Consider the following 60948-nt stretch of genomic DNA (forward strand, 5'->3'; position numbering starts at 1 on the left):
AGATCTTACAAGATCCGGCAAGCACGACGATTGGACGATGAGATCTAGCACTAAGCTCCATCATTTCTCCATTCCCTCTTCCTCTCTTCCTCTTTCTCTCCTTGGCTTAGAGAAAATTCGTATGGGGAGAGGAAGATTCCAAATGAGGCCCTTCTATAGAGCCAAAAGGGGTGAAAAAAACCCTAATGGCCCTTTATTCATTATACTAACCTTGGAAGGGGTTGTTTCCAGCCAATGGGACCCACCGGGAGGTGTACAGGTCAATCTAAGCTATGGGATAAGTGTCTAACTAGGTGATCTATATTTGGATACAACCATCTGATGATCGGACATGCCGATCAACCAAGAGGGCCCTAACCCAGACCAATGGTCACCGAGTGTCGATTGGGCTTATAACTATGTGGATGTAAGAAGGAGGTAATAATCTCGATTGGTGCCCTAAATTTGGTCATCATCTAATGGTCTGAAAGTCATAACTTTTCCAAAGCTAGATAAAGACAATTAACTTAAGTTCTTGGTTAATTTTAAAAATATTCACACATCTCATGCACTAGCCTTGCAAGTCCAAGTTGAGTAATTCGAGACACGATCTTAGCTTGATGTCCCACGATGGATATCAAGCTTGCTAAGACGAACTTCTTTCTATATTCCCGGGTTTAGTGGCCCACTAACAAGCGGTCTAGAGCTTGTTTAAATAATTAAGGCATTTTCATAATGAATTGGATCATGAGATTTCTTGTGCATGACAATTAAGGTTTGGATTAGTTAATTTCATAGCGCGACGTATTTTTAATTAGCGAAAATGATGATTCGAATCTAATCACCATAGTCAAAAGCCCTAATTCAACTACACTAGAAACTATCTGAATTAGTAAAATATACTTAAAAAAAGAAAATATTAATTTAATCATATAATATGATTCATAATATAATTATAAGAAATTTCTACGAAGACACCGAATACAAAAACTCTAAGATGAGAAAGATGTGTGCGGTCCATTGACAACATAAAGCTGCAAAAAATTTCAGTTTTAATAGGTCTATTACTAGTAATATTTTTTGTACTTTTAGTTCTTATATTATTTTTATAGTTTTTAAGGTATTTTATCATAAAGTTAAATTTATCCCCACCAAATTTTATTCCATTTCCAGTTTTAGAAAATTTCTAAAAATTCTGAGAGTACCATCTGCCTGAAAACAGCGATTTTGATACAGTTTCCAAAACATCCTAAATTTAACCTCCTTTAAGCTTTATTTATTTTTTCCTATAAAAATAGACTCATCAAGATTCAATTTGACTTTTGAATCACCTTAATCAGAGTAGTAAAACAAAATATATGAATTTTTGAAGCTAGTGCATTGAAACTGTTAAAATTTGATCATGTAGAAAATTACTATATAGGGGGTGGCGTGGCCACGCCGATTCGAGGTGGGCAACCCTGCCTGCTGTCCAATTTTGGCATGTCCACACTGATTCAGGGTGGGCAACCCTTCTTGCTATCCAATTTTGGCATGGCAATCCCGGGGCCTATCCCAAAACCTCTTTTTTTTTTACGGTTTTAGCAGACCCCATATCACTCCTTTTTTGTCCCAAACATGTGTAAATGCATGCATGGACATGCATTCAAAGGCAACATCCAAGGACACCCAATTCTCAGTTGGCAAAAAATCTAGGGCATTACATTTTACAAATACATCTTTAATATTTCTCAAAATAAGAATTAGTAGTAAACGAATGCACATTTATTAGTCGTCATCTCCATAGGCCCTTTTGGATACCACCAAATAACACATGCACACACAGCCACTAACATGGATACCGTTACGTTTGGAAGCTTGGTGGAGCTAAGGAATGATAGTTATGTCCTAGAGGGGGAGGGGTGATTAGGACCAAATAAAAATTATTCCTTTTCAAATACAATTACTTAACATAAACTAAATTGTAAATTAAACTAAGTAAAGAAATTTAACACTAAAGCTTCCGAGCCATTAGTGGGTCCAATCATATAAACTAAAAGGGATGTCGCAGTTAAGCAACTAGTTTATAAAGATGATAGTGTACATGTGTGTGGGACGTACTAACTATTCCAATCCTAACATTCATTTAATCATGTATATATAATACTAATTAATCACATAAGCATAATTAGAAATTTACTCAAATGACAGTCTCAAACACAATCATATATAGTGGTTCGGTTTATCTACTCCACTTCTGATGGATGCACTTTCTCCTAGAGTATACTGGTATTCACTATCTTAGAAGGTTTTAAATTATGTTTACCTCTAATCTTTACAATCATACACAAGGATTCGCTCGCTAGGAGACTTACGTGATTTTCTACAAGCTAGCCACGAACCTCGGTCATTTCCAAGAACCTACTCGTACACACCTATGTTAGTGGCCTACACAAAGACTTATTTAGGTCCTACATAAGAACTAAGGTCCTACACAAGAACCTAATCGAGTTTGGCAATCAAAGTCTTACACTCAATCATACACAATGAAGGAGTGTACATGGACTCACTAAATGACAACTCACTTGTCAGATTAAGCCTTGTTGACGTGCTTTCTTAAGATGATTCTTCAATGCTCTCACATGCCTTGAATCGGCTTCTCATTGCTCCCCCGATCTTTGAAGTGAATGGTTTAGCTCCACAATCAAACGCCTTGCATGCAATGCTCCTTTGAGATGACCAAGGTAATGAGAGTTGGGTAAATCTCCTACAACTAATGATATAATTGAGTTACTAGTAGGGATTCACATAAATGGCCATTTTAGAGGTTTTTTAGATAAAGGAAATACCTATTGGGTTTAGTCTAACCTTTAGAGAATGTGAGATGTCAAGTTCTTCCACAAATGGAGCATTTGAATGCTCATAGAGTGATGGACCACTTGGAAGAGGGCATGGATATCAATCGGTGAGAGCATAGAAGGATTTGGAAGTATTAGGACACTCTAGGATTTTTTTTCTCACTCAAAACCACCATCTCCACAAAGATCTGGTTGGTAGATTTATAGAAAAAATGCTCCAAGGGATCTATAATGGCTAGTCTTTGGTCAGATTGAAAATAGGGTCAGTTCGTCCGAAACTAGGAAGGCAAGGTCAGTTCGACCAAAACTGTTTGGACATGGTTATTTTTAAAAATTGTAGGTTTTAGCTTAGGTCGGACTGAAGTTAGCTTAGGTCAGACTAAAGTTGGCTTCGATGGCACCGATGGACTCTCCGGTTGGAGCCAAATTACATGAATTTCTGGACTTTTCTTACTATCTTGTTTTGAGCACCTTTGGTGGGACCAAATGGGGCTTTGGGGGGTGTCACGCCCCAAACCTGGAGATTTGACTCACAAGAATCCTGATCGCCGAATCCGATGCCGACAGCCTCCATAGTATCTCATTCTCGGCTCCCAGCATCCATACGCCAGATTCTAATCCTGGGATCCTATAAGGAGGATTTTCTATCATACTTTTATCTCGTAATAAGCATAACCACAAGTTTACCTAAATCACAAAGGCAACATCATCATCACATATCCACTAATATAAACATTTGAATACAGTGCTAAAAGGGAAATATATATATCGAAATCAAAGCTCCAGAAGACCGCTGCAGACTCCATTCTCAATACTGTTGCAACCTAACGCCACTTGCACGCATCTATCGTGCATAAGCTTATAGAAAGCTTAGAGGGTGGTGAAAGTGTGTATAAGGTAAGTGTCAAGTATACAATAAAGCCCATAAATCATACATCATCGGAATAAGTGGAAATACTGAGAAGATCATGAATCTTACAATATCGGAGTAAGCGAAAATATATGAGTACGTCCATGAGTGATATCAATTATCCAGGCTATGCGATGCAAGGCATGAATGCTAACGACCATATCAAAGCTATGTGATGTAAAAACGTAATAAGCCAATAATCAGATTTTGAGGATGCAATGCAATATGTAAATCTGACGAGTCACGAATACCATTAACCTCATCTAGGCCATACAACAAACCTACGCGTATCGCGCGATCATGTGGGGATTACTCTATCTCACAAGGAGTCCCATAAACACCTTAACCCAATGACATCTGCTTTAATCAATCATCCATCACAATATACATACGAATGATATGGGTCAATAGAAGGACAATGAATCTAGTCCAAATAGCAAGATAAGCTCACTGATTTAAAACGTATCACGATAGTTAAGGAAAGTGTAAGACCCGTATCCTAGTTCATATTGTGTTCAGTCGACTCCCACGATCCTTCCGTTGAATTTCGGCAACCTGCAATATATAATCGACATTTGCACGTGACCCCTGAGTTAGTTTAATCCAAGACTTGTATCATTACGACCACACCGTCGCCGCGATTCCAACGCTGCGTCTTGTATCCGATCCGATACTGGTAGGGAGATGTGGGCGGCGTTTATTTAAAAAAACATCGCGCGTTTGCAATCCCAAGAGAATCTTTACAACATGTCCCTTCACTCAATCAATCAATCAAAGCTTTCTTTCTCCTCAAGTCAAGCAACCTCAAAGTCAACTCTTTCTCACCTTCTCTCTTACACACTCATACATGTCAAGTACACCATCACCTCACATCCATCACTCCTTCACCCATCACTTCTCTTACAACCACCCTCTCTCTCTCTCTTCACATTTCTAAGCACCCAAATGAGCTCACGTCCAACATTTTCAAGGAGAGAAAGTGCATGTGTGTGGCCCACTTTCTCATCCCAAATCCTTCATCCTAGCCATTCAAACCTCATCATCTTCCGTCAAAGTGAAGCACAAGGAGATTGGTGTTCCAATGGACCGAGAAGATCGAACGATGGGTGCTCACTAGGTTAGATTTTTCATGTTTTGATGATGGGCCAAGTGAGGCCTATCGATTGATGGTATGGATCTCACTTTGGACCCTAGGTGTGGCCGATGGCCCACCTTGATTCTCATAATTATTCCATGATGGGGCCATTCTCCATGGTCCCCATCATGATGTTTATTTTCTTTACATGGATAGAGGTCATCTAGACCTTCTATTTTGGTGGAGAAGGAATCTCCACTGTTGATCTTTGATTTGGTGGGCCCACATGTATTGGGACCCACTTGATGTATGATTGAATGCAAGGGAGAGCCCATAATGTCGGGGTCCCTCCATCACACGTGCATCTGTCTCTCTCTCCCTCTCTTTTTCATTTGTTTTGTGTGTGATGATATGATTGTGTGGCCCACTTAATGAGTTGTGAGACATCTAAACTGTTCATCAAAAGGACCTCACCTTGATGTGGGTCTCATGTACACCATCCAACCATTTGGTGGCCCACCCTGATAGCATGTATGTGGGTGGGACCCACCTTAAACATATGTGTTATATGCAACCAGGGACGCTGGATGTTGGCAACAAGTGAATTGTGAGCTGACAATGGGCATACTAATGACAACAGCAAAAGGAAAAAAAAGGGTTTTAGGTGGGCCGCTCATGCAGGCCCCACCTTGATATATGTATTCAATCCATGCCATCCATCCCATTCAGCGGATCATTTTAGGCGTTGAGCTAAAAAATGGGACCAATCCGATTTTCTGGTGGGCCATAGTATAGAAAACAATTTCTTTACCGTTAAAAACCACTTTGCCATTTCTGTACCCCGAAACACGCCCAATATTGGGCTCGTTTGGTCTGTATTGAATAGTAAAAACCAATGGGTGGGGTGGATTTTGTTGATATGGGCCCCACCTGTGAAAAACCTCATAAAAATAGGTCTTTAAAAAAATTAATATGCAGCAGGTCTCTGCTACTGCCAGAGGCGCGCAGGCAGCACCTGCTGCACGTGGACGGCAGCCAGATGGGTCCCATACGTGGGCCCCACTGTGATGTGTGTTGAACAGCCACACCATCCATTTTGTGGGCCCCCTCAGGGTAGTGGCCCCCACCAAAAATCAACCATATGCGTGGCTCAGGTGGCCCACATCATAGGAAACAGCGGGATTGAATGTCAGCCATTGAAACCTTGTTTGGGTACTGTAGAAGTCTTCAATTAATATGAAATTTGTTTCTCCTTTTCATCTAGGCCCGTGTGACCCTATTAATGGGTTGGATTGCAAATAAACATTGTGGTGGGCCCCATGTGGAACCCACCATGAATTATGTGTTTTATTCACACCGTATGTGTTTTATTTACACCGTCCACCCCTGGACGGTGGAACCCACCTTGCCTATGTGTTTTATCCATGTCGTCCAGCCGCTTTAGCTGGACTGTTGGACAGCCAGGGGACCTCACCATGAGGCATGTGATTTATCCATGTTGTTCATCCCTATGGGACCCACCATGATGCATATGTTGTATCCAAACCGTCCAATCATTTTGAAATGTTATTTTACGACATGGGTAAAATGATGAGTCGGATCTATAGTTCAAGCATACCCCACCATTGAAAATAGTAGGGACAATGATATTGCCTGTTCAAAACTTCTCAAGGGCCACGGTAGTTCTGATCAAGTTGATGTTTTTGCTCTTACTTCATCTACCTCTATGTTAACTTATGAATAGGTTGGATCTCAAAAATACATAAGGGTGGGCCCGATTGATATACATGAAGCCCATTTGATTCGGCTCGTTGATACGACCCATTTGATGAGGCCCGATGTAGTGTATTTGGGGCCCATGGGTTGAGGCCCATTGTGATGTATTAAGGCCCGTGGGTTGAGGCCATTGTGATGAATTCAAAGGCCCATGGGATATGGCCCATTGCAATATACATAAGACCCATTGATGTGGCCCATTTGATGTATCTGAGGCCCATGGGTCGAGGCCCAATGAGATGTATATAGGACCATTGCCATGTGTAATTTTACCATGGTATATACAATGATGTTTTATGGCGGGCCATGCCTTAGGAGCAATGTTGGTTTGACGTCCACATTGTAAGATTAATGTTGGTTAAATGTCCACATTATAACTCTCCCTAGGGCCTATTGATAGGCCCATACTTGTTATGTGTTGGCCGTTTAGGCCCATCCTCGTTGGAAGGATAGTTCATCACCATATAACATGTAAGGCCCGTGTCCTAGACCGTACCATTCCGTAGGCTTCCGCGGTCCTCCCGATCGAGTATATATATTTTTTCTTTCATCAGAGTAAGCAAATGAGCGTAGTGTGGACAAATCGACATAAAGAAAAATTTCATTATCATTCAAATATGCCCATAATGACTTATACAAACCAATGTCTCCAAAATTTACAAATACAAGAATTACATGATCTAATACATGAGAAATAATAGAAAGCATATAAATATAAGCCGCATGATCTCATAACTCCTCCAAGCATACACTCATGCATTCCTGGTGATCGTACCCTCCTCCTTATCAAGTCTTAATATGCAAATCACTTAAACCACCTGTACTACCTATATGGTTTTATATTTGATGGATGAGTGGCCAACTCAGTGTAAATTTCCCTCAAGATTACACACCGCCGCATTAGGTAAGAAATAGTATAAAACATACAGACAACCAAAACAAAGTAAATGCAGTCTTGTTAGATGCATGGATGCATGAATGTAATGATCGACCCGGGTAAAACATCTAGACGGTCTATGCCCCGGGTAAAACATCTGGACGGGCAATGAGGTCGTCACCCAGGGATAAGACTGGTTATTAGCGCAACACGCAGCGTAATCGTAGGGCATGATAATCCGAGTCAATATCACAATCGAATGACTGGTCATAAGCGCAACACGCAGCGTAATCGCAGGGCATGATAATCCGAGTCAATATCACAATCGAATGACTGGTCATAAGCGCAACACGCAGCGTAATCGCAGGGCAGAGTGATCCAAGTCATCGAAATATGCCATGTATGCATGACTTGTCAGCCCATTATTAGTCCATTTGCAACCAGCCAATTTAAGTAAGCTCACGGTCACTACGGGGAGCACATGGCCCAACGTAGGCCGACGGCTCGAGCATAGTATCTCATGACTACTATCCCCGGCCCATGAGACTACCACCTTAGGATGTTTAATGGAAACCCGTTGACTAGTGGCCAATCATATTACAGTATATGGGGCTTACCATCACATGGTTGAACGGTATAAAACATCGAACCCATCTAGGAAAAATACTAGAACAAAGCCACATAGGGCGATATCAAAGTAGGCCACATAGGGCGAGTACAGAACTGTGCGATAAAAGACCATCCTTGAAAGCCATTGGACACAACAACCCTGGATGGTAGGCCCACATCAATGATCCATCTAGACCATCACTCAATAACCACCAAGTCGAAGGTCCATTACGATCACAACTAGTCAAGTTACATCCCAAGTATGGGTGTACATTCATATGTGGGAATTTCCCACTAATGTACCAGTTTAAGGTCCATAAGTAATCCACAAAAGAAATCCACAAGCATGAACAATTATATAGGATAATCATAAAGCATGTAATACAACAATTCAATTTTCACCAGCTAACACATGTGATTATAAAGGGAGATATCAATTATGAATTTAAATAAAAACTATAACTTAAGCTAATGAGAAGATGGAAAGCTCAAGGGGAAGAATCATCACCAGATACGTTGTAGGGTGTCCTTTGGTGTGAGCCCTCTTAAGAAGCTAGCGTCTTTGTGTCACTTGAACAGATTCCTAGAGAAATCCCTTGCATTAGCTGATAAGTCCTAAGGTTCCAGGACACCATGGTTGGTCGAAAGGCCCAAATCTTGATGGTCTAGTCCTCATTTGAGAGGAACCTAGGCCCGTCAATACTTGTTCTAACGAGTGGACACAATATATGGTTATTTAGTTGGTGAGGTCCATTTCAAGACGGGCAGATAAGTATTTATATCATGGAGGGGCCCCCATACGTGGCCCACCGCCATATAGATGAGCTTGCCCACTATATACAACCCATAGTATATCTGTGTATACATTATGTACAATATATTTGCATCATACGGTATACATGCATACATTATGTACAATATGGGGGCGTCACATAGTATATCTATGTACAAAGCATGCATATTATATCTATACCATATGGTATGTATGTATATATTATATACATTATAGATATATCACACAGTATATCTATGTTTACAATATATATATTATATTGCTTCATATGGTACGTATATAAATATCGAGCATCCTGGTGCATCATGTCCAGCCCCTGGATAGTTTATATCCAGAGCACAAAAGTGAGTTCCACACGTGCAGGACTCACCCTGCATGAATATATGAGACATGCTTACCTATGCATCTAGGTACAGGCGTACCTTCACACCTGTGACATGGGTGTCGAATTCGAACGGTTCATGAGGTGTGGAATCTCGAGAAACCTTAGGGAGTAAATTTTCATCCTGATCCAAGATTCTGGTGGGCCATAGCAACTATAAATGCAATTTTAAGGGAAGAAACTGTTTGCCTTAATCGTGGCCCGTCGAAGTTTTGGTTCAAAGTAAAAATTGGGACCAGGAGCTTTCATGAGGTTCTGATCCAGGTGGACCGTTCAGATTTTCGAGACTCATCTGACACGATGAGATCTCAAAATTTTGCAGTAGCTTACGTGAACTGATATATTCTGTTTTCACTCCCTGGTGCATGCATGCACCGACAATTTACTTCACGTGTGCGTCCCATGTGGGGCCCACCATGTTTACATCCACCCATGCATCATATATGCGTATACCCTACGTAGTATAGCATCACGTATATTGTATATTTTATATAATATATACACTTATTTATGGACCGTTGAAGTGTCCAGCAACCACCGTCCAGATCTGGACGGTGCAGATGGGTTTCTCTCAACCCGGCAAGGCAGAGGACGGTGTAGATATGCAGTAGGGTCGGCCTCAGCATTCGTACAGCCCACCATTCTTCTTCAATGTGTGGCCCAACATGGTGAAGCCCACCTACAATTTGCATAGGGCCCAAGACCGGCCCATTAGCATGCACGTGAAGAGCTTCTTCCCTGCATGCCGTTTGGAGCCGTTTTCTCGGACGGTTTGCAGCTGGATTGGGGTCCAGTTTTGGGACCCATTCATGGCCCAACTTCGACTAGTCTTTGAAGCCGGATCGAAGCTGATCAAGGGCTAGTCTAAGAGCTTAAATCAACGCCCGTTCCCAGCCTAAACAATACTCGAAACAGGGCCATTTGATAGCTTGTCGGACCGTCCGATTTCAGCTCTAAACAGAGCTCCAGACAGGCTGCTTCTCGGCCTCGTCTTAGGTCTGATTTTGAACTTAAATGGAGGCGGAGATTGGCTTAGCTTTGGCCCCAAACAGGGTTCCTCATCAGCTGATATCTCGGTCCATATCACAACCATTGTCTGGCTTGGACTCGGACTGAAACAGGGTTGAAATACTCAGCTCAAAGCGTCACTGTATCGGCCTTATTTGGCCTGGGTTGAAGCTTAGATTCAAGGCCATTGGTTGGCCTAGATCCTGCTTAAAACAGGGTCCTAATGCATGGCCCGATCCGTCCCAAAACAGGGACCAAACTTTCGGTTTCCTCGGACTGACTCTCAGCCATTGATTGGCTTGATTCCACCTCATGTGTGGACCCCGCTCGAGAGCTATTCCCAGCACCATTAATGGCCTGTTTTAAGGCACGCCTCCTGCTCAACACTGTGCTTTAGTTGGGTTGGTTTCAGCCCGGAACAGGGTCATGGATTGGCTCAGTTCCGGTTCGAAATAGGGACCCAACGACAGACTCAACAATCCGTTCTATTGCCATTGATTGGCTTGCCCTCTGAGCTAGTTTCGAAGCTCTACAGAGAGCTTAAAATAGAGCCCCAAACAGGCCAGTTTGAAGCACGATTCTCGTCTCAAACAGAGTTCCATTTGGCCTTTATGTGTAGCCGTCATTCAGTCCTCCATCAGTCTTCCACGGTTGCCATTGTTGGGCCGACACTCAGCCATTGTTTGGCATGATATTGGTCCAGCCATTGTTACCCAAACTTAGCTAAAACTTATAAAGAGAGGGAAAGAGAAGGATCACCCGAGGTGGGTGATTTTCGACTCTGTATTCAACCTATAACAGGAGAGAACGATTCCCTATTTCTCTCTCCCACTGTTACTCTCTGTCTACCTGCTTTCGATGAAATTTCCTCGGGCTACAGGACCCTTCTTATAGATAGAGGGAGAGAGAGAGAACGGCTGAGATTGCTCTCCCTCTTGGATGGCTGAGATTTGTCCTTCCTAAAGAGGAAGGGGGGTCCCCTCTTCCTTCTTAACACAGGCTCTTGGTCAGGCGATTTCTTGGCCGGGATGGATGGTGGCATTCAATCTCCCTCCGCCGCTTACCAATGATCAAACGGCTATACCGTTTTGTTCGTGTGGGTCCCATGAAGAGATTGGACGGCTTGAATGGCTCGGAAAGTGGCCGTGGTGGGCCACCTAAGAGCTCAAACACAGTCGGTTTAAACCTCTGTTGACGGGAGATATTTGTGTTTTGCAAAATGGTCAGTCAAAGCATATCTGACCGAGCTAAAGAGTTTGGTGTACTTCGCACCTAAGTGTTCTTTTTGTATACATGCATCGTGTAGGGGCCCGCTGAGATGTCAGTATCGCAATCCATACCGTCCATTCACATTGGGAACCCTTCATAGGGACCCTGGCCCATTTTGGGTCAATGGTGAGACCCAGGTGGGCCATGCCAACCATATCTTGACCCTTAACATATGATTACAATTGTCCTGATGATCAGATTTACCCCAAATCGATCGTCAACGGCTGAAGTGACCCTATGGGTTGTCCACATCTTCAAGACTTGTTACTACCCATATAATAATAATAATTTTATTTTATTTCATTTATTTTGTTATGTATATATATGTATTTATATCATTTTTGTATTATTATTACTATTGTTTGCACACTATATATATAATTCATGTTGTGGGCCACACTGTAGGTCATTCCGAGTTAGGACTATTATAAACCAATCCAACGATTGGATTGCCTAGTATTTCATTTTTGATAACTCTAGGGGTCCTAATGAATATTTTAGGTGAAATTTAGGAGTTGAATAGGATGGATCTTTTTACGGGGCGTTGTAAACTGATGAATGGTGGATCTTGTGATTTTGATCCCTACATTGGTTTCATACGGATCGATTGTACTAAATAGGTGTATGATGAGATGTCATCACGCTCAAGATTATACAAATAAGATTTTCATCTATTTAAATGCAGTTCAACTTGTGATAGTCAAACGGACAGATTGATCCCAAATCTTATTATGATGTTGTGAGTTGTCATAGTCTAAAATCTAAGGGTTAAGATAGATATATAGATTGAGGGTTGTTGGATAGTGACGTGTTAGGTAAATTATGTGGGTAATTGCATATAATTAAGCTAATTTGGATCTACGTGGTGACACCCATCTTCGTTGTAAGGATAGTTTATCACCATATAAAATGCTTAGTATAACTCTATGATTCATGCCTATACGCATCATATGTATGCCTGATATGAGGAATGTTTGATCATAGCATATGCCATTGGACAGACTATTTACGGGACTCCTTATGAGACGGAGTGCCCACATATCGCGCCATATACGCAGGATTGCTGCATGACTGGATAATGTGACTCATGCATCTCGCATATATGTAACTTGATCATTATACGCCTTAGTGACATTAGGGCCGTGGCCTCCACAGACACATCGTGGATGGCCAGATGGGACACTAGAAATGCTTGGTTCTAGCACTGTGGGCACGTAGGATGTCCTTGGGTGAAAATCCCAGAACCTCCTTGGTACCAGGAGATGCTCCAACGTCTAGACCGAGTGGAATATGAGCGTCGGTGCCTATACCATGAGGTCGTGTCTCCCACTGTGTCGTAGTCGGTTGGAAGGGGGTGTGGCCTTATCCGCCCGAGTGAGAGGGGTATAAGCTAGGCTGAGTATGACCAGCTCATAAATGGGTCCACTATCGATAAGCCAAGTAGGTATTGGCAAACTGCTGGCTAGGTGGATAGTGAGGTCTCTTCCACTCACTAGGTTGTGCGGTTAGGGAGAGGCAATCGGTGTGGAGTGTAATAGACCCGGTGATTTTTCAGAGCGCAACCATACCGATATGTGGACTTAATGAGCAAGAATTGCATATCCATTCATTTATTCATTCACTATCCACTCGGTGGTGGTGCGTAACTATTTGTTATGTACACCATCGCATGGCCAGGATTTTAGTTGGGCGCGCGACTAACCCGAGATCGGGAGTTTACCACATTGAGTCCGACTATCCAAATTTAGGTATGGGGCTGGTGTCACGCCCCAAACCCGGAAATCGGATTCACAGGAATTCCGATCGTCGAATCACAGTGTCCGTAATACCCCATTCTCGGCTCCTAATGTTCATACGCGATTTCGATCCTGGAATCCTACAAGTAGGTTTTTGTACATTTAACTCGTAATAAGCATAATCACAAGTATACCCAATTTGCAAAGACAACATCATCATCACATATCCATTAATATAAATATTTGAATATAATACTGAAAGGGAAATACGTAAATCGAAAGTCAAGCTCCAGAAGACCGCTGCACGCTCCAAACTCAACACTGCTGCAACCTATCATCATCTGCACGCATCTATCGTGCATAAGCTTATAAAAAGCTTAGAGGGTGGTGTAAGTGTGTGTACAAGGTAAGTGTCAAGTATTCAATACAATGTCATAATCATACAATACTGGAAATACTGGTAATTCATAAATCGTACAATATCAGAATAAGCGAAAATACTGACAAGATCATGAATTATCAGAGTAAGCAGAAATACTAATAAGATCGTAAATCATATGATAACAGATTAAGCAATATAGAACAGCTATGCAAATAAGGAGTTATAAAAAGCCAAATATCAGATGTCGAGGATGCAATGTAATATACAATTCCTGATGAGTTCACGAATAGCGTCAACTATATCTAGACCATATAAATGCAGAAACGCAGTAACCTAAAATGCCGTATACTACCAATGTCATGCAATATGCGGTGCAAATGGAATGACCATATTAGAGTGTGAAGTCGGGATGATAGTACGTAATATCACAGGCTATGGGGTCCCTCACAAGGGACTTCTATCCAAACCAGTCCCATACCTAAATTTGGATAGTCAGACTTAATGTGGTAAACTCCTGATCTCAGGTGAGTCGCGCGCCCCAACCGAAATCCTGGCCATTGCGAAGGCATATATAACAAATAATTACGCACCACCAACCCGAGTGGATAGTGAATGAATGAATGCATGAATGTGTATGCAACTCCTGCTCACTAAATCCACATATCAGTACAGTTCATCTTTGAGATCTTCACCTAGGTTTAGTACACTCCAAATGGCACTGCCGCTGTCCCAGCCGCACAGTCCAAGTGAGCGTAAGAAACCTCACTATCTACCTGGCCAATAGTTTGTCAATACCTATCTGACACGTCGATAGCAGACCCATTCAAGAGCTGGTCAAACTCAGCCTAGTATTGCCCCCTACCCTCGGGCAGGTAAGGCCACACCCCCTCCCAACCGACCACGACACAGTGAGAGACGCGGCCTCCTGGTATTCGGCACTCGGGCTCTCATGTATCCACTTGGTCTCGACGTCGAGGCGTCTCCTGACCACGGAGGTTTAGAAATTTTCACCCAGGGACATCTATGGGGGCCGTATGCTAGAACCAAATATTTTCGGTGTCCCATTTGGCCATCCACGATATGCCCGTGGAGGCTACGGCCGATGTCACTAAGGCATATAGTAATCATAATGCGAGATGCATGACTCATACAATCCAGTCATCAATCATGCGCATACCGTGTGCTCATAAGAGATAACCTCCGCCTATCAGGGAGTCTCATAATAACATGCTCAATGACATATGCAATGATCAACCACTTCTCATAACAAACATGCAGATGATAAGTATAGGCATGTATCATGATGCTAAGCTATCACATACTCATAATCTGTATCAACAACCAGCATCGACAATCGACCTCGACAATGTGGACATTTAACCAACAGTGCCCCCAAGGAATGGCCCACATAGAGCCAAACATATAATAGGCCCACGGCCTCACACAAAGGCCTGATATACAACACAATGGGTCTTACTCAAGGGCCACATATACACAACAGGCAGGTCCTGCTCATAGGCCTCAAATACATGACATGTGGGCCCTACACATGGGTCTCAAATACATCAAATGGGCCATGCATCATGGGCCATAAATACATCACAATGGGCCTTTTTCATGGGCCTAACATACATCGTAATGGGCCTTTCTCATGGGCGTAACATACATCATAATGGGCCTTTCTCATGGGCCTAACATACATCATAATGGGCTCCATAGCCTGGTCCTCAAATGCATCCCAATGGGCCTCATCGCATAGGCCTCATATACATCATATTAGGCCTTAAACACGGCCTGAATGCACATCACAACGGTCCTCAAATACGGGCCGCATATACATCGCATTGGGCCTCAACAATCGGCCTCGATATTCGGCCTCAATAATCGGTACCGATAATCAACATCTATAATCAGCACTGACAATCAGCATCGATAATCGGCACCGACAACCAGCATATATAAACAAGGCGGGGTCCATAGATAGACAACCAATCAACAATAATGTAAAGATCGGCTCTCGGCCGTGGTTATATCAATCCGATAGCACGGAGCCATCTGTCTATGGCGAATGGGGCCCACTTATTTGGGTTAACCCACGAAGAGAATGGGCCTAACAAGGCCTAAGGGAAGGTTACAATGAGGACATCTAACCGTCATTGCCCATCAATGTGGATATTCAACCAACATTGCTCCCAAGCAGTGGCCCATGTAGAGTCAAACATAAGGTGGGCCCATAGCCTCACACAAAGGTCTAATGTACATCGCATTGGGCCTCATACAAAGGATATATACACAACAAGTGGGCCCTGCACATGGGCCTCAGATACATCGCATGACCACAACCCGTGGGCCCAATGCACATCATAATGGGCCTCGTTAAATGGGTTGCAAAGCCTCACAATGGCCATGCCATATGGGCCGAAAATACATAATAGGTGGGCCTCAAATATCTAACAAGTGGGCCTTAAGTAGCCAACAGGTGGGCCTCGAATATTCATCAGAGGTGGGCCTTGCACATGTAGCAAGTGGGCCCACACATCACAGCTGGGCCTACCAGTGGTCCAGCCAAAGAACGACCTGTATAACATACACATCACGATGGGTTGCATCATTGGGCCGCACCAATGGGCCACAAGTATATCACAGTGGGCCTGACGGATGAGCCACAAACACATCAAAGGTGGGCCTCATGGATGGGCCATACACACATCAAAGGTGGACCTCATAGATGGGCCATAAACACCTCAAAGGTGAACCTCCTCAAATGGGCCTTATGTATATACCAAGGTGGGCCTCATACATTCCAAAAAAAAAAGAGATCATATTGAGGGATCTGGACCATTCCACAAATAGCAGTGGAGATAATGATTTTCGCCGTTTACAATTCCAAGGCCGACCATCAAATTTATTTCCCATCTAGTCTGTTAGTAAGGTTATAAAGACTTGGTTGGGAGGAAAAATAAATATCAATTTAACCCAAGACTAATATGGTCCAAAAAAGGACTTCAATGGTAAGCGTTCGTCTCTCCACTGTTTTCTATGGTGTGGTCCAGCTGATAAATCAGTCTCATTCTTAGTCTTAAGCCTAAGATGGCTTGCCAATTAGATGGATGGTTTGGATGCAACACATGCGTCAAAGAGGGTCCCATACATGGGGTGCACACGTCACTAAGGTGGGCTACACAGAACCTGCTGCTTCAACAGCAGCTATAGGCTAGTGTGTAGTACACTTGCCAATCTAATCCCATCACAGGTGGGTCCCAAGTGGGCCCCACCATATCGTTTATTTTCCTTCCAGCTATTGATAAGGTCACACAAACCCACAAAATAAATAAATAAATATTATATTTGTCCAAAACTTCAGGACTAAGAAAGTTTCAATGGCAGACGTCCAACCCCACTGCTTTTGCTGTGTGGTCCTCTTGATAGGCAGATCTGCCTTATTTTTGAACTCAAGCCCTTAAAATAAGCTTTCAAAATGGTTGGACAAATTGGATGCAACATATGCATTATGATGGGGGGTCCACATGAATTATGGATCTGACTCATTCTTTAGCTCATGTCAAAAAAATGAGCTTTCAAGATGGATGGACTGTTTGGATGCAGCACATGCATCATGGTGGGTCCCACCGTCTAAGTGTGGACGGTGTGGATAAAATACATGAACCATGGTGGGCTCCACCATCCACGGCTGTGGACGGTGTGTCCAAATACATACATCACTGTGGTCTCACGTGGGGCCCACCATAATGCTTACTAGCAATCCAACCCGTTGGTAAGGTCACACGGACCTAGATGAAAAGGAAAAACAAATTTCATGGTGATCCAAAACTTCTGTGACCTAGAAAAGGGTTTCAATGGCAGCTGTTCAATCACCGCTGTTTCCTATGATATGGGCCACCTAAGCTTTGTATATGGATGATTCTTGGGGTGGCCCACTGTCCGGAGGGGGTCTACAAAATGGACGGTGTGGATATACAACACACATCATAGTGGGGCCCACGGCTGGGACCGTGGTCCCTGGCTCGTCCGCCTACGTAACAGGACGCCACTAGCATCCTCTGACGGTAAGCAGCAGCAGCAACTGCTGCTACCATTTTATTTTATTTTTTTGAAAAGTGGTTTTTATGTGGTTTTTAGCATGTAAGGCCCACATCAGGCAGATCCACACCACCATTATATTTCATGGCCCAAGATAGATCAAACAAGTCCAATATTCGCTATATTTTTGGTGCATCAAAACAACAGGGTGGATTTCAGTGGTAGACACACTGTTTGCTATGCTAGGGCCCGTCTGAGAGTCAGATTAACCTCATTTTTCGGCTCATCGCTTAAAATGATCTAAGAGATAGGATGGACGGTGTAGATTAAACTTATACATCGAGGCGGGGCTTGTATGAGTGGTCCTCTCAAAGTTTTTTTTTTTTTTCAAACTGACATTCTTTTTTGTCTTGATTGCTTATCAGTACACAACACTCTCACTTCACTCTTCACTTCTCACCCACGTCCAGTGTCCCTAGACGCTGGACGGTTTGCATACAATACATGTATAAGGTGGGTCCCACGTGTGGGGACCATGGCATTGGCTGGTGGGTCACACGTGAACGTAGCCCACTTAATTTGGACCAACTTGATATTTGTATTTTCCCATCTCCCTAAGGTAGGGCCCAAATGGTTTGAACGGTTGGATAAGACATACATCAAGTGAGGTACATTCGGGCGGGCCACACCGCCACATCGTCACACACAACAAAAGTGAAAGAGAGAGACAAAGAGAGAGAGAAGAATAACAACACCCACCTTTGATCTTCTCTTCCTTCTTCCGTCTATAGTCTCTAGAGCCCCAAGGAAACGATTTCGACGGTTGAGATGGACTTTGAATGGTGGAGATGGGAGGTAGGAAGGTGGGCCACACTAGCTCTCTCATGGGGAGCTTGGACGTGAGTTGCTTGGGATGAAAAATGAGAGAGAGAATGAAAGAGAGAGAAATGATGGGAGAGAGAGATGGTGGAGTGACATGAGAGGTAAGGTACTTGTTGACTTTATGGTACTTGTGTAAGAGAGAGGTAAGCTAAGGTATGGGTTGCTTGTACTTGACTTTGATTGATGGATTGATGTGACATTTGATGTGATTGATGGGACTTTCTCTTGAGATTTGCAACGCGCGGCATTTTCCTTGAACTGAACGCGAGCCTACATCTCCTGGCCCGGGTATTGCCTCGGTGCGTAATATGTGGCGTCGGAACCGCAACGACGGCGCGGTCGCAATGATACAAGTTTCGAGTCGAGTCGACTCTGATATACAAGACATGACTCAGGATCGCGTGCAAATGCCGGTAACAGATCGTGGGTCGTCGAAATTCGACCGTGAGGGCCGTGGAAGCCTAGGGAACGGTATGATCTAAGATACGGGCCTTACAACTGGTTTGCATAGAAGTCCCCTGTGGTGGACCCCATAACCTGTGATACTACGTACTATCATCCCGACTTCACATTCCAGAATGGTCATTGCATTCGCACCGCATATTACATTATATCCGCAATACTTAACATTTTGGGTTACTATGTTTTTACACTTATATGGCTTAAACGGACTTAGTAGGATTTGCATATTGCATTGCATCATCGACATCTAATATTTGGCTTCTACATTTGCATAGCCGATCCATATTACGTATTCTGTTATTGTATGATTCATGGACCTACCGGTATATTTTCACTTATTCTGATATCGTATGATTCATGATCTTCTCATTGTTTTCGCTTATTCTGATGATGTATGATTTATGGGCTTTATGGTATACTTAGCGCTTGCCTTGCGCACACACTTACACCACCCTCTAAGCTTTTTATAAGCTTATGCATGATAGATGCATGCAGGTGATGTTAGGTCGTAGCAGCGTGGAGCTTGGAGCATAAGCTGACTTATAGAACTTGGATTTAACATATGTATTTCCTTTTCAGTACTGTATTCAAATGATTATATTAGTGGATATGTAATGATGATGTTGCCTTTGTGATTTGGGTAAACTTGTGGTTATGCTCCATTATAATAAAAAAAATCATTCTGAAAATCCTCCTTGTAGGATCCCAGGATTAGAATTTGGCATATGATTACCGGGAGCCGAGAATGGGGTACTACGGAGGCTGTCGGCACCGGATTTGACAATCAAAAATTTTATGAGCCCGTTTTCCTAGTTTGGGGCGTGACAGAAAGAATCCAACTTATAGCCACCACAACATCGAATGATGCAACCGATGTGAGACAAAGTTCTGCCTTCACTGTGTGCACAGTAGCCTGCCAATCACTGGTAGCTCGCCCAGGCTCCTTAGGCCCCACCCACATCAGTGTCCACCCATGTGCACCTGCCCACATGTGATCACAGTGATGGAGCATCACGATATCCCCCACCAAGGGCGGATCCGAGTCCAAGTGCAATAAGTGGGTTTCCTTACCCTCTCTATCGCGCAATAAATTGGACTTTTCTATGAGCCCAATATATACACAAGGTGGCTCCAAGGTGTAGGTATCATGATGCTATTCTGTCACATACTCATAATCGGTATTGATAACCGGCACTGATAGTCAGCCTCGACAATCGGCCTCAACAATCGGAATTGGCCAAACAAGAAATAAGGGAAGGTCACAATGTGGACATCCAACTATCATTGCCCATCAATATGGACATTTAACCAACATTGCTCCGAAGGAGTGGCCCATACAAGAGATTCATACACAACTTAACGGGCCATACATACATCGTACTGGGCCTCAACCATGGGCCTTAAATACATCACAATGGGCCTTGCCAAATGGGTCGAAAATACATCACAATGGGTCTCATCATATGTGCCTGGAATACATCACAATGGGCCTTACCAAATGGGCCGAAAATATATCACAATGGGCATCTACCCATGAGCTCAAAATACATCACAATGGGTCGCATCACATAGGCCTTATATGTATGTATGTATGTATGTATGTATATATATATATATATAGCAAGGTGACCCTCAATGGACAGGCCTTATACACATCAAGGTGACCCTCAATGGACAGGCCTTATACACATCAAGGTGGGCCTCAACAACGGGCCTTGTACACATCAAGGTGGGCCTCAACAATGGGCCTTATAAATATCATATAAAAGGATCATTTGGACCACACCACAAATAGTAATGGAGATAATAATTTTCATAGTTAAATAAATCACAGGGCCCACTATAAAGTTTATTTCCCAACCAATCTAATCATAAGGTCATAAAGACCTGAATTAAGAGGGGAAAACAAATATCATATATGTCCAAACCCTGTAGTCCAAGGGTTTTAATGGTGGACGTTCAAGCCCACTGTTTTCTGTAATGTGGTCCACCTAATCCTAGATCTGTCTTATTTTTAGTCTCATGCCATAAAATGATCTCTCAGAATGGTTGGAAGGTATGGATACAACACATGCATTATGGTAGGGTCCACATACGTGGCCCACCAACTAATGGATGGTGTGCATTTGCACCCTGGATGGCACGTGCACCACGTGCTGCTGCTACAAGTGTAGCAGCAGATAGTAGTGGCTGCTACTTAAAACGTCAGAGGTGGGTCCCATGTAGGGCCCACCATGAGGTTTATTTACCATTCAATCTGTTAATAAGGTCACACAGACCTGAATGAAAAGGAAAAACAAATTTTATACTGATCCAAAACTTCAGTGACCACAAAAGGGTTCAATGGCAGACACTCAATCCAACATTGTTTCCTACCGTGTGGGCCACCTGAGTTCCACATATGGCTGATTTTGGGTGGGGGCCCATTGCCCTAACGGGCCTACCAAATGCACGGTGTGGATGTTCTACCACATCACGGTGGGGCCCACGGCTGGGACCATGGTCCCTACCCGTCCGCCCACGCAGCAGGACTCTGGTGTGCATCATCTGTCAGCAGCAACAGTAGACGCTGCTATTTGTTTATTTATTTTTATTATTTTTTTGAAAAACTGGTTTTTCTGAGGTTTTTCATAAGTGGGGCCCGCATCAGAAGAATTCACCCCACCCATTAAATTCTATAGCCCATAACAGATCCAACAAACCCAATATTCAATATGTTTTGGCGAAGCGAAACATCAATGTAGTTCTAATGGTAAAACCACTGTTTTCTATGGTATGGCCCGCTTGATTATTGGATTAACTTCATTCTTCGGCTCAACGCCTAAAATGATCTGAGGAATGGAATGGACGGCGTGGATCAGCCTCATACATCAAGGTGGGCCGGCATGGGTAGCCCACCCAAAAACCTTAAATCCCACTGTTTGTTCATACTTCACTTAACCCACGTCCAGCGTCCCTGGACGTTGGACGAACGACGTGAATATATATATATATATATATATATATATATATATATATATATATATATATATATATATATATATATATATCAAGGTGCGTTCCACATGGACGTGGCCCACTTGATTTGGACCAATCCGATATTTGTGTTTTCTCATCACCTTAAGTTAAGACCCACATGGCTTGGATGGTGTAGATCTAACACGTTCATCAAGTGGGTCCCACGAAGGTGGACAACTTGGATAAAATGCACACATTATGGGCCATTAACAAGGGAAAGAGAAAGAGAGAGAGAGTGATGGAGGGACCCCGGCACTATGGGCCCTCCCTTCTATACATCACAACACACATCAAGTGGGTCCCATTACATATAGGCCCACCGATCAAAATCAACGGTGGAGATCCTATCTCCACCGAAATATAAGGTCTAGATGACCCTATCCATGCAAGGAAAATAAACATCATGATGGGATCCATGGAGAATGGCCCCATCATGGAATGACCATGAGAATCAAGGTGGACCATCGGCCACATCTAGGGTCCAAAGTGAGATCCATACTATCAATCGGTACGCCTCACTTAGCCCATCATAAAAATATGAAATCTAGGCCTATAGAAACACCCAACTTTGATCTTCTTGGACTTCTTCTTCCATTAACGCATCCTAGAGCTCTAAAGGAATAATTTCAACGGTTGAGATGGTCTTTAGAGGGTGGGATTGGATGATAGGAAGGTAGGCCACACTAGCTTCTCCTCTTGGAAGCCATGGACGTTGGGTGCTTGGGAGGAAAAATGAGAGAGAAATGAAAGAGAGAGTGGTTGTAAGGAGTGAGAGGGATGGGTGATGGAGTGATGGGTGATGTGTACTTTGACATGTGAGAGATGGGTTGCTTTGACTTTAGGGTTGCTTGGGGATGGGGTGAAAGGTGATGTGTAATTGACATGTACTTGACCCTTAATGAGATTGATTGATTGATTGAGGTGACAAGTTGTAAAGATTCTCTCGAAATTCACACGTATGCAGGCCCACATCTCCTAGCCTCGGTACCGCCTTGGCAGGCTAGATGTGGCATCGGAACTGCGGCGATGACGCAGTCGCTAGGGTACAAGTCTCGGGTTGAGCCGACTTTGATATATGGGACATGACTCAAGGTTGCGCGCAACTGCCGATAACAGATCACGGGTCATCAAAATTCGATCGGGACGACCGCGGAAGTCTACAGAACGGTACGTGCTAGGGTATGGGTCTTACAAGGGGGGCGAAAGTTGCCTGAAATTGCTTTAAAGCCTTGTAAAACATGTTCAAATGAATTTATAAGGTTTTGAATGATCAAATAAGGTTTTCCTATTATAAATAGATCATCTAGAGGTATTTTGTTTTGGACCTAAAGGTGTTAAAGGCTAGGATACACCAAGGCACCTCATGTTTACCTGTTTCTTCACTCCTTGATACTCCTCTTTCACTCATGTCTTTAGTCTTTAGCTTTCAAGGGCTCAACTAATTACATGACACAAGGACTCACGTGATTGACAAATAAGGTGCATAAATTAGTGCACTAACAATTTCTCCTTTATCAATTACATGATAAAAACCTAACCTAGACCATGTCATGGTTCATACCAATAACATACCAAAACAACACAAAATATTACATGTCCAAGATTATAATGATATACAAATTTACATATAAGAATCGAGACGTGTCACACAAGCATTGCTTCCCCACTCTTTCTCCCCCTATCTTCATCAATCCCTGCATAGAACAAGCAAATCCTGCAAAAACATAATTCATTGTTTTGGTGGGACTTAATCTTTCTCCCTCTTTTTTATCAGTATTTGACAAAGACTTAGTTCTAATAAATATACCAATAAACTCATAGCATGAAATAACTCTATAAGTCATAAATTTACCAATTATAAGGCACATACTAATAGATGATTAAATGGTGCATATAATCATTAAAAACATGGAGCATAATAATTATGGTCATTCAAGATGTGTACCAATCAAATTAGGAATGACCAATGATAGTTTAAGTTAAAAACATGTGATATTGAAACTCAGTAACTTTAAAGCTTAAACTATCAAAATAAATGGGGTTTAGTCATCAAATTTACTAATTAAACACAATATGAGGCTAGAATCCTCAGATTTACCTATATGCTCACTATGAGGCTAGAATCCTTAAATTTCAATTAAGCTCATAATTGAAGCTTAAATCCTTAGACTTATCAATTGAGCTCAAAGGGACCTTCTAAGGTCACCTTCTTGAGGTGTTATGGTCCCTCAAATCTCTAAGGATGGATAATGTGGTGTAAGCCATTAAGACACGTAAGTGACTAAGGTCTTCAACATTATATGGGTCTTTTAAAGCAAAGTTAGACTCCTCTGTATCATCCCATGTTGTTACCATATCATCACCTTTATATCTTATTTTACTAGCGCGATCGAGGGTAAGATGTCCATAATCCTCACAGTTGTAACATTAGACTGACTTAGGTTGTTTAACAGATTTTTTCATTCATTTTTCAACTGTCTTTTCCCTCTTCTCACAACTCTTCCATCTACTGAATTTGAGGAATTTCTTGAATTTTCTTTCAAAATCCTCATCATCACTATCACTTTCAAATTTAACTATCTTAAGCCTATGTGAATGCCTATGAGATGTTTTGAGGACGTCAAGTTTTTTTTTTTTACTTTCGAGGGGGTCTTAAAATGTAGTTCGTATGTTTGTATGGAACCTAAGAGTTCTTCTACTTTTATCCCATCTATGTTTCTATACTCTTTTATTAAGGTTATATTGGGAGTAAACCTATCTGGTGTAGATCCAAGTATTTTTCTAAATATACGCTCTTCTAAAATCCTATCTCTTAAACCCCACATGGAGTTACAAATATCATTTAACTTTAAATAAAACTCCATAAAGCATTCAGACTCATCTATTCTGATGTTTTTAAATTAGGTCATTAAGAGCTGAAGATTCGATCTTTTTACTATACTAATTCTCTCATGAGAGACTTCCAATATGTCCCACTCTTCCTTCCACATTTCATATGTGAATATACGTTTAAATTCATTCGGGGAAACTATACAGTAAATAGCATTGAAAGCTTTGGCATCATAGGTATACCTCACTCTCTCATCGGCACTCTATTTGGATTTATCTTTGGGTGTGCTAATGGTTCTAACATCAATCACAACTTGTTCGATGGGCGTCATTCATCCTTGTTTAATAATAGCCCAAACCATAGGGTCAAGGGATCTTAAAAAGACCCTCATCCTAGCCTTCCAATAGACGTAGTTAGACCCATCAAAATATGACGATCGTGTAATGGCACACTCCTTTTGGGTATACATTATTCTAAAGCTCATTGGATGAACTTAAGGCTGTTAAGCCCTTCAAGAGCTACCCACTTTGATACCAATTAAAATTACATAGAATGTGATACCATGACTACGTGCGAAAGCTTGACGGAGCTAAGGAATGATGATTGTTCTAAGGGAGGAGCGATTAGGACCAAATAAAAATTATGTCTTTTAAAACAAAATTGCTTAACTTAAACTCAATTACAAATTAAATTAAGTAAAATAATTTAACATTAAGTCTTCCAAGCCATTAGTGGGTCCAATCATATAGACTACAAGGGATGTTGCAATTAAGTAATTAGTCTATAAACATGTTAGTGTACATGTGTGTGTGAGATGCACTAACTATTTGAATCCTAGCATTCATTTAATCATGTATATATAATACTAATTAATCACATGAACATAATTAGAAATTTGCTTAAATGATAATCTTAAACACCAGCATGTATAGTGGTTTGGTTTCCCTACTCCACTCCCGACGGATGCAGTCTCTCCTAGAGTGTACTGGTATTCACTACCTTAGAGGTTTTAAATTAGGTTCACCTTTTAACCTTTATAATCCTACACAAGGACTGGCTCCATCAGAGACTTACATGATTTTTTATAGGCTAGCCACGAACCTCGGTCCTACCTAAGAACCTACACATACACACCCGTATTAGTGGCCTATACAAAGACTTGATTTAAGTCCTACATAAGAACCAAGATTCTACACAAGAACCTAATCGAGTTTCGCAATCAAGCTCTTACACTCAATTCTACACAATGAATGAGTATACATGAACTCACTAAATGACAACTCACTTGCTGGATTGAGCCTCGTTGACGTGATTTCTTAAGATACTTTTTCAATGCTCTCTCGTGCCTTAAATCAGCTTCTCATTACTCTTCCGATCTTTCAAGTAAATGGTTCAGCTCCACGATCAAACACCTTGCATGAAGTGCTCCTTTGAGGTGACCAAGGTGATGGGTGTTGGGTGAATCTCCTACAACTAATGATAGGATTGAGTTCCTAATAGGGATATACGTAGATGGTTATTTTAAAGGTTGTTTAGACAAAGGATATACCTATCGGGTTTATTCTAACCTTTAGAGAATCCGAGATATCAAGTTCTTTCATAAATGGAGCATTTGAATGCTCATAGAGTGATGAACCACTTGAAAAATGGCATGGATATCAATGGGTGAGAGCCTAAAAGGATTTGAAAGTATTTAGGACATTGTAGGGTCTTTTTCTCACTCAAAATTATCATCTCCACAAAGATCCAGTTACCAAATTTATAGAAAAAATGCTCCAATGGATCTATAATGACTAGTATTTGGTCAGACTAAAAATAGGGTTGATCCGACCGAAACTGGCAAAGTAGGGTCAATTTGCCCAAAACTATCAGGACATGGTCATTTCTGAAAAATGTAGGTTTTAGCTTAGGTCAAACTAAAGCTGGCTTTAGTGGCACTGAAGGACTCTCTGGCTGGAGCCGAATTACATGAATTTCATAGTTTTTCTTCCTATCCTGTTTTGAGCATGTAACACCCTGGATTTTTGCCTGTTGGTAATTGGACGTCCTTGGGCAGTACATTTAATTTCTGGACTTGAGTGCTTATCTGTGTGTGTATTTACACGTGTTTAGGACCAAAAGGATTGACCTTAGATCCACAAAAACTGCCCGACTGAGTGAAATTTGATAATTTTGAAGAATATGGACAGCAAGGTTCGGTTGCACCGAGTGGAACTCGGTTGCACCAAGCAAACTGGGGCATTTGGGACAGCCTTACTCAATCACACCAAGTAAATCTTGATCAACTGAGCAAATCTGGACAACAAAGCTCTGTTGCACCAAGTAACTCTATTCAGCAATTTCTACATGTTTAGATTTTGATAGTTTTAGTGTACTGACTTCAAAAAGTCATAGCTATTTTTCTACAGCTCTGATTGAGGTAATTCCAAAACAAGATTGAATATTAAGGAGTACATTTTCATGAAAAAATAATTAATAATTAATAATTAATAATTAAAGGAGGTTAATTTTAGGACTTTTTATAAACTGTACCAAAACCATTAATTTCAGATAGCTGGTACTCCCAGAATTTTTAGAATTTTTTTTATAATTCGAAATGTAATGAATTTTGGAATAAATAAAGTAGAATTGATGATGAACTATTAAAAAAATAATAAAAATAATCTAATAATTAAAAGTACCAAAATTATTATATGAAATAGACCTATTGAAACCGAAAATTTCTGCAACTACACATTGCCGATGAACTGCGTATATCTTTTTCATCTTAGAGTTTTTATATTCGATGTCTTCTTAGGAATTGCTTTTAATCATATTAGGAATCATTCTATGTAATTAAATTAATATTTTGTATTTTTTGGTATATTTTACTAATTCGGATAGCTTCAAGTATAGTTGAACTATGGTCCTTAATTAGGGTGATTAGAGACGAATTACCATTTTCACTAATTACAAATAGGCCAAACTATGAATTTAGCTAATCGAAACCCCAATCATCGTGCATGAAAAATCTCGTTGCCCAATCCATCCTGAAAATGCCCTGATTATCCGAATACGCTCTAGACCGCTCATTAGTGAGCCACTAGACTCAAAACTATAAAATAATGATCGTCTTACCAAGATTGACGTCCATCGCAGATGTCTAGCTGGGATAATTTTTAAAATCGTTCAACTTGGACTGAAGGCCGAGTGCATGGGATGTGCAAATGTCCTAAGTAGAAGTTTAAAATTTAAGTGAATTGGGCTCTCTGCACTTTTGTGAAGTTGCGACTTTCCGACCATTAGGTTTTAACCAAATTCGATGTGTGAGTTAAGATATTTCCTCACACATATCCGTATAACCGTGACCCTGATCGATCATTGATGACTGTCCATCGCAAGTGGGGCCCTCACGGCTAATCGAAGCATCCAATTGTCATCTTGTTGTGATGAAACCTAGATCCCATAGTGGGGCACCTGCCCCATGGTGTAGATAACCCATTGGGCCCCCAAAAGGACCCTATAAATCGAAAGCAACCCCCTTCGAGGTTAGCATAATGAATAAAGTGTCATTCGGGCCATTTTCATCAATTTTAGTTCTATAAAAGAACCTTATTTGCACGCCCCCTTCTCCCATATGAATTTTTCTAAAGGTAAGGAGAGAAAGAGGAGGAGAAGAAGAGAGGAATGAAAGAGAAGGTGGGGCCTAGTGCCGAATCGCACCGTCCAATCCCCGTGCTCGCCAAATCTTAAAAGATCTCGTCTTTATGCCTAATCTCATGTCTTCCACAGATGAAATCCAAAGATTTCGGGTTGGATTCTCCACTCCCTTGCTAGGTAAGAGGTTTCCTACATATCTTTCCATCCATTTCTTTCATTTCTTGCATTTTGAGCAAATAGGGTTAGAAACCCCCTTTTGTTTCCTTCGATTCTTACAAACCCTAATGTTAGGGTTATGTGTGTTAGGGTTTTAAGTCATAATTATCGATTGGAGTGGTCAATACTCTTGTGGAAGCCATAATCAAGCTCGACACCGTTAGGATTTTGGTCGTGCTCCGATTTCGGGTCCCGATTCATTAAACCGAGTTGATAGATCAATCAAATTGAGTTAATTAAGCCATAATTCATTATTTAATATTTAATTAGGACTAAATCCATGTCATTAATGATAGTCATATACTTTAATTTAGGTTTGGAGCATTTTTCTCAAATTTCTAATGTTATGGCCGCATCCAAGTTAACATACTCAATGAAATGCATAGATGACATGATACTCTTAATATTATAAAAATTCTTAGATATTGAATGCTTAGAAATATTAGGATGATTGAATTGTGTTGTTGCGGTGGATCGAGCTTCACAAATTATCTAAATATGCGAATGACCTGCTTTAGAGAGGCTATCCCAAGCTTGTACGGTCGACCAGAGTTGAACACAGACAATCGGCAATAGTTGGAGCTACATGGGATGCTTTGCACCTAATGCCGGTTTGCTCAGGGTTCTCCGTAGTCGATCACATCAGTCTAATGCGAGCTCGATCATTCTTGTGCTTAGTGATTGTATAACATTCAATAGAATCTAGGATACCACCATTACCATTGATTTAGTCTACTCATAACCGTTACTGATACGATCCCAAGACTCATAAGTCGGGCATGGTGGTATAGGACACCATGTCCGAGCTGTCGGCTTAAGCTAGGGTGACGAGCCTCCCCGTGGTGACCAGTGAGCAACTAAGACACCTCTGTAACACCTCACCCACTATTCAACTGGGCTGTGGTTGGAGCATGGGTTGGGGTGAGCCGTTTGATCTAGATCCCCTTCGAAAATAGCGCTCCAGTTGGTCGGGGCAGCGTGCTGTAGGCTGTTACAACCTTAAAACTAAGTGATCATACTCGGTTTGGGTAACGATCTATACCGAGTTAATCCTCATACATTTAGATATCATACCATACCTTTGGAATTGTTAATTTGTGAGATAAACTGATGACACCTTAATTTGGATCAAGGAACACTGGTGAGGAGCCGGCACATGCCGCAACTAACCATGTGATCCGGATAATGACTCGTGATATAATAGCGGTATCCCAGCTTCGCCAACCTACTGTATGAACTGGAACTAATAATCATTTGGCTAATCATGCATTAGAATAGGATGTTGCGATTTGGCGTTGAAGTCGCTTGTGAGGGAGTATTGATCATTTGCGAAATAGGCATAGAAGTCGCTTGTGAGGGAGTGTTAGATTGTGAGGAGCATGCATTATTTCATAATCGCATTAATATACTTACTAAATAGATTAGAAAAATATTTGTTTATTATGCAATCATTACTTACGCTTTGTTGTGTTGGTAACATGTATAACTTGTTTAACAATTGTGCATTAAAGATAACATGCTTGAGTGTATAATATGTTTTAATATGTATTTGTTGTGAACCTGTTAATCACTAAAATGCCTCAAATAACAATTTTGGGGATATTTCTTCACTATGTTGACGTTTGACGTCTCCTATTTGACATATGCAGATAATTCAACAATAGGACCATTCGGTGGTGCACTCGGGGTGCACAATAGATCTCTAGCTTCTTCCTGCTTGGTAGTTGTTCTTTCGTTCCTATTGCAATTATTGTAATTTGTATAATTCTCATTTGGGCGGACATCATATTTTAATTGTATTTTTACTGTCAGTCCCATATTTATTTATTTATTTTTGTTATATCTACCTCACTTTGTATCTGCTAATTTGAATTGCGTTACTCTGATTGATCGTGTGAAAAATGAGTGTGAATATGAACGAAGTCACCCATGCATTTCATTAAGTTAACACCTGAAAAGTCAAGACTGGAGTTTATGTACTCGGGTGCCGATTTTTGGGGTGTTACAGAGCACCTTCGGTGGGACCGAAAATTACTTGAAATTGCTCGAAAGCCTAGTAGAATATGTTTAAATGAATTCCTGAGACTTTGGATGATCTAATAAGGTTTTCCTATTAGGAATGGATCTCTAGAGGTATGTTATTTTGGACCCAAAGGAGTTTAAGATTAGGATACACCAAGGCACCTCATGTGTACCCATTTCTTCATTCATTAATGCTCCACCTTCACTTGTGTCTTTGGTCTTCAGCTTCGAAGGGCTCAATCGATTACATGACGCAAGGACTCACGTGATTGACAAAGGTGCATAAATCAGTGCACTGACATTATGGTTCTAATTTAGTGGGATTGGACAACGACTCAACTGACCGACATTGAAGCCTGATCGAATGTATCTCACGGGCTAACTTACGGCTGAATACTCATATCAGTGCGCTTTGTGATAGATCCTATTAGATCAGACATCCGAAGTGATGGGCAAGGGATTCAGGGAATTTGGGTCCTATCGGCGATGTAAGGTGGTCTATTTGGTTACAGGGTTCAGTATGACTCGCAGGCTCTTAGGTCAAGCCTTGGCCTGCAGTCCACGAGTTCACGTGTGTTGGCAGATGTGACTCCTTATATTTAATTAAAATTCATATGGTAACGCTCAAGGGCATTCAATACCCGAGTATTGGAGGGCCGCAGTGTTACATTATAGGACTAAGATCTTCCTTATATTTGAAGTGCATGCACAGATGGAAGTGAATTACATTTGCTGGCTATAGATACGAGTCGTTCTGGCATGCTAGTTGGTACGAACCGATTCTACTCTTAACTTAAGGCTCCACAACTGATGAGAGGTGGAGGGGTTAATCATAGGCTAAGATAAACAACATCGCTTTAGGTTGATTTTGGTTCCTTATAAGATTTTTGGATTTTGGTTTCGAGAGTGCAAGAAAGAGAGAGAGACTTCGTCATATTTGCCTCGTCTTTATATAACATTCTCAAGTAGAAAGAGAATAACCGATCGTACATGTCGCATCTTCTCAGGTAACCAAGGTAGAAAGAACAGTTACACTTCTTCTTTTTGAGTCCGGATCCTCTGTTATCAGGTCAACAGAGAATTCCTGATACCCAAATTCTCATTGGTCCACGTCACCGCTCACTAAAAAAATAAAAAAAATAAAAAACAGCTTCGTAGGCCAAACGATTGGAGTAACAGGAATTCTCTGTTGACCTGATAACAGAGGATCCCGACTCCCTTTTTTTTAGCCGTAGTATGCCTTTGTCAAACGTACTCCGTTGCTGACGTGACTTTGACGGCCATTCACTATTATCCAGAGATTGCTTTAATGCCGTGGCTTCGTTAAAACATTTACCATCGAATATGCCACGTGTCACTATGCCGAGGCTTCGTTAAAACATTTACCATCGAATATGCCACGTGTTACTATATGCACCGTCAATCCAATTTGCTAGATTTTGATAAAAGCACTCTTAACTTTACTTGGTGATCCGCATGATGATTAGATCAGCTTGATTTTTTTTGTCTTTGTTTTTTTACGCTGCCAACTTCCATTGCGGGGCAACCAAGAGGCATAGGTTTTATATCATGCACATGTCACAATGGATTCCAGCTGAAGACTTGTAGAGGAACCGATCTCTCTTTGCATGCAACCTGGATTAGAGCTAGGGCTGCAACTTAAGATTGGTCAACCCAAACCCAACTGGCTCACTTAGAGTCCGAGGCATGTCATCAGGGTCCTCAGGTTAGATTAGGGTTGTAAAACTGCAACCCGATATGAAATGGATTGGGTTCAAGGGAGGAAATTTCCGATAATGTATGGTCGGGATAGAGTCGGCTGCAGAGGAACGTGGGTTGGATTCAGGTTAGTCACATCAAGTTCAAATTCAAATCGGGCCAGGTTGCCAGTCCGGTCCTCTTTAAGGCGGGTACTCTTGAAATCGGGTGGGACCCGAGTTGCACCTCTAAGTACCCGAATGGATAGATCCTTTACTTGGGAAGCGGATTGCTTACTTTTCTTTTTCTTTTCTTTTTTCTTTTGTTTTTTATATATTAGCGGATTGCACTAAGTAAACTCTGTGGGCCCACATATGAAGGACGGGTCTTATCCACACCATCCATCCATTTTACCAACTCCTTTACGTAATAAGTACAAAAGTTATAGCATATACAAAGCTCAGGTGTACTATACCACAGGAAACAGTGGGATAAGGACATCCAGTGGTGAAACCTTCATGGGGGGCCTACAGTGATGTTTATTTGTCATCTGATCTGTTTATGAGGTCAAGTAGACATAGATGACAGTAAAACACAATATCAGTTTGATCCAAAACTTCCGTGTCCCCCAAAAAATTCTTAATCGTAGACGTTCATTTCACACTGTTTCTGTGGTGTGGTCCACTTTAGCTTGGGATATGCTTCAATTTGGGGCTCGTACGTTAAAATGATCTGGAAAAGTGGATGGATGACGTGGATAAAACACATACACCACCCCACGTAGTATCCACATCACACTACAGGCGTGGAGAGCTATTCACTAACAATCCGCGACCCTTGGCGTGAACGTCTGGTTGATACCGTACAGATGGGAACACGCTTTCTTCGTCCCAAAGAAACAGAAACATGAAAAGCGATTCAGTACAGCTGAATCTACCTAAGCTCGCCATGCAACCGACTTTCCACTGTAAAAGTTACGGGACCGTTGAGACTGAGAACCCTCCATCATGTGGCCCGAAGCATGAATGGCTCACGGTTGAAATCCCACATTGATAATACGATTCCAGCCATCACTTTCCTCTCCAAACATTATCTATTTCATTTTGACCGTCTATCAGAGGTCCAGCTATGGTGAATAATAGATATAATCATCGGTTGGAATTGTTTTAATAAATAAATAATTCCCATGGACATTATAATCCATTGGATGGAGTTATGGGAAGTATCAACGGTCAATACATGAGCCACGTGCAGAGTCGAAGGTAGGTTATATCATGTGTTTCCGTAGAGTCGATTCTACCGGAATCATTTCCCAATGGAAAATGGGCAAGAGCCAAAAACAGAATAACAGAAAAGAACGACAAGACTCGGTGACAGTTCATAGCTACTTCTATATGGTGGTGACTCGTCCATCAATACACAAGGTTTACATGCATTGCAATCCAGACCTTCCAAATCGAGGGGCTCATTAAAGATGAGACAAGGACAAAACTTCAACCAGTAAAACCATCCAATTTAGCGGCTGCCGAATGGATTGCTAAAAATAAAGAGGAGAACTGTTAATACTCTGCCGGAGAGTGGTAGTTGCACACGTATCTAAATCAAACGAATCTGATGGTCAGAATTTAGATGGCCCAAGTAGGAAAATTACACCAATTTATCATCCATCGCACTCTACCCCAGCATTAATTAAGTTCTAAAAAATTGGATGGTCAGTTTATAAAATTTCAACAGACAGTGCAAGGTATTTCTACACAATAAATCGAATCTAACGTCTTGGCCGTCCAAAATTTGCAGATATATGCCAAGTGAACGGGAATCAGATTCGGTCGGGTAACATGGAGTTTGTACATCCACTCTGTCCATCCATTTTTTTCAGCTCATTTTTAGGGCATTTACCCAAAAATATAGCAGATCCAAATCTCAGGTGGACCACACCACATGAAAGAGTGCTGATTGAACCCCAACATTAAAAACTTCCTAGTACCCACTGTAATTTTTATTTTCCATCCAACCTGTTGATAAGGTCACACATATCTGGATAAATGGAAAAAATAAATATTAGTTTGATACAAAATTTTCGTGGCCACAACCAATCAATCACTAATGTTTCTTGTGGTGTGGTGCAGCTGCAATTTGGATCAGCTTTATTTTTTGGCCCATTCCCTAAAATGATCTGGGAAAACGGATGGACAGCGTGGATAAATAATAAATATATGAAGGTGGGCTCCAAGATCACGGCCTGACCGATTCTGCTCCCAAGCCGACGGTAGATTACTAACCGCCATTCAAAAAGGAGGATGAAGCCTCGGACGTAAAAAGCAAAAGACGGAGGACAGGTTGTTGGATGTCCCTCTCGGAAAAAAACCATTGATACTCTATGGAGTGCGACACTTGATACACATTCACTATCAATTTGGACATTTTGTATGTAATTAGATCAAATTAATCCGTCCAAATTTCGTTCTTCAATTTCGATGAATCATAAACCCAAAAATTACAGTCCGTTCGTTATCCAATTAGCTGATTCCTAGACTTTTTTTGGACTGTTAAATAAAGTAGTCAACGCACCCACTAATCGCGGATTAGAACTCATGGAACGCCTATTTTAGTGTGTCCCACCACTTGGACGATTTAGTTTGATTCAATAGATGCTGAGTGTACAATTTCAAAGCGCATGAGTATCAAGCATCAAAGAACCAGAGAATCAAATAACTCTCTCTCTCTCTCTCTCAATCGCTTTTACGCAATCGTATCTTTGGTCACATTTCTTCCACTGCACCTTCCCTTCCGTCTTCCCAGCAAAGTTAGTTGCTTGAGAGAGAGACAGAGTTATTTGATACTCCGGTTGCCTATAACACATGATATGCAGGCACTTAGAAATGGAGCGCATATCATTTATTAAGCCAATCTACACCGTATAAATTGTGGAGCCCACTGTTGTTAAGTTAGACTGTCAAAATCAGATTGGCTGAACAAACCTAACCTCTGATTTGTGGGCATTTGTTTTTTTTTTTTTTTTTTTCTGAAATAAGACCATTGGAATTTTTCAGTCCCAACCATCCAATTAATTAATGTTTAGAAATCTAATATTTAGGTCACAAAATAAGAATATTTTTGGTTCATGATAAATGGGAGCGGATTAGGTGTGGCCTAAGCCTCGGCCTCACCTAAACATGTGCTCAGACCGTGGGTTTCACATTGATATATGTATTTTGTATTAGCAATGTCTATCCATTTTGCCCACTCATATTATGTACTAATTTAAAATTGAAGCAAATTCTAATCTCAAGTGGACTACACTATAGGAAAAAGTGGTGGTTGAACGCCCACCATTAAAAACTTTATAAGTCTCACCTTAATGATCACTGTAATGTTTATTTGCTATCATATTTGAGTAACCTGAATATTGCAATATATGCACATTGTTTGTGTTGCAATGTGGTCCAGAGATATTTGATCTCCTACACCTAGAGCTTTTTTTCTCATTTGTGAGTGAGAGTTAACAGGATGTCTATTTATAGAAAAAATGACTAAGAAGCTTACCCATCACACTTCTCTTCTCTATGGTCTTCGTACCCTAGATTTTCAATAGGGATTACAGTTCAAGAATTCCGCCTCATACATATATAATGATCACATATCTAGTGGAGCCCACCAAATCGCTCATTTTGAATAATTCAACTGTTAGATCTAGATTGATGATCATGTGTAGCCTACCTAATCGAGTCTTACATCCTCTTGATAAGATCATATGAATATGGATGAAGAAAAAAAAACGAAAAACAAATATCAGCTAGATCCAAAACTTTTGTAGCCGATAAGAGGCTTTTAATAGTCAATCATTTCTTATAATATGGTTTACCTAATATTTGGATTCACTTCATTTTTGTAATCATGTCATAAAATAAACTGGCAAAATGGATGGACAGTGTGGATATACAGTACATATGTAGGCTCCACAGTCAGGACCCGCACCTAATCCGCTATCATCCAGTTTGAATTATTTGCAGGCCACTGAGCAATTTCTGAGTAATTTCCAACTGCCTGCGTATCATCCATCACACTCTGCCAGACTATCAAAGTATTTCTCTTCTCTCTGCCCCTTTTAAATCCTCTCCCTCCCTCTCTCTCTCTCATTCTACACAGCAGCAGCAGGAGAAGGAAATGGGAAATCTCGCTCTTCTTCTCCTTCTCGTTCTCATCTCTCCTTTCTCGTCTTCCGCATCGTCTCTCTCCGACGACATCCTCCTCCCTCTGAACGCCAATTTCCCGTCCGTACAGGCAGAGAAGCTGATCCGGGAGCTCAATCTAGTCCCCAGGGACGCCCGCCCCGCCGCAGCCGGCGGTCCGAGTGCACCCGACTCCGCTGACGGGCCGCGGATCGTCGAGAAACGGTTCAGGTTTCCTGATCTAGCTGCCTCATCCGGCATCTCCGTTGATGACCTGGGCCATCATGCCGGATACTATCGCCTCCCGCATTCTTATGATGCTAGGTACTTTTCTTTTCTCCATAATCCTGAGGTCTTTGTTTAATCCCTGGAGCGGAAGTCTGTGGTTCTGGCCGTTTTCAACTATAGGGCTTGTGATGAATCTGGATCTTGATAAGTAATCGATGTAGTGAGAAATTTCCTTCCTTCAAATTTATTGGGAGATTTTCAAATTTGGGTTTTTTTTTCTCAGGATATTATCAGGAAAATCTTGCTAAAAATAAAGACATTTATTATAAATAGTTTCATATTCTAAATACATGAATGTATTAATATGCTGAATTAGTTCAAACTTTAAATGATGTTCTCATTGATATTGGTATAAAATTCTGTGATAGAATCGCAAAAATAAAACTGCTGATATGTTGAAAATCATGCAATATTAACATTAAGCTCTTTTTTTTTCACCAAAATATCATGATAATTTCAAAGTCTCAGCAACATTTGTCACACTAGTATTCGATAATTAAACTGAATTAGAGCATCGGTAAGGAGATGCCAATTGTGAAACTGTGATCCTATTGATGAAGGATTATTTGGTCCTAGTGCACCAGTACACTTCTGTACAAGTGGGTCCCATGGTTCAATGATCCAGATTGTTGATCCGATGGGCCTCACATTGGTGGGGAATGCTCTAGAAGTTTTTGGTAGATGAAGATCGTAATCTTTGATCAGTGGCCTACAAATTTATAACTTTAAGTGGACAATACACCAACGGATCTGTTAAAATGCCCAAAGATTGGATGACAAGGGACTTCTAATCTGGAAGATTTGTTGGGGCATTGCCCTTCCATGCTGGGGCCCATTTGATCAACCTTCTAGAATCTAGAATGCCGAAGCATAAGCTCCACCTATAAGGAATGGATGCATCAGGGCCCGATATTTCCTCTGTAGTGATTATGTTTTTAATTATGGAGTTGTAGTCTATCATATCTTAAGCACTAGTGCCAGCGTACCTATCAACAAAAAAAAGGAAAACGAAGGAAGAAAATTAAAAATAAAAAGAAAAGAAAAGAAAAGAAAAGAAAGAAAGGAAAGGAAAGAAAAATAAGTGCTAGTGTTGTTAGGGAGTTTTCTGATGGTTGATTCTATGATTTATGTTACCAGGCATAGTATCTATTCGTATAAATGTGCGCGTGCCTTTACAAGGACAATCTGGGCCCTCAAGATCTCTTCAAGCGCCAAATCACATCCAGTCATGTTCTTGTAAATCAATGCACTTCTCGATATTGACTTAGAATGTAGTTTCCTCATGTATGGTGGTATACTCAGTCTGGAATCATTAGTGTAATCATTTATAGCCGACGTACATCTCCTAGGCTGAGTAATTTAGCATATAAATTGTGACAGTAGGCCAATGGTATTTGTTATTTTGTTAGTGATTGATTTATTAGGTTACGGCTTTATCAGCACTGTAATGGCGTGCTATGGATGAAACTGGACTTAATTACAGGTCTTAAAATACTTGCCACTGAAGATTACCAATGTCACCAATGAATCCTACAATCTTGCTAAACTACACCCAAAATTGATATTTGCACCCAAAATAAGCACTATCGGATAACCCAAAATTGATATTTGCACACAAAATAAGGACAGTCGGATAACCCCAATAACATAAACTAGCAATCAACCAAAGAGAGACTCTCATTCTCTAAAAAGAACCAAGTCAAACTTCTCTTCGATAAGAAAATCATGGTATAATTCATGTGTATCCTAATAGGCCTTTTATAAAGTTCAGTACAACTTAAGAAGCTTCTAGAAAGAATCTTCTGAAAACAGTCCCATTCTCTTCTCCTTTTGGCCTACATAACACTTGCCAATTTAATCTAGATCTACTTGTTGAGATTAAAAATAATAATAATAATAATAAAGAGAAAAGAAAATGGAAACCAAACAAATAGTCCAAAAGAATCCAAAAATCTAGTAAGTGCACTACATACATCTGTATGGGATTAAAGGCTTGCACAATTATGCAAAGCCATGGATATCTTATATGATTTGTATATTGGCCATAAAAGGGTGATGGTTGGACTTGTGGCCCCACTGTCCAAGTGGTTGTCAATCTGGACCATCGGATTGTATTTTTGGTCCACAGTCCAACCAACACGTTGATCTGGTCCAAATTTCCATCAGGGTAGTTGATATGATCTGGATCTTAATGAGATCAATCTGGATGGCAGTAGTTCATTTTTGCTATTTATATGGTCAAGTTCTTCCATCAGGTCATTCTTGATCATTTTTTGTGGTCTAGATCTTTAATGTGGACCCTTGGATGGCCTGAACTACAATCTGGAACCTTTGACGGGTCTGATATGCATTTGCACCTTTGGGTAGGCAGCAATTTGGCGCAGTGTGTGGGTCTGATTTGGTAATTGGACTCTTGGGTGGGCCATTTGTTCAGCCAGCAATGGGTTCCAATGTGAGTCTTGATTGGATGTGATGCATCACATTGCTTGTGGCATGTAACTGTAATGATCGTGCTTTGGCTATTTGCAGGATGTTCTACTTTTTCTTCGAATCGAGGAGCAGCAAGAATGATCCTGTCGTTATTTGGCTGACAGGAGGGCCAGGATGTAGCAGTGAATTGGCAGTTTTCTACGAAAATGGACCTTTCACTATAGCGAACAACATGTCTCTCTTGTGGAATGACTACGGATGGGATAAGGTATTGTTATTTCTTTCCGATTTCTTTTCTTTCTTTTTTTTTTTCTTTTTATTTCTTGGAACGTAAATTCATGCTCGGTTCTAAAATCAAGTTCTATTACTGTGTCATGATTCTTTTTACTCATGAATTGTTTCTAGACACTTAGTTCATGATCTAGGCAACATAGTATTTGAGTCATGGGAAAGGAATTCGAATATATCCTTTACTTGTATCCATGGTAGTCATCATATCGTCTGCATGAATCAGTCTGATATGACCATTGATGCATCATAATATAATTGTTCTTGCAGAAAGCTCATTTTTTTATTTTTTACGATACAAAGTACATTGCTTCATTCATGTTGCTTTACTTTTTTTCTTTTTTCTTTTTTCTGTGACATGAGTTATAGTGTTTGACTATATGTATTAATCAATAAATACAACATTGATAGCCGTTGTGTGATTCTTTTCACCACTCATTGATGATTCATGTCAGTTTGATTATTAAGAACATATCTTTAATTAACAGATGCCATTTACAAATGTGAAATGCATAGTTAGGAAGCTTTATTGTCCCCGCCTATCTAAACATGGGTTTTGGTGTGAAAGCAAATCATAGCAACAGATAGCCCCTTTACAGCTAGGGCTGGAACTGTTCTAGGCATCCATTATAAGTTTGCTGGTTACCTTGCAGCCAACAGAATTCAAACTTCATTAAAGCCACTGAAGACTGACCAAAGTTCTTTATATTCCTCATATAATTTAATTTTTCATGCAAATAAATGGTTGGTCATAAATAGTTCCACCCTTTTCTTTCCTTTCTAGAGAAGCTTTTGACTGTACTTCACATTGATGTGATCCAATTATCGAATCGATGAGATCTCAATACCTGAATTGCCAGAATGGATGAAGAATACACACCGCACAGGAGTATTTGAATGGAGAGGGGAAAACAATTTAATGGAACTGAAACTTCTTCACTAGTTACAAGTAAAACTCCACAAAACTTAGAAAATATGTAGTGCCTTCTACCTCCTAGAACAACCCTTTCAATAGATTCTGAAATACGCCCTAGAATCCTTACTAAATTTTTAATTTTGATTTTCCAACTCTTAGATTGATTTAAAATCAATCTAATATATCTAAGATAAGATACTAAATAGGAACGGCTCTATCTCCAAGATTCAGCTGAGTTGGGGATGAATCTGTCCAACTCTCTTGAGTTGGAGGTGAATCTGTCCAACTTTCTTGAGCCAGGGGTGACTCATGGGTTACCTTCTAGAACAACCCTTTTCATAGATTCTGAAAGACACCCTAGAATCCTTACTAAATCTTTAATTTTGACTTTCAAACTATTAGATTGATTATATCTAAGATAAGATACTAAGTAGAAACGGCTCTATCTCCAAGATTCAGCTGAGTTGGGGGTGAACCTGTCCGACTCTCTTGAGTTAGAAGTGAATCTATCCAACTCTCTTGAGTTGGGGTTGACTCTGGGTTTGAACTGAATTGGATCCAACTGAGTCCAAGTTGACTTGGATGAGTCGCACTGGACTCATCCAAGTCTTAAAACCATGAGTTTAACAACAAACTATCTACTGATAATGCTCTTGTTGCAACTACTGATTTTGGTGCTTTGTATGAGTTGAATGGTAGAATATTTCAATCAACATTCAAGTCTTCTTTATCTTTAGGGCCTGTTTGCACACTGGCCACTCACATCAAATCGAACTGTATTTGCCAAAGTTGTTTCCTTTTGTGCAGGATGGTAAATAAAACGAACTGAAGAACAACATCCTTTTACAGTGTTTCTGCTTTCAGCAGGGGATGTTTTGGATAATCCAAACGTCTGACTCCTTTTACTCAGATAATTTCTGATAGAAATCCAAAAAAGGATGGGATTCATCCTCCATCCAAATACCCTAACACAGTTTTTCAAGTTGGAAACTTCGAAAATGCAATGAAGTGAAGCAGCCGAGCAGGGAATAAAATTTTCAGGGAAATTTTTTCATGTAAATATTAGTTAGAGAAGAAGATGAGAAGTAATCTGTTCCTCCATGTTCTAGACTAACCTTGTAGCTACCTTTTTAGATATCTGTTTGTGGACAAGCTAGCACTAGATTAAGATTAGGTTAGGAGGTTGCGAAAAGACAACCATAAAAGTTATGTACAATATTCGAGAAGCTATAATCATACAACAATATGGGATCTAGTTCAGAGCTTAACTAGAGGTGCTCTGTGCTGGAACCTAGATGAGACGGGGAGTAGATTCCCTATTACCCATTGGGAAGAAAGTCTCTTCAAAAAGAAGCTTTGACCCTCAATATATATTTATATACAGATACATGATAGACCTGACAAAATTGGTTTAGTAGTTTGTGCAGAAAGGAGAATCCCAACACCGGCCAGGGATGGCATGTAATTTTCATCGTTGAAGTTGAGTATGAATTCTTTAAAATTTTCATAGATATTCCCGAGTCTGGTGGTCAAATTTACAGCAGACCTTGATGGAAATTATGTGGCCACCGTGCATCGGAATGGGCAAAGCTCATCTTTCCTTAGTACACTCGTATTGGTTACAAGTTCAGTTCCAAACATGTGAAAGAGAGGAAAATGCAGTACTTCGCCATGCCTTTGCTGCAAAAGACATTGGCTGCAAGAGAAAAGTACTGACCCATTCCTTTTAACCAGTAAAGCTGCTCCTGGAAGCCTGTGACATAACTTCAAGGTCAAAGTTAATGCCTTGATGATTTGACTTACCAATGATTATTTGGTTGAGAATTCATAAATTATTTCCATTATATGTTGAATCCTGTAGTTGTAGTACTTGTTCTATGATCTTACAATCACTATGTATTTGTAAACTGCAATAGAAGATAACATGTGTTGTGTATATTAGCTTGGCATTTAAATTATATTTTCCTATTCTTTTTATCTGAGAATTGAAACATTTCTCTTGGATTCTGCAGGCATCAAACCTTCTGTACGTCGACCAGCCCACCGGAACTGGTTTTAGTTATAGTTCTGATAAACGTGACTTCCGTCACAATGAAAAGGGTGTTAGCGATGATCTATATGACTTCTTGCAGGTCTGTGTTTATCTGGTTATATGTTCTTGTCGTAACATAATAAAACTTGTCACATTTTCTATTAGCTGCTTGTATTTGCTGTCAACCACTAGCGGCCCGTTACACAACAGCAAAATAATAAGAATGCCATAAATAAACTTCTTACACTTCCTTGAGATCAATGTTGATACTGACACCAAAATTTGTGGTATAGTTTGACTGGGATTGAAGCACTGAGTACTGAAATAATTTTGGGTTAAGTTTTTCCAAAATAGATTGTTGACTTGGACAATTTTTCAGAAAATATTGACTTGCTATTTGCAATATAACCTGGGAAGGTTGGCCCATCAGATCCAAAAAATTTCGCCATTTTATTCTTCTTCGTATCCTTTTTTTCATATTTCTTTCTTTCTTTTTATTTATTTATTTTTATTAACATTACCACATTTCCTTCCCAATATTTTTCAATGTTGCTGTGTTTACTAATGCAAATTTTGCACTGATTCTGCCAAGTTGACTTGTCTAGAGCAAGTCTGAAATTGATTACATGCTTTGGCAATTGGTGCCTTTACTTCTACATGTATTCTCATCACACTGGTACCAACGTGAGACAATGTTTTAAATATTGATGATATCGACCGATATATCTCACGATATATCTTGTATCCCACTTGTGCGATACGAAATGCACAGGTAATGCTGATATATCCTACATTTTTTATCCAGTGAGCATTTTCAATTTCCGATCCCTTTTATTAAATCAGTGCCAAATGGCTATAAATCTATTGGTTCTTTTATTGCTTTTTGCGAGTTTCTCAATAAAATGTTTGTTATCTCTAAAAAGAAAATCTATTGGTTTTTCATGTTTTGCATGAAAAATCAAGGAGTTGGAGCTCTAATTTCGATATCCATTGGTTCTTCATGCCCTCCATGTTCTTTTCGAAATTTTCCTTCAACCAGCTATGAATTGAGACTAATTTCAAAGTATTTTGGTAGTATTTGATAAAATGATAATCACATATACTCTAATTTCGAAATTTGAGTGTAGGTGGTCTAATTTGGGAAAAATTGGGAAAATTTGAAAATTTCCCCAATATCTCCCAAATTGCTTGCAATGTTGCACTCCAGACATGAAATCAAGCATGTATGAGGGCTGATTTATTGATTTGTTGAGTCCTTGTCAATTTTCGAAAAATAAAAATCATTTTTAAATTAAAAATTAATAAAATTTTATTATAATATTATTTTTTTTTCAAATTCCCTTTCAACCAGCTGTCAATTGAGATTAATTTCGAAGTATTTAGGAGTGTTAGATGAAATGATCATCACATATGCTCTAAATGTTATGCTTTCAATTTGAATATAGTTGCATTAGTTCAGTCAGACAGCGTATAGCTTAGGACTTTATACAAAGGAAACCTATTTTATGCACTTCTCTTTTGAGATGTTATGATTTAGAAATGTGTATTAATGTCTTTTTTTAACAATCCCTGAAGTTTCATTAAAAAATTCAACCATTATTCCAATGTTTCCCCATGTTTCTCAAAAAGTGCTATAAATTACTTGATACAAACGATATATCCCGTGCGATAACTAATATGTATATGTATCCCAAGGATGCAATACCGATATTTTGAACACTGACATGAGATACCAGTACTTTGACTTGATGTCTGTGGCATTTGATTAACTGAATCATGTAGTACTTGGAGGATGTTATTTAAACATTTCCAGTTATGTCGGTATCATTGTCTTCGAATACCTAGCGAGTTTTACATTGATCCGTGAATGAATCTGTAAAGGACATCTCGATAATGTCTCAGTGGAAATACTCATATTATTAATAGTATTGTCAATTCTAGAGAGTAAAATACAAAAGGTGAACTGACCCTGCACATGTTTGCATATACGTACATTGAGATGTGCCAACATGTGTAAGCCTAGCATCTATGGGTATTATCCAAAGCCTACAACAGGCGGACTCATCACCTAGTTGCCCTACCCCAAAGATCAGGCTGGTCCTCTCATCAGGGCAGGAAGATACACTAAGAAAGTTGGATGGCTAAATAATTTTTGGGCATACGGTCCATATTTGTTGTATGTGACACTCACCTTACGAGTGGACACTGCCTGTTGTCTAAGCATGTGATTTGCACTGTGTGCCCCACCTGTTCCATGGCTTTCAAATCCACACATATGTGAGATTGGCATATGGGGGCACATTTGAATGGGCATGTATCCATGTGTGGTAAAACCAAACTTTTAGAAAACAATACTTAACTATTAAAAAATAATAATAATAGCAAAGATACAAATGTTTCAATGAGAAAACACAGATTAAACTAGGCAGCATTTTGAAAATGGGATACATGTATCCACATCCGCGTCCTTGACGGGAAATGGGATGCATATCCTGGTTTCGCCTCTCCATGTTGACAATACATCATAACTTTGCACCACACACTGCTAATAATGATGTACAGCAACCAATTCGATACAAAGGTTTTGAAACTAGAACTTTGTTATGAAGCTTGATTTGTTTTGATCCATAATTGGTCAATCCCATTGCAAAAGATTGGAGCAGAAAGACAAATAGCTGCAGACTGCTGAACTAAACAAAGGGATAAATGGAAATGAAAAGATAGACACCTTTTATCTATATTTCCTTCTCCAGCATTTATTTGTTACTTCTAAATGAGTATAGTTACTAGGAAGCTTGTTTCCTTCACAACTATCAATCTTTCTCATCTCCCATATCCTGCATTCATTGCATGCTTCCAAATACTTCAGAAATTTTTGTAAAGTGAGAAGTTTCATGCATCCATTTGTTGCAGAATTTCTTGCATCCATTTCCTGATCTGGTATTGAAGATTATCCAATTTCTTGATCAAGCATTTCCCTCCATTGAAGGATTAGATTAGAGTCTAAACATTTGATATCAGGGTTCTGAAGTTCTTCTATTTTATATGATTGCAGGCATTTTTCACTGAGCATCCGCAGTTTGCAAAGAATGACTTCTACATAACTGGGGAATCATATGCTGGACACTACATTCCTGCTTTTGCTAGCCGGGTTCACCAAGGAAACAAAGCTAAAGAGGGTATTCATATAAATTTGAAGGCATGTCCCTAATTTCCTTGACCCAATTTTAAAATTGTTTTTCTTTCTATTTTCCACATGATTTTTCTAATTTACATTTAAAATGGTTGTACAGGGCTTTGCCATTGGTAATGGACTTACAGATCCTGCAATCCAGTACAGAGCATACACAGATTATGCATTGGAGATGGGAATAATTAAAGAATCTGACTACAAAAGAATTAACAAGATTTATCCCGCATGCGAACTGGCAATAAAGCTTTGTGGTTTGTGATTGGCTCTTAGAATGTCTATTTGTTTTCCCTTAGCTTTCTTCTCTGCCCTTGTTTGTAGCTAATTTTTCTGAAATTTTGGTAACTAAGAATGGCAATGAATGGGCCTGGTTTAGGTAAGGATCACCCAAGCCTGATCCAATTGTTAGTTGGGTCTAAAACAACCCAGACCCATCTTGTTCCATAATTGGGCTTTTGGTTTCGGGCACAAGCTGGCCCGTAACATTATAGACAGTAAGGGTCCAGGCCCTATTTTTCGAAAAAAGTGCCGGGCATGTCAGGCCAAGCTTATTCAAATCCTGTCATTTGCTCAGCCTGGGCCCTGCCCGTTCCCCAGCCCAAATAAATGGGCCTTCTCTTGGGCACAGGTACCTTTTAAAATATATATATATATATATTGCAAAATGTAGGTCTACCCTGACCCATTTATCAATCATGCTTCAAAATCAACCAATATCAGTTTAACAGGCCTTTATTATCGGCCCAAGTTTGAAGTAGGGCTGGGATCCAAAATCTGACAGGCCAGCCTAGCCCACTGCCAAATCTAGTGGTAACATTTCTTCTTTTATGGGTACCTGGAATGCTACTGATGTTGAGCTTATTTTAGTTTGCTGCTCCTTGTTTGAGTTCTGGTATTTTGCATAAACACCAGTTCTAAATGTTGATGCACTGTTGGGGCTATCATTAAGCCTCGCTGACCTGTCAGGCATCTGAGCCCAGCCCTCAATGCCATGGACTTGGGTTTAATTTTTAGGCCTGTGGGCTGAACTCAGGTCTGATTTATAGGCCCAACAATTAAATGGGATGGGTAGCTCTGTTCCAGACCTAGACTAGGTCACATTTTCCATTCAGGCCTGGCCAGAGCCTGAAATTAGGGCTTATTTATGCAGCAATGGCTCCAGGTTGCACCTAATTTTTTAGGGCCAAAAATGGGCCTGGGCCAAAACTTATGGCCTAAAAGTAAATGGGCCGGGTCTGGGATGATCTGTACCTGGCCCATATGGTTCACTGACAGTTCTATGTAGCTTTGATCATCCTAGGCTGAATAATATCTGACTTGGATTCAATATCTGAATGTTATTTTAGGCACCACTGGTACAGCAGCTTGCATGGCTTCATATTATGTTTGCAGCACAATATTCAATTCAATCATTTCAATTGCTGGGAAAGTAAATGTAAGGAAGCGGGGATATTGGCTTTGCCCTTGTGAATTTCTGAATGTCGGAGCATAACTTAACTTTGAGCTTTGATATTTGCAGTACTATGACATCAGAAAGGAGTGTGAGGGGAGCCTCTGCTATGATTTTTCAAACATGGAGAAATTCTTGAATCAGAAGACAGTTAGAGATTCACTTGCAGTTGGGGACATAGAATTCGTCTCCTGTAGCCCTACTGTGTACCAGGCTATGCTTACAGACTGGATGAGGAATTTGGAAGTGGGTATCCCTGCACTTATTGAGGACGGCATCAAGCTACTTATATATGCTGGGGAATATGATCTCATTTGCAACTGGCTCGGTAAGTTTTAATTTATTCGAGTTCTCTTTCATTTAAAAATAAAAAATAAAATCATGAGGTTGTGTTCACCATCTCATTCACTGCCAATTCGAAAAGTAGCAAAATGTGTTCCTTCACCACTTCCTTCCATTACGACAGATTATTTTTTTCAAGGCAATTACAAGAGCTCATCATCATCATCATAGCCTTGTCCCAGCTACTTGGGGTCGTCTTTACAACGGCTTATCTGGAAAAAGTAGATGCAGCAGAGATAATGTCTGCTTGCAGGCCCATGGTATGCTAGACTGTTGATCTAATGGACCCTACAGATGCAAGACAAACCTTTGAATTGGGATTATGTAAATAGATGGTTGAGAAAGAAGCACCACAGCATATATTCAACTGAAAATAAAAAAGGCCAAACGTCGGATGGCTATGATATTTCCATGTGGGGATCTATGAGCAATGGTCCATCCAACATGGGGTCCTGATCATCCGCCTAGACCACTGTAACTCCAGATGCTACTTGTATGAAGCAAAAAGCTGAGAATACTATGCATATCCTTGGATCAAGGATCATGTACTTCCTCTACTATGCATATCCTTGGATCAAGGATCATGTACTTCCTCTACTATGCATATCCTTGGATCAAGGATCATATAATTCCTCTAAGGACAACACATTAGTCTGCTTCCTGTTCATTGTTTTTTAGTGTCAGTCTAATGGTGCATTCACACAGATACAGATGTGTACATAGGATCCATAATAGTTAAAAGGAAAAAGTAGATATGGTATTATAGGCATCCTATGTTATCATCATCTAGACCTTACCTCAACAACTGGGATCAGTTACACGAATCCTATTCAGCCATTCCACTACCGATGTATCTGACCTGGCTCTGACATGTGGATATTAAGGGCGTGTTTAGGAACATTGAAATGGCTGCAATCAATTTCAGTTCAATAGATTTAGTGTTTTTCGTTGTTTGTATCATATAAAGTAACTATGGAAGTTGACTGTCATGATTATGCTTTTCCTTGGAAAATGAGTAAATCCATTTCTTCTCATGAAGCTAATCTGTGGGCATTTCCACAATAATGTGAGATGCCTCTTGCTGTTGACCCTTGACCTTTCTACATTTCCATTGAAATCAAACGTTTTAAAAATAAAAAAAAATAAAAAAAAGTATGTTGACCATTGACCTTTCACCATTTCCACTATCTTCTACATTTACCAATTTCCAGGGGGTTCTCCATATCTGTGTTTAGGATTCTTCATACCCAAACACCCCTATGGGTGTCACTTATGAAACACTATCAGATGCTTGTTACCATCAAAATATTAAAGAAAGGGAAGCATGTTGTTACATCTGATGTCTACAACCTTAATACTGTTACCGGAGTAACACATTGGTAGACATCATAGTTAGAGCTTTGCTAATGCCATTCGTGTGTATAGCTCAGCTGCTTTGCATGCCAGTACAAGTGCTAAGCTACCTATGTGCTGAACATTTACATGATCAGATGGACCCACCATCTAGAATTCTTGATAGTTTGGCCGAAAGTCTGGGGATTGGGGGTGGGGGCACAGTGTACAAAATAAATGGACGGCTAGAAAAGTCATTTTAATCGATCCATCTGTTCTTGTATACTATGGCCCACCTAACAAGTGGACAGGCCTGGGAGGGATCTACATGAAGGGAACTATCCTATGGACTGTTGGATCTTGCACACACATATCCACTTAGTAGGGCTGGTCTATGCATACATGTCGGATTAGCAATCATTGCCTTGTTATCATCATCATTGTCGTCATCATGGCCTTGTCCCAGCTATTTGGAGTCGGCTTCTTGAAGCAATACCTTCTATGACTCTCACGTTGTAAATGAACAAGCCTCCACATCTCTTCTCACCACCTCAATTCAAATCCTTTTGGGCCTTTCAGCCCTTATATCAATGTTTCCCTCACCAGAGTTGTCTTTGGTGTCGGTCCATCTGTGCTCCATATGATGTGAGTAGCCTTTGGACTTTGTTTCCCACACAGGTCCATCTGTGCTCCATATGATGCGAGTAGCCTTTGGACTTTGTTTCCCACACAATTAGTTTCCATGTGGGCAGAGACCTTCAGATATTCAAAGGACTCGGTAAAACTTTTTGAAGCAAGGTAAGTGTATTTTGGTGACTAAACAAATGTGGCTGTTGTTGTCAGTAGAACAGTTGTGATTTCATCTGCAAATGGCTGCTTAGATTTTATTGCAAGAAATGCACATTATTTAATGCGAGTAGCCCTCTCTCCTTTTTGTGCATGTAGTTGGTTGTCACAGTACTATTAAAGAACCATACAACAAAGGCTGTAGGTCCCCCTATGATAACCATGTGGGATCTACTCTGTACATCTATTGCGCTGCCTCATGGTAGGATGTCAGATATATATATATATATATATATATATATATATATATATATATATATATATATATATATATATATAAAAGGCAGATCTGTGGCTGCCTCCTCATGGTAGGACATCAGATAAAAAAAACGAGGCAGATATATAGCTCAGTGGGCCACAAATTGGAGATGGATCACCCACTGTTAAAACCATGAGCATCATTCTCTCTTACTCTATACATATAGCCCTGTCCAGTGTACTAATACTATTTGGTGTATTTTATTTGCTTTGGGCAGGGAACTCAAGGTGGGTTCATTCCATGGAATGGTCTGGTAAGCAAGCATTCGGAGCATCGCCACTTGTACCCTTTGTGGTTGATGGTGCAGAAACCGGACAGTTGAAAGCTCATGGGCCTGTTAGCTTCCTGAAGGTATCCCCACATGCCTATATTCCTTCCCATCCTTCTATTGAATCACCCACCTACCTAACTAAACATTATTATGTGAAACAGGTCCACAATGCGGGCCACATGGTTCCAATGGATCAGCCCAAGGCTGCATTAGAGATGTTGAAGAGGTGGACTCAAGGGAAGCTTTCTGAAGCTTCTCCACAATCAATCGACATGGTTGCTGACATCTGAAAGCCATGTTAGGCAGATTTCTTCATATGATTTCATGAGATGAATATATAGAAGTGCGGACATTACTGTTGTCAATACCCATTGATGCATGTAAATATTTTCACTTGGATCTTTTAAATTTCTGTAAAAGGTTTGATCTGCCTATTTGATACATGTGAAGATAGACTTGTGGTATATGTGATTCGTTCTTGCGCCTAACATGTAGAATTACAGGGCACTGCTCATCAGTGCATGTATGCAGTGCTGATGTGGACGGTACTTATGGTATCCTACAGTCCAGTGATGGAAATCATTAATTTGATGGGCCCTACAATGGATGGAGGAGACCGGGTGTTTCCCAGATTGGAAGACCTGGTGCAAAATCAGGACTGTTCGCTTAACAGGTGGGCAGCATTTGTGTAATGTCTCTCCTGATCCAGCCCTGCAAAATCAGGACTGTTCACTTAACAAGTGGGCAGCATGTGTGGACTGTTGCTGTGTCCCCATCCTGCCCTCCCTCCTTTGACGTTTGGGATCATTTTGACATTGTAGTTTTGCCAAAAGCCCAACCACTGAGGACCCACTGAGGCCTCATACTCAGCTTACTAATTCCCTGGTCTTAGGTTCCCCATGAATTCCATTTCCTCAGCTTTTCCTCAGAATGCTTGTCCAACTTTAGCTGGGAAATAGAATACTTAGAAATTTTTAACAAAATTTTAGGCTTTTCCTAGGTTTCCCAGGAAACAGTGTATGAACCCAATAAAAAGTAATCATTCCACAGAAAATACTGGGCCAACTCTAATATTTCCAACAAATATACAAGCAGGCATGAATTCCCTAAAAGCCAAACAAGGTTCTAGCATTTGATGCCCCAGGTCACTTGATACCTTTAGGTCCCTTAAGGGCATGTTTGGACGGACGGATTGGATGGTTGTAGGTGGGATGGGATCATGCAATCCCACTAAGTAATCCCACATGCGCGTTTGGGATGAATGTTCTAGCCGAACTGCCATAACCCATGGGTTAAAGAAGGTTTTAATGGTGAGAGACCGGGATTGCGTCTGCGTCCCATCCCTCTTCCTCAAGCCCATCCCTGCAATCCAAGGAGGGATTTGAAGCGATTTTCATATCCTGTCGAATTCCATCCCACTGTCGGCGCCATCCATACCTGATGAAGATGAACAGCGTCTGGTCCCGTCGTCTACAGGCCCTCCATTAGAGCATGGGGACTGAAAAATGGTGACGATCGCCTATATAGAGCTAGCATCGTCTCCTTCTTCCAGGTGTGTTTGTGTACTAGAGTAGGTAAGGGGTTCGTTGCATATTCAGAGAGAATGGTAAGGAAAGGTATGTGCATTGTGATTTCGTGTGTTGATTTAATGATTTTTGCCCAATCTCTGAGATCTTCCTATAGTTGTAGATCTTCCAAATTAACAATCGATACCCCCGTGCCAAGTCCCTTGGAGATTCATGGGACTCGTCCGGCATGCGTATTTGAGTATTAGGATAGCTTACTTGGGGTATCGAAACAAGGGTTATTGTCTTCATACACCTGTTTAAGAAGATTTATCGACGATGACAACCGTTAGGTTGATTGTAACTGCATGTAGAGCTTGGCAGCTGATTTGCCATGTTGGGATCTTTTTCTCTACCATCGGATGACCAACATGCTATATATTCGATGGTTAGCATCCACATGATGAAAGTGTCATCTCTCCTGTTGGTGGTTTTGAAGCCAACACACCTCAGGAAGCTATATACAGGGCCTTTCCAACAGAAGTGTGTAATTCATTTGACTGGGCCATCTTAGCAATTTCACGAATGACCCTATTTAAAAATAATAATAATAAATTTATTTCTGGTGAATGAGAATTTATCTCAGGAATGGAATGTCTCCATGTTACCAAATGGTGGTGATTTAACCAATGTTCAGGGGCCACCCACCTACGTCACTTCAGATCATCTAAATTGTGGGCATATTGTTAATGTATAGTAATTCGGAAAACACACTAATGTAGAAATCCTAACCACCCAATTGATGGCTATCAAATGGGTGGTTAAAAGTTAAAAAGTTAATGGTCCACCTGAGCTGCGGAAACAAATCAGATGGTTGATATGACCTTCTGAGTGTAGTTGAGGGATCATGCTCCATCCACAAATGGGTCAGTGTGGAGCATTTGAACCATACAGACTGTTGGCCGTAGGATCAAAAGTGGCTATAGCACGTGGGCCTCTGTGGTTCATTGGATGGATTTGTTTTGTGGTATTGAAGTTCTTACTTTTCCTTTATGGGTTTTGGCCTCATCATAATCCCTAAATCAATGGCATGTTATAATGGGAATTTAGAATTAGACCTTTTCTACTATTCTATTTTTGTTAGAACTCAGTTTCTTTTCTTTTGGATCAATGGGTGGGTGGGATTTGATGAAGCATTTTGTTACTACTGTAGATTGCTATTTTGTTTTCGCATGAGATTATTAGTAATCCTATTTTGGGTTGTATTATTGAATGTAGAGATGATGGCCGACTTGCAACATTTTCCACACTGTCCACTCATGTGGGCCCCTCCATGATGTGTTGTTTATGCAAGCCATCCACCTGTTTTGCCAGTGTGGGCCACACCATGATGTATTTCTTTCATCCACACCGTCCAGACAGTGTTGGACGGTGCTGGACATGTTTGGACGGTGCCGATTTACCTGGACAATGTTCGGACAGTGCTGATCATCATTAGTGCCATGTGCCCCATAGAATGATAGTGTGTTGTGATACACATGTTACACCTACAACTATTGAAATGATTTTTGTTGTCCAAGCCCACTTGAGGCCCATTGGTGCAGCCCATCCATAAGGCCCATCATGATGTATATTTGAGGCCCATGTGCAGGGCCCACCTGTGATGTATATAGGCCCATGTGTAGGGCCCACCTGTTGTGTATTTGAAGCCCATATGATGAGGCCCGACTTGTTGTGTACGAAGCCCATTATGATATGTATTAGGCCCATGGGTTGTGGCCCATTGTGTAGTATTCAAGGCACATGAGTGAAGCCAAACATGATGTATATATGACCCTTAAGTAAGGCCCATTGTGGTGTACATTAGACTTTTTATGTGAGGCCCATTATGATGTGTATTAGGCCCTTATTGTGCAGCCCATTGATACGGCCCACTTGATGTATATGAGGCCCGTTGGTGTGGCCCATTGATACGGCCCACTTGATGTATATAAGGCCCGTTGGTGCGGCCCATTGATACAGCCCACGGCGATTGTATAAGGCCCTTGTATCAGGCCATAGGCCCATGATACGTTTGGCTCTATGTGGACTACTCCTTGGGAGCAATGTTGGTTAAATGTCCACATTGATGGGCGATGATGGTTAAATGTCCACATTATGACTTTCCTTTAGGCCTGGTTAGGCCCATTCTCATCATTCTCTAGTGGGTTACCCCAAATGATTGGGCCCCATTGATATTGCTTGGTCCATCATCGGCTGTCCATCCATGGATCCCGCCTTGCGTAGAGGCCAATTGTCGATTCTGATTATCGAGACCGATTCTGATTTCGATTTCGATTCCGATTATCGATGCCGATTCCGATTGTCGAGGCTGATTCCGATTCTAATTATCGAGGCCAATTCTGATTGTCGAGGCCAATTTCGATCCCGATTGTCAAGGCCAATTGTTGAGGCCAATTTTGATTCTGATTATCGAGGCCGATTTCGATCCCGATTATTGAGGCCGATTCCGATTGTCGAGGCCAATTGTTGAGGCTGATTCCAATTGTCGAGGCCGATCATTGAGGTCGATTCCGATTGTCGAGGCCAATTGTTGAGGCCGATTCCGATTCCAATTGTTGAGGTTGATTATCGAGGCTGATTTTGATTGTTAATATCGATTCCGATTATTGAGGCCGATTCCAATTCCGATTGTTAAGGCTAATTGTATAGGCCGATTGTCGAGGTCAATTATCGAGGCCGATTCCAATTATTGAGGCCCATTGTCGAGGCCCAATGTAATGTATATGCAGCCCATATTTGAGGCCCGTTGTGATGTGCATTTGGCCCATGTTTGAGGCCCAATGTAGTATATATGCGGCCCATATTTGAGGCCCGTTGTGATGTGCATTCGACCCGTATTTGAGGCCCAATGTAATGTATATGCGGCCCGTATTTGAGGCCTGTTGTGATGTGCATTCGGCCCTTGTTTGAGGCCCAATGTAATGCATATGCGGCCCGTATTTGAGGCCCGTTGTGATGTGTATTCAGCCTGTGTTTAGGGCCCAATGTGATGTATATGAGGCCTATGTGATGAGGCCCATTGTGATGCATTTGAGGGCCAGGCGATGGAGCCCATTGTGATGTATGTTAGGCCCATGTAAAAGGCCCATCGTGATGTGTATTAAGCTCTTGAGTGAGGCCCATGGTGTTGTATATTTGGCCCTTGTATGAGGCCATGGGTCCACTAATATGTTAGGCTCTATGTGGGTCATTCGTTGGGGGCAATGTTGGTTAAATGTTAACATTGTTGAGGTCGATTGTCGATGCTGATTATTGATACCGATTATGAGTATGTGACAGCATAGCATTATGATACATGCCCATACGTATCATCTGCATGTTTATTATGAGATGTGGTTGACCATTGCATATGTCATTGGGCAGGTTGTTATGCGACTCCCTGATAGCAGAGGTTATCTCACATGAGCGCATACCGCAGGATTGATGCATGACTGGATTGTATGACTCATGCACTTTGCATTGTGTGTTGTGATTACTGTACGCCCTAGCGACATCAGGGCCGTAGCCTCCACAAGCATATCGTGGATGGCCAGATGGGACACCGAAAATATGTTATTAGCATCGGGCTGCCATAGATGGCCCTGAGTGAAAATTTTTAAACCTTCTTGATACTAGAGGACGCCCCAACATCGAGATCGAGTAGATACATGAGTACCCGAGTGCCGAAACTAGGAGGTCGCGTCTCCCACTATGTCGTGGTCAGTTGGGAGGGGGTGTGGCCTTACCCGCCTGAGGGTAGGGGGCATAACTAGGTTGAGTTTGACCAGCTCGTGAATGGGTCCACTATCGACGTGCTGGGTAGATATTGACAAACTACTGGCCAGGCGAATAGTGAGGTCTCTTCCACTTGCATGGTCGCGCATCAGTGGGCGGCGATTTGCATGTAGAGTGTACTAGACCTCGGTGATGATCCCAAAGATGTACAGTACTGATTTGTGGAGCAGGAGTTGCATACTCATTCATTCATTCATTCACTATCCACTCGGGCTGGTGGTGTGCAACTATTTGTTACATGTACCTTCGTAGTGACCAGGATTCAGGTTGGGGCGCACGACTAACCTGAGATTAGAAGTTTACCACATTGAGTCTGACTATCCAAATTAGGTATTGGACTGGTTTGGATAGAATTCTCTTGTGATGGACCCCATAGCCTGCGATACTACGTGCTATCATCCTGACTTCACACTCTAGCATGGTCATTCCATTCGCACCGCATATTATATTACATTCACGGCATATGGCATTTTGGATTACTGTGTTTCTGCATTTATATGGTCTAGGTACGGCTGACGTCATTCGTGAACTCATCAGAAATTGTATATTGCATTGTATCATCAGCATCTGATATTTGGCTTTTTATGACTCCTCATTTGCATAGTTGATCTGTATTGTGTATTCTGATATTGATTGACTCATGGACTTGTCAGTATTTCCACTTACTCTAACATCGTATGATTCATGATCTTACCAGTATTTTCGATATTGTATCATTATGGCATTATATTGAATACTTGACACTTACCTTGTGCACACACTTACACCACCCTCTAAGCTTTCTATAAGCTTATGCACGATAGATGCATGCAAGTAATGTTAGGTTGCAGCAATGTGGAGCTTGGAGCATGTAACTAACTTCTGGAGCTTTAATTTTGACTTATTTATTTCCCTTTCAACATTGTATTCAAATGTTTATATTAGTGGATATGTGATGATGATGTTGATTTTGTGATTTGGGTAAACTTGTGGTTATACTTCTTACGAGATAAATGTACGTTGGAAAATCCTCCTTGTAGGATCCCAGGATCGAAACCTGACATATGGGCGATGAGAGCCGAGAATGGGGTACTACGGAGGCTGTCGGCACTGGATTCAGTGATCGAGATTCCTGTGAATCCAATTCCCGAGTTTGGGGCGTGACAATTTATTTGATGAGCTGAACAAATAGTAAGGACCCCCAACATGATGACGATTATTTTGTAAGATCTTTGGTTACCATAAGCATTGATAATAGGATGATGAATGATCTATTTACAGATGCTTTGACAATGAGCAACAGCTTACAACTGGTAAAGGAGAAGATTGAAAACTAGCAAATAGCTCATAGCTGGTAAAAGAGAATGAAACTGGCAAATGGTATTAGAAATCCATCTAAGTTCATTGTTTTAAGCACCTCTCAACCAATGGGCTTCTTGGATCTCCTTGTTTTCCAACAAGGAGACTCAAAATGGCTAGAATTGTTGCTTCTGCTGCATTTGTTTGAGATTTAGGGTTGTGTTCCTGGGCATTCTCAAGAACATGGAGATTGCTAGTGCAACCACAAAGAAGTAGGAGATGATAATGTGTTGTCACAGTCTATTGGACAAGAACTTCGAGGCTGGACATCTTCTCGTTTTCAACTACAAACCAGTGCTACTTGGGTCCAAGATCTAATATACAGGCACTGATATCATCGTTGTAGGGTTACAATGCCTTCTGTGCAGATTTATGGGATTATAACATTTTTTTTTTTAATAACCTTTAGGTGGTCTGCAACCATTTTTTGTGGTAGATTGCTGAGTATGCCTTAAAAACAAGCCTTATATGTGAGAATTTTTCTTACAACAAAAGTTATAGAAGTAACATACAAATTTACAGACTCAACTATATCACAGTATTCATTTGAGTTAGCCCTATTGATGTATGGTACGGTTGCTTTCTACTCTATCTAATTCATGTACGGTTATATCCAACGGCTGAAAAACTAAGGTCAGCTCTAACTATCCTTTTCTACAATAGTAGGGAATATGGGTGCATGTTGTTACAAATAAAATGTAATGCGGGTAACAAATCCTTCAAATCTTCTTATTCTATTCTTTCTTTTATATATATATATATATATATATATATATATATATATATATATATATATATATATATAGATATATATATATATATATATATATATATTTGTGATTGTGCAGATTCTTCATGGACAATCTCCGCCAGAATTCTAATTGTTCATATAATTGCAAGTCCTTTCCAAGTATGTTCTAAATATGTCAATTTCTTAAAGGAACCGCGTGAAGCACTATTGTCCTATGGAAGTAGGAATGTCTAGTTTCTTGTTGGAAGGAATCTTCTCTGTGAAACATTTAAGATGTGGGTTTCCATGATTGTGCATTTTGTATTGTTTTAAGAATACAATTCTAGCTAAGCAATACATGATATAGCACCCTCCACCACTTACATCATTTGCTGCGGTCCAATCTAATTTTCTGTATTTGATCAATAGCTTCACTGTTTGCATAGTACCAACTTGAACAACATAGCATAATGGGGTAACAACATCCTACCATAAGCAGATGTTGAGATCACAAGACATTATGGCTAGTCCCAGCTGTTGCTCTATTTTATGTCAAGCCTAAGCAAATACTAGTAAAGATTCCTCATTTTTTTTTCGAATTTGATAACGATGGTGAATCAAATGCTACTAGTTAGGCTCTTTTTTTTTCTGTACTACTCGAGCTCTTTTCCATTGGAAACTAAAGCTTCCTCCACAGTCTAATCTTTGGAGATACTGCACATTCACATGCACCATTCACCATACTTGATGAGATTTCTATAAAGGCATCACACACATGCGCACACACCATTCTCCATACCTGATGAGATTTCTATAACGGTATCTTGAGGAAGCATACCACATCGAATGTTTGGGAGGTAGAAAACTTCTATTTTTGTTGACAGTTATAAGCTCTATTGTTGTTGAGGGCAAATCTTCTAATTTTCTCTCTCGGGCTCTTAGACCTAGTCCCATCACTTACATCATTTGCAAAGATTCCTAATATCTTGGACCTAGCTCTTTTTAGATCATACTCTAAAACAATCTGTCAACGTAAGTTGACAGTATGGCAAAACATATAATCACATTGGGGGTGGTACCCAATTTGCCTCCAAGCATCTCTCCCAATTTCCCAAGTTATTTTTTTTTTCATGTGAAATGCATCGTGCGATCTTGTTACCCTTGTAATTAGGGTTAGCAGTCGGTCAGGCCCTGGTCGGCTTGGATTAACCATTTGGCTAGGGTAGGTTATTTCTATTGGCACTTATTTATAAGAATAATAAAAGTATAATAGAACAGAAGAATACTTTATTGAATGCACTGCATGTGCTAGTTGGGCATAGATACTCCTTAATAAGCATAGAAGCAGCTTTAAAGTTTTCTACTTCCACTTGTATACATAGGTGATATATAGATGATGGAAGACTAGGATGAGAAAGAGATGGTCGAGTCCATCGTTGTTCTTGCAATGGTAGAATGTGTTGCAGTGGGGAATACTGTCGACACTACATGTTAGAGAGCCAGCTCTTCAGGGGATGATGCGCGGGCCAGATTCATCAATTCTATTATTCGCACAGGTGACAAAGACTATATTACTCAACTTAGGATGAAGCATGATGCAGTTTTCCATCTATGTCAAGTAGTGCGTGAGAAGACGACCCTACACGATACATGAAATGTTAGTTTGGAGGAACAACTAGTCGTGTTCCTACATACAGTCGGACATAATGTGCGTAATCATGTGATAGGACACAGGTTTTGTCATTCAAGTGAAACTATAAGCCGTCACTTTCACTGAGTTCCAAATGCAGTAGTCTTCCTATACCCCGAATATGTTAAGCAAGCCAACGCAGAAACCCTGAATGAGATTCAATCAAATCCATATTGGGCCACTTCATTCCAGGTACCATAATCGACCAAGGGCTCCTTCGTGAAGTTAAAAGTTAAATTTGCATGATTCATACTAATCTTATGGGCTCAAAAACTCCCCTCATATGGGATTGTGTTGGTGCAATTGACGGGACACATATTCCTACACATATACAAGCATCATAACACGCAAGCTTCTGCAAACGATGGGGTATCTTGTCTCAGAATGTACTTGCTGCTTGCTCATCTGATATGTCAATATTATACGTGTTAGCCGAATGTGAAGGTTTAGCTTCGGAGGCAAGGGTCTTACATAACGCCTTGACGCGAAATGATGATCATCTAATTGTGCTACCTGGTAATCAATCTTCACTATCATTCGCTCATCATTTACTGTGTAAAATCGTGTTACTAATAGATTGAAAAAATAATTCCTGCAATTATGTCAGAAAATACTTCGTTGTCGATGCAGGTTACGCTCATCATCAGGCTTCATAGCCCTTTATCGGGAGTTCGATACCATCTGCAAGAGTATCATACCGGGAGAGCGCCCATGAATATGAAAGAATTATTCAATTATCGACATGCACAATTGCGAAATACAATTGAACGATGTTTCGATGTAATGAAGAGCAGATTTCCAATTTTAAAGACGGCAGTGCAATATCCTTTTGATACACAAGTTAAAATTATTGTTGCTTGTTGTATGCTACATAATTTCATACAAAAAGAAGATGGATCGAACCAAGATTTGCATGATGTTGGTATATCTATGGATGATGTTGAGACTAATCCTACCCCAAATGAGGTATCAACAATTGATGAGAGGCAATGGCTAGCCCAAGTCACTCAACGAGAGAAAGATGTTTGGATCAGAACTCATGATCAAATTACGGCGCGCATGTGGGCAGACACCCAAAACAATAGTAGGATAAGATAAGTCTACTCAATTTCATAAGTAGTTTGACTCTTAACATAGACATTATGGCTACTTCGATTTATGTATAAGTTCTAGATGTTACTATTTGGTATTTTTATTTGGAATTTGATAATTTTCCTTGAAACATTAGTTAGCCTTTATTTCGTTCTCATTGACATATTGCCTGATTGAATGACACACTAGTCGCCTGGTTTTCTTTTGTAACTGCCTTCCCATGTATACGTAGGTGAGATGTCGGACTTATGGGGAGGTTCTACACCGACTCTGACGTAGTCACCGATGAGAACCTCGGTCCTACCAACGCGTTGTTCTCCACGGGAGAAGTCCGTCAAATCCTTTGCAGAGCCTTCCTCTCGCGCCGCCAAAATTAAATGAACCAAAACTATTGATCCAGTATTGTTTGACACCTTGATTGACCAAATTGCATTAGGCCAAGAGGCTGATAATGGCTCCAAAAGAGAAGTGTACCAAGCGGCCACTGACAATGTGTATA

General features: G+C 40.6%; 1 protein-coding gene across 1 annotated transcript; it reads left to right on the plus strand.

Annotated features, from left to right (window-relative positions):
* Positions 1–36526: 36526 nt before the first annotated feature.
* On the plus strand, positions 36527–50721 carry LOC131230938 (serine carboxypeptidase-like). The gene is made up of 9 exons (XM_058226963.1): positions 36527–36937; positions 39431–39599; positions 42548–42667; positions 45623–45766; positions 45861–46011; positions 47104–47192; positions 47277–47535; positions 50204–50337; positions 50419–50721. The coding sequence occupies exons 1-9, from the start codon at positions 36609–36611 to the stop codon at positions 50545–50547; spliced, it is 1524 nt and encodes a 507-aa protein (XP_058082946.1). The 5' UTR covers positions 36527–36608; the 3' UTR covers positions 50548–50721.
* The last annotated feature ends 10227 nt before the right edge of the window (positions 50722–60948 follow it).

Source organism: Magnolia sinica, chromosome 17, assembly GCF_029962835.1.
Source record: "Magnolia sinica isolate HGM2019 chromosome 17, MsV1, whole genome shotgun sequence".
NCBI classification, from domain to species: Eukaryota; Viridiplantae; Streptophyta; class Magnoliopsida; order Magnoliales; family Magnoliaceae; genus Magnolia; species Magnolia sinica.

What these genes read in the sequence shown, in the direction of transcription:
- LOC131230938 (XM_058226963.1), top strand. Translation starts at nt 36,609, where the DNA reads ATGGGAAATCTCGCTCTTCTTCTCCTTCTCGTTCTCATCTCTCCTTTC. An exon ending in ATGACTACGGATGGGATAAG is followed by an intron (nt 39,600 to 42,547) that starts GTATTGTTATTT and finishes TGGATTCTGCAG; the next exon opens with GCATCAAACCTTCTGTACGT. An exon ending in GTATTCATATAAATTTGAAG is followed by an intron (nt 45,767 to 45,860) that starts GCATGTCCCTAA and finishes ATGGTTGTACAG; the next exon opens with GGCTTTGCCATTGGTAATGG.